At 47.0% G+C, this 60,948-nt stretch overlaps 1 protein-coding gene and 1 long non-coding RNA gene across 6 annotated transcripts; one reads left to right on the top strand and one right to left on the bottom strand.

Annotated features, from left to right (window-relative positions):
• Positions 1-26,359: 26,359 nt before the first annotated feature.
• LOC142913984 (heterogeneous nuclear ribonucleoprotein L-like) lies at positions 26,360-45,249 on the top strand. Of its 4 annotated transcripts, XM_076061106.1 has the most exons (14): positions 26,360-26,431; positions 28,270-28,640; positions 31,059-31,177; positions 33,402-33,639; positions 34,021-34,106; positions 34,238-34,334; positions 35,774-35,843; positions 39,156-39,242; positions 39,730-39,986; positions 40,342-40,463; positions 41,144-41,345; positions 41,957-42,014; positions 42,865-42,960; positions 43,417-45,249. In XM_076061106.1, the coding sequence occupies exons 2-14, from the start codon at positions 28,419-28,421 to the stop codon at positions 43,470-43,472; spliced, it is 1,710 nt and encodes a 569-aa protein (XP_075917221.1). In that variant the 5' UTR covers positions 26,360-26,431; positions 28,270-28,418; the 3' UTR covers positions 43,473-45,249. The 4 variants fall into 4 exon arrangements, with proteins under 4 accessions (XP_075917221.1, XP_075917222.1, XP_075917224.1 ...); XM_076061107.1 differs by lacking the exon at positions 31,059-31,177 and having other exon boundaries at positions 28,270-28,670; positions 33,424-33,639; XM_076061109.1 differs by lacking the exon at positions 31,059-31,177.
• Positions 34,777-60,722, bottom strand: LOC142913985 (uncharacterized). Of its 2 annotated transcripts, none has more exons than XR_012934998.1 (4): positions 60,626-60,722; positions 49,830-50,034; positions 47,521-47,643; positions 34,777-34,855 (listed from the first exon to the last, which is right to left on the bottom strand). It is a non-coding gene; the product is annotated as an uncharacterized LOC142913985 (long non-coding RNA). The 2 variants fall into 2 exon arrangements; XR_012934999.1 differs by lacking the exon at positions 60,626-60,722 and adding an exon at positions 58,569-58,664.
• Between the last annotated feature and the right edge of the window lie 226 nt (positions 60,723-60,948).

A 60,948-nucleotide genomic window follows, 5' to 3' on the forward strand; every position in this document is an offset into this window, starting at 1 on the left:
TTCGGATAACAAAAAAAAAGTTGAAATGCGCAACGAGGGAAAGAGCGTTGGAACGTGAGAGATGGCAGCGGACGCAGCAAATGGTGGCCGTGCGCAGCCTGGCGCGTGGCGTTGTGGGGGCGTATGCCTCACCTGGTGAGCGGAGCCGCTGCGCAGGTGCCGCTCGCTGCAGGAGCACCTGCACCTGTGGACGGAGCCCTCCTCCGTGCCGGGCCAGGTGCACGTCGCCGTCCTTGCACGTGCGCTCATGAGCGCGAGCGCACGCAGAGATGAACGCGCGCAGGTGAGCGCGTCTGTGCGTACACACAGACACGCAGGTGAGCGCGTCCGTGCGTGTACATGTGTACACGCAGGTGAGCGCGTCCGTGCGTGTACACGCGTACACGCAGACGCTTCAATGTGGGGGCCGCTCGCTTGCCTCGCTTGCATTCGTCGACGGTAGGGCTCGTCAACGAAATGTCCGGTCGCATAACCGGCATGAGGAGGAGAGTGATGGTGAGGCGCGGTGGCCTCAGTGGTGGTGATGATGACACTAGGATGTTAACTGCCTCGCCTCGTACACAAGCGGTCGCGGGTTGGACCCCAACCCTGACGATGCCTGCTGCTGCTGTATGCTTGGAGTTTGCGGTGTCTCTCTCTCTCTCTCCCCGTGGTTGCGTGGATTTTTCTCCGGGTCCTCTGGTTTTTCCCTCCGCATTTGGGATCAACGTCACCGCGTGTTTAAGAGTGTTTGGCTGCTATAAATTTCCACACTCAGTGGACCTGACGTGGTAAGAAAATTCATTAATAGTTTAGTATTTGAACTGGATTCAATTAGGCATGCGTACCCTGAGGATGGAAGTCGATGCAGGTTCCACGAGCTAGCCTCCAAATGAGCGCCTCATCCTCATCCTTACGTTCCCCGCTGTCCCTAAACGCCTGCAGTTCGTCGATTCCGGCCTTCCCCAGTCCGCTCCAGCCTCGTCAGATCTGACGCGCGTGTGTGTGCGTGTTAGACATTAGGTTTAACTGCGCGTTACAACACAACTGAAAAGACCGTTGCTCAACTGACGGTGATAATTCCACACGCGCACACGCCGCACGTTACCGCCGTGTGCGTGTGTGTGTGCGCGTCTCACCCTGGCAGTCGAGGCCTCTGTGGACGGCCTAGCGGGTGACACGACCGTCAGCTGAGATGGATGCGAGGGTCTCCCCACGGTACTCCTCCCCACCTCCTCCTCGCTCGAGCCTCACCCACTGCACCTGCCGCACTGCACACATGTGTTTGCCCGACTCGCTGAGAGACGGCATCCAAATGCACACGCGAGTTCAGCCTCATGGAATCAAGCAACGTTTCTTTAAAGAGATTTGAAGCTTTCGTGACTGCAGGGATCCATACTCTTTGGTTCTATTCGGTAAAGTCACGTGGGTAAAAAAATAAAACGATAAAAAAATCACGACGTTTCGGCCACAACACAAGCGGCCTTCATCAGGTGAAGGGACCGGACTGTCCAGAGGACCTGATGAAGGCCACTTGTGTTGTGGCCGAAACGTCGTGATTTTTTTTATTGTTTTATTTTTTTACCTACATGACTTTACCGAATAGAACCAAAGAACGTTTCTATTTGTTCACAGTTTGGGTCTTGCTCCCTCAGTATTGCCACGGTGGAGAGATGTTAACCCCCTCGCCTGGTATGTCAGAGGTCGTGGGTTCGATCCCAATCCTGATGCACTACATATTTGTAATTTGCATGTTTTCCCCGTGGTCGTGTGAAATTCTCACCAGGACCTCCGGTTTTCCCCTCCGCCTTTAGAAACACGCGTTTAGAGTATTTGGCCGCTATAAATTCCCACCTGAGAAGCCACTTTGTCGAGCTGTTATGTGTGGCCAGGTTGCTTCTGTAAAAGAGCCACGTAGCTCAGTGGGACTCACCCGGTAAAATAAACAATAGTTTAGTTTAGCGTTCTTCCCGTGTGCTATTGGCAGCAATGCCTTGAGACACGTGATCATGTAAGAGAATGTTAGAGCAGTGCACCCCCCATGTGTCATAGAATAGTTGCAGAATTTATATTTTTACAGGACTTTTACCAAAGAAACCTTCGTGTGCCCTTTTTACCTTACACAGTAGGGGGCGCACTTTCTATGCATTGCAATGGGATTGTTGCATGGCAGTCAAACCGAAGATTTACATTCTTAAGAGCTGCAATCTTGATAAATCGAGTGCAAAACAGAAATAAACTGCGGGGTTTTTTTTGTCAGCGAGGTCTCCTGCTACTCGATCCGAAGCACGTATTTAGATCGGGGAAGATTTTACTCACCACAATCGTGCCATCATCAGGGCATTCACCTTGAACATGAACATTCGCCCTGTTTGCGATTCGAGGTTGCGATTGCACTCAACACATTTTTTTTAAGCCTCTGAATGTCGCGCCTCTAGTGGCAGCAGGGGTCACGTGACCAACTGACATACAAAGAATGTGATTTAAAGAAAAAAATCGATTTTCACACACACACGTTAATGGATTAATCGTTTACACCCCCAGTAATATGTTGATGCATTCAGGAAAACCTCCTTGAGTCTCAAGAATATGTTCAAGAGCCAGGCCGTGCATTGGGATGTGATGCCATTCACACGTTCAGCAATTCGCATGAGAAGTAATCCTTGAAGTCTCAGTTGTCTCCAGTGGTGTATGTGGAGTTTACAGTGGCTGCATCATTTACAAGAACTAACAACATGCAGTATGTAACCATGATAATAATTTTCAGCCGTTTGTAAATTCCCTGATGGATGAAAGCCTCCCCATGGCGTGTTCGATTAGCGCGGTTGGCTACGTACGGTGCGAAAGAAGTTCATCACACGTACGTACAGTTCTGGGGGTGTGTTTGACCATACTTCACCACAATGGTCAGTAAGGGCTGGTAAAGGCGGAGGAACAGTTAGCCGTGGCAGCGAATCCGAGTCAGGTCTCCGGGTAAAAAATTCAGTGCGTCAACCAGTGCCCCACCGCTCCACCACGGCGTGTGTATGAGTGAAAAAGCAATTGCTTCTTACGTGCAAAATTCAAAACAATAATGACATCCACAGTCCTATTCCACTGTTACAGTTTGTTAGGAAAGAAAAACTGAAATCGTGCTGAGGCATTAAGCAGCCAACAACTACGCCCACCATTCGCCACTGCGCGGCGGTGATGTCACCACGACGCTTGTGCCAAGCTACGTGCACTTTAAGGCCACGTTAAGCAACCGGGCATTGTGGCGCATCCCTGTGGTTTTGAAGCACGGTTGGTGGATCGCAGATTTGTTAAATGCCCAAATCTGCCCGACCGCAAGGTGGCCAAGAGAAAGCAGTGCAGCAAATTGGCTTCTTGAATCGATCTGCGTGCCACTTAAGAGTGAAATCCCCTCGTCCGCTCGAGTTTTTTTTTCTCTGGGTTACTCCGTCTCCCTCCCGCACGCAGAGCAGTGCCTTTAACAACACGGAATTATATTCTTGGTTCTTTCGGTAAAGTCACGAGGACAGCCCTGTCCTGTCACGAGGACAACGCTCTCCTCATGACAGCACGGTCCCTTCACCTGATGAAGGCCACTTGTGTTGTGGCCGAAACGTCGTGATTTTTTGTTGTTGTTGTTTTATTTTTTTACCTACGTGACTTTACCGAATAGAACCAAAGAGTTTGGCAGGGCTTTCCTGAAAAAGTATTCGCGCTCAAGTTATACGCTCCTGGGTAAACAAGCGTCAAGTTAAAGTAACTACGTAGGTATTTAGGTCTGTAAGACACTCAAGCTGCCTTGCGCCCGCAATGCGCTGTGAGCTCTTTGTCACGACGAGTGCAGCAGACACATCGCAGGGAAGCCTTCATTCAGCTGCGGATTGAATGTGGCGGACAGATGGCAGTGCCACGTGACACGTTTTGCGATGACGGTTTTTTCGCAACGTCACTTTTACTCGTTGATTCGCTTTTATCTTGCGCCTTTTTAAAACTTGTTTTGGTCTCGGTGCGAATAGAGATTGCGCAATAGTTATTCAGCCACAGTTCGCTCAGCCTGTGCCCGCCGTAATGCTGCAAACACGTGCTGACAGTTACACGGACAGTAACAGAAGGGGCAAATTAACTACGGAAGTTGATTACATAATAGAATCGCCACGTCATATACCCATGAAAACGTGTTACACAGCATTAATTTCACGGATAATAGAATGTTTGCTTGCTTCATTAACCATTGGGTTTGTTATTTCATAAACGTTTCGTCAGGAAATGCGATGTTTTAGAACAAAATATACGCGCAAAGATAATCACCGAATGACTACCGTCATGAAAACGGAACTTATATTGTCGCGATACATCGCAGCATCGCCAGGTCACGGCGACTCTAGGTTTGACCAAATGAGCAGCTCGTCACTTGCGTGCCTTTCACGTTAATTGCCCTGTGGCCCGGAGCTCCAGTGTTTAGTTTGGCAATGGCCACCCTGCTCACTGCTCTGATTGCGTGTCTATTGGAGAATGTGTCCGTGCCTACGTACACACGGCTGTGGCTTATGGCCAACATCGGTGAGGAACGCCTGAAGTGGTCCTAGGCCTCCCCTGGGGTCTACTCGGCCTTGAGCGCGGTGCCTTGGCCGTCCTTTGTGTCGGCATCGGCACTGGGAAGACAAAGGCGGCCGTGGTCTTGGTTCCACTCCTCCCTCATGCGCAGTGCTGGCCTCTGTAGGTGCTGGCTCACAGCACTTGGCCCCGACAGGCTGCTAAAGACCTTATAAGGGGGGGGGGGGGTCTTTGTGCGTCATTCTACAATTATAAGTCTAATCTGCCCGAGTCAACTGATGTTGCAACTTATTACTTTACTTATATATTTATGTGCGTGTAATTTTTGTTCCATTTCTCATGTGGAAGTAAATTTCTCTCCGATTTTTTAAAATTTGTTTCCAAGCTGTATTTTATTTTTTTTTATTTTAGCTTTTGTTAATTTTCGTGACGCAGACTGTGTCCTGCACTCGTGATTTCTCATTTGGTTAAATGCTTGTGCGTGTGTGTGCATGCACGCACAAGCGTGTGTATGTGCGCACTGTGCGTGCCATGCATGTGTGCGTGTGCATGTACGCACAAGCGTGTGTATGTGCGCACTGCGCGTGCCATGCATGTACGTGCGTATGCACGCACGCACAAGCGTGTGTATGTGCGCACTGCGCGTGCCATGCATGTACATGCATGCGTGCGTGTGCACACGCACACGTGTGCACACGTGCGTGCGGCGCTGGCCACAACACCACCCCCATGCGCCGTGCCCACCTTCATTGCCGTTCTCCAGCAAGCGCTTGCCTTAACACTCCGTGTAGCATACATGGGGAATATTTGTCTTTGCGTGCTCCTCCAGGGTCTGTTCAGCAATGCTGGTGTTCTGCTCAAGCCCAGCGGCCTCCTGGCTCTGCAAGGGGTACGTTCGCTACCGAGCGTGACCGAGCGCTAAAGGATTTGCTGTTTTTGTTGCAGAGGTCCATCGTTTAAACCACTCCCCCCCCCTCCCCTCCTACACGCAGCCACCCTGGTTAATACTGCGGGTGTATAGACCATAGATGTGCACCGCCTGCTTCACAGTGGAAGGCAAAGATCCCGTGACGTCGTTCTAAACAAGAGTAGGGCCGCGTGCTCGCCGCACGCTGCAAATCAGAGAATCGCGTGGCGGGCACTGCTCAACTGGCAGACTTCTGCCGCAGGTCACCCATGCAGACGAGACTCATCCTGATCGCTTGGTGTTCTCAGCAGGTTCATCAAAGAGACGCTTGCCAACAGCGGTTTTCACTCCTCACGCAGCAGCCTTAGTTCTCACCGGGTTAAACAAGAGCAGAGACGCTCACGGCTGTTTGAACTCCTCCTCACGCAGCCTTACGCAAGTGAACGGGATCGTCTTCCCGCAGAGCAACGCAGATCTTGACGCCGTCTTGCGCGAGAGGTGAGCTCAGCATTCCCTCGCCGATTCTGCTCGCGGTTCGGCAAAGCTTTCGTTCATCCAGCAGAACCATCAACATCCTGACCAACGCCACGGCTGGTGGGTTCAGAGCTTCTGGGTACCGGGGGTTGTAGTTGAGGAGTGTCACACGGTGGTTGTTGTTGTTGTTGTTTGACCATACCTCACCATGCTGGTGGGTGATTGATAAGGGAGGCACATTGTCTCGCCTCTGGCCAAGTACGCGACCGGTATGGGTGCTGATATCCACTGTCTACAGTCTGTGGTCTTCCAAGGCTCTTGGCCACGCCTAGGCTGTACTCCATTGAATATTTTATTAAATATTTTAATGTATGCATGCAGAATGGACCTTGTTGAAATAACGGGGTTAAAATTGTACTCCACGATTGGCGGGTGGACTGATGGAACGGTGGTCGACGTACTGCGGTTTAGACCCGTCAACCCGAGTTCCATTCCAGGCCATGGCTAACATCGGTGGCAAGTGATATCAGAACCGGTCCTGGGCCTCTCTCCGTCAATCCCGCACTGGCCAGTAGTGTGGTGAAGATGGGCAAACAACCATAATACACATACTGTGGCAATAGCTTCATCTAGCAGTGGCTTTAAATAACTTTAGTTATTGAATAAAATATCTGAATGTCAAACGTTCCACCGCATCGTGATTAGCAGCCTCGTTTGCTGAAGTCTATAGGCGTTTCCCACAGTTAACCGATCCATGCGAGTGATGTGTTTGGAGGCGGTAGCGATGCGCTTGGTGGTTGCCCCATGGAGTCCTTCTAGCTGGTCATGGCGCTTGTGTTCAGAGCTAGCTCCACGCGGGCCACATCGCTGTCGGGGTGGGTGGATGGGCGTTGATGGCAGGTGAGGAGTGCTAGCCCCTGTGGTTGTCGTGCCAGGAACCCGGAGTGGGGACTGCAGAATGTCAGCATGCTTCAGCAGCTGGCGCTCGCCAATGGCTTGCGTCTCCAGAGGATGGCGAGTCCGAGTTCAGCTACTCACCCACCCCTTGCACCTTGGGCAGTTTGATCAGTTGTTGCAATTCGTGGCGCCGATTCAATTTCAAAAGCATACTATCTTTTTAAACCTTTGTATTGTAGGTGTTCGTTTCTTTGCTCCGTTTATCTGAAATGTAACATTAGAATGCGAATATAGGTTATATACATCAGGTGTGGTGTGTGCACTGACCAGTATGAACGAGGTCCATCTTTAAAAATGTACTTTAACTTTTTCTTACCCCCGTTCTATTCAGGTGGAATTGCCAGGCAACAGCAAGTGCCTGCTGGTCTTCCAAAAGACAGGGTACAGACGGCAGTTGGATGACAAGAAGCTAATTCAGGAGTCCCTCATTTGTGTTTGGCAAATCTTTTTCTTTTTTTCAAAACTAGCACAGCTTTAGATGAAATGTCATTTGATCTCGATCGGTATCTTGAGACTTTAAGTATTCCGATCTCTCGCAAAGCAGTGCAACCTTTCGTTTTCACGTTGACTGGCCCACGGAATTGGATACCACAGAGCTACTTCTGACACATCCCTTGCAGTGACCTCTGGTCCAAAGAGGCAAGGGCAGCACTGTTCAGCCCCCGCTCTGCGGCCAGTAATATTGATTACATGACGGTGACGCAGGTCATTCTTAACGTGGACCCAAATGTTTTGTTTTTGTGCAGTCGTTGGTGACCTGGGCAGCGTTTTAGATAAAAATGAAACGGACCGGCAAGTATTTATAGTTGACTTTATTGCAGGACAGGCTCTTACACGCGGCCACACGGACTGGTTAGGTGTGTGTGGTGTGTGTGTGGTGCGTGTGTATGTGTGGTGCATGTGTGTGGGTGTGTGTGGTGCGTGTGTGTGGGTGTGTGAGGGGTGTGGGTGTGTATGTGTGGTGCGTGTGTGTGGGGTGTGTGGGTGTGTATGTGTGTGCGTGTGTGTGGTGCGTGTGTGTGTGTGGTGCGTGTGTGTGTGGGTGTGTGGTGCGTGTGTGTGGGTGTGTGTGTGGTGCGTGTGTGTGGTGTGTGTGTGGTGCGTGTGTGTGGTGTGTGTGTGCGTGTGTGTGGGTGTGTGAGGGGTGTGGGTGTGTGTGTGGTGCGTGTGTGGTGCGTGTGTGTGTGTGGTGCGTGTGTGTGGGGTGTGTGTGGTGCGTGTGTGTGGGTGTGTATGTGTGTGCGTGCGTTCCTGTAACGTTATGAAAATGGCCGTGACGTGACAGTAACTGACGTGGATTCTACCCAGGGGGGGAATTTACAGCAACCCCATTGAGACATCTGAAGCAAAATGAATGCTCTACTCCTACCCCTATCTCTACACACACATACACACAGACACACACAGAGACAGACACACAGACACACACAGACACACAGACAGACACACAGACACACACAGACAGGCATACAGACACACACACAGACACATACTACCCCTGTCTTCCTCCCCGTGTCTCTCTCTCTCTGTGTCTCTCTCTCACTGTGTCTCCCCGTGTCTCTCTCCCCATGTCTCTGTGTCTCTGTCCCCGTGTCTCTCTCCCCGTGTCTCCCCATATCTCCTTGTCTCTCTCTCCCCGTGTCTCTCTCTCTCCCCGTGTCTCCCTCTCCCCGTGTCTACCTCTCCCCATGTCTGCTTGCCCGTGTCTCTCTCCCCGGGTCTCTGTCTACGTGAGGTGAGGCTGTATACATCGCACGAAGGCCGTTTCGCTATGGACCCACGCCTTGTGCACCACCCCTGGCACGGAGCAGGTGACCAGACCTCCCCTCCTGTCCAGCGTCCGCAGGCCAAACAGATCCTGGACGTAGACCTGGAAGAGGGGGGCACAGGTAAAGGTACCCCAGGTAGTGTAAGCAGGCCACCAGCGGCAAGTGCCGCTTGGGAGATATGCACACAAGATACATTATACGCAGATGCGTACACACGGACACACACAACACATGGAGACACACACAGATACACACATTATATACAGATACACACATACACGCAAGATACATTATATGCAGATGCGTAGACACGGACACACAGATACAAAGACACATACAGACACACAGATACAAACAGATATATTATATATACAGATACATACACACATACATACACACAGGTACACACAAAGATAAAAGACAAAGATCCCCCATATAGCCTTAACAGACTGTAGGGGCAAGTGCTGTTAGCGAGCACCTATGAAGGCCGAAACGGTACACGGGGTGGGTGGCCAGCACCACGCCCGACCGCCTTTGTCTCCCTAGTGGCAATGTTTACACACCGCACCAGGTACTCATTTCAGGCTGAGTCGATCTAGGGGAAGCCCAGGACCGGTTCAGATAATCGACACTGGTGTTGGTTGTGAGCGAGAATCGAACCCGGGTCGCCAGGTTCATAGCGCAGCGTAGCGCTAACCGCTACACTATCGCTCCCCACACAGGTACACACATACACACACAGACACACATATACAGCGACACACAGATATATTATATATACAGACACATACACACAGATACAGATACACGAAGATACAGAGTTAGTGAGTGTGTGAGTGGGTCTGCGAGTGTGTGAGTGAGTGTATGAGTGTGTAAGTGTGTGTGTATGTCTGGCAAATCAACCCCTTACCTCCTCGTGGTGCCGGACGGGCAACGCTGCCAATTCCGATTGGCTCCTCCCCTCATGGCATTTGTGACCACCACAGCGGCCAAATGGGGGCTCTGGATGGATGCGAGGGGCTAGTAACCCCTCCACCTTCAATTAATTACCATTAAACCACGGGGGATTTATTTATTTATGTGCCTATTTATTTATTTATTAATTAGCTTGTGCCGGAGGCCCCGGGTGGACAAGCGTCTATGACATCTCCTGGCCAAACCCCATTTGGCTGAGCCAGGAGATTGAATATTTACCCTCAGGGCTCCTCTAGAAACAACAAAAAGCCACTACGTGTGGCCACATGGAATGTTCGAACGCTCACTGCAGATGAGAGGCTGCCACTCCTCTGTCGGGAGCTGGACCGGTACCGTCTGGATCTCTGTGGTATTCAGGAGGTCCGGTGGACCAGCTCTGGCTCATGCCACCATGAAGGGTGGACAGTCCTCTACTCGGGGCAGGAGACTGCCAAACAACAGGTTGTGGCTCTTCTTCTGAATAAAAGAATGAAGGGGGCGTGGGAGCGTGGCGGTGAGGTTTGGGAACCTGTAAGCCCCAGGCTACTTTCGGCTCGCCTTCCCATCAACCAGAGTTGGTCGTGATTACTTATGCCCCCACTGAAGACGAACATCCGTGGAGGGATGCAGGCAAGGCCGATGAGTCAGATGCCTTCTATGACCTCCTGTCACAGGTGCTAGCTAAAGTGGCCCCTCGGGATAGAGTCATCTTGTTGGGAAACTTAAATGACCGAGTTGGTCATGATGCTGGCACCTGGTCTGGAGTGATTGGAAGGTATGGGCCAGATCAGCTCAATAACAACGGCAGGAGGCTGATAGTTTTTTGGTGCAGCCCATGGTCTTGTAATTACCAACACGCTGTTCCGGCATCGGCGCATCCACACAACATCATGGATGCATGCCGGGTCCAAGCAAGAACATCTGCTGGACTACATCGTGACGGAACAGCAGATGCGGGCCCATGTCCTTTACACCAGGACCTACCGTGGAGCTGATCTGCCCACTGACCATCGACTTGTCATCTGTAAGATGTGCCTGCCATTCTTCCACTCTAGTGGTGGGGGTACACCCAGGACCCCATTCAAACCCTTAGTGGCATGGTCTCAGCTAGTTGTTGAAAGTTGAAAGCAAGAATTTCATCATCGCTTGAGGCTGGGGTTGGCATCGTTCCCCACTCCTCCTGATGTCGAGGGTAAATGGGCGAGGTTTAGAACTGTGACTCATGAGGCTGCAATGGCTGCTTTGGGTACACGGTCCAGACCTCCCCAGAGACCCTGGCTGACAGAGGAGGTGTTCAAGCTGGCTGAGAAAAAGCGACAGGCCCACTCTCATCGGCTACAGCATCCCACGTCGGAGAATGAGGAGGCTTACCGCAGCCTTTGCTCAGAGGTTCGGAGAGCCATGAGGCGCTGCAAGGATGGGTGGTGGTCGCGGGTTGCTGAGGAGATGAGTCTGCCTCAGTGGCCCGCGATCACAAATCTCTCTTTAATTCCATCAAAAAGTAACCTGCAGAGCCACACCTATTACCATCAGAGGAAAGAACAGTGATCCAATCTCCGACCCCCAGGAATAGGTTTGCAGATTTCATGAGCATTGCTGTGAGGTCCTGGGGGAGGGGACATCCCTCAGCCAGGATAATACCATGGGACAAAGTGGGCATGACCCAGCCAAGGCTGCGGTGCCTCAAATATCGGAAGAAGTCACCCCCTGTGAGTGGCTGTCTGAGGTGCCATCTGTTCAGGAAGTACTGAAGGCGATCCAGAGTCTAAGACCAGGAAAGGCACTGGGCAGAGATGATCTCCCAAGCGAAATGCTGAGGGAGGGTGGCGTTTGTGCAAAGACTGCCCTACATGACATCATAACAACAGTCTGGACCACTGGACGGGTTCCGCAGGACTGGAAGGATGCCCTGGTGGTCCCCCTCTTTAAGGTTTAACAGCAGAGGTCTCACTCCAAATCAGTCGAGCGGCATTATCTTTTCATCGGTTGCGTAACGCTGTGTAGAAGCTACTTGGTCTGTCGCTCCGCACGAAGCTTCAGGTCTTCTCGGCCAGAGTCATTCCCTCCCTTCTCTACGCTTGCGAAACGTGGAACCCCCTAATGGAACATCTTCACCGGTTAGAAACATTTATGCTGGCCTGCCTACGATCCATCCTGGGTTTAACCAGGCTGGATTGTGTGAGGAGCTCACAAATCCTTGAAAGAGCTGGGCAAGGTCCCATCAGTGAGCTCCTCCGGCAGGCAAGGCTGCGTTGGTTGGGTCATGTAGCCCGCATGCCCAGCCACCGCATGCCGAAACAGCTTTTGTTCGGCCGGATAAAGGGGGCTAAACGGGCGCGGGACGGGCTAGAGAAGAGATGGAGTGATGTGGTACATGAGGACGTGGAGCTGAGTGGACTTGCCAATGACTGGTACCAGCGGTGTGAAGATCGGCCTCTGTGGAGGAGGCTCGTGAAGGACGCTACTGGGCAGTTGGAGGCAGTCGCCCTCCAACAACAACGTAGGGGAGAGGAGCGACGCTCACAACAACGAGCGGAGTGCCGGGTGGCAAAAGCACAGCAAGTTGGCACAGTAGGGGGCACAGGTGGTGCATCAGCCAGTCATCTCAGTCAGTCGACCCGTGGCAACTGGGTCTGCCCCGTGACCTCCTGCCAGCAGGCGTTCGACACTTCACGTGGCCTCAAGGTGCACATAGCCTGGCATAAGTGTCGTGGTGACGTCACTGCCACTTAGTGGCAAATGGCGGTTGTTGTTGTTGTGTAAGTGTGTGTGTATGAGTGTATGAGTGTGTGTGTATGTAATGGCGAATGGCGGTTGTTGTTGTGTATGTAAGTGTGTGTGTGAGTCTCTTACAGGCTAATTGACCATGTCGATAACTGTAGAAGCGTTGCTGTCAAACTCCAACCCCGCTCTGTGACGTCACTACTCAGCATCACCTCATCGGCGTGAAACGCCAGGGGGAGGTGTCCCTCGCTAGTGACGTCATGTCACCAAGGTATTCACCCCACCCCGTCTACCGCGCCCTTGAGCGTGACGTCCCCTCTGCCTGGGTCACTTCCGTTATCTGTTCAAGTACACTCCTTATTTGGGCAAAGCTATGCCCGGTGACTGGCGGCTCATTAACATAATATATTCGTGAAGACCGTCGCGAGTTTATTTGCGAAGGGTTTGAGCACCCACGCCCCATCCCTCCACGTATGGGCCGGGCTCATTAACATAATTTATTTAAATTAGGTCCGACTCGTTGCGGGAGGGGAGTGTCTTGTACCACGCAAGTGACGTCATCTACTGCTGCCGCGTGACGTCACGAGGTAGCAGGAATTTGCTGCTCCGCGCGTGAACTGAAATCCGAGGTGAGAAATTCTCACCGCGGTTGTGGTGGTGGTGGTTGTTGTGGTTGTTGTTGTTTACAGAGGTAGAGCCTCGCTCTCTCTCGTAGGGATGTCAGTTGAGTAGCAGCGAGCATGGGAATCGATGTCCAGGTTGGAACTTTACAACGCGGGGCCTAGCCACGCGGGGCCCTGCCTCCTTTCCTCGCCTGATTGCGTTTACTTTAATTATCTCGCTTAAGTTTAATTTGTCTTCACCCGGCTCGCCACTTTGTAACTTTGTTTTATTGTAAATATTCACGCAGTTTTGATTTTCGTTCTTTTGTTACCAGGCCAAGCCCGCTTGAGCTGCTATACCGCTCTTGTTATCAGAAGCGACCTGCCCACAACAACACAAGGTGAGGCTTTGTCAACGTGTGTGAATGTTTTGACTTAAAACTTTGGTGACTGCAGGAATTGATATTCTTGGTTCTTTCGGTAAAGTCACGTAGATAGAAAATTAAATAAAAATAGCAATACAATAAATAAATAATTGTAAATAAAGCAAAAAAACTCACGTCATTTTGATCGCAACACAAATGGTCTTTATTGAATGTAATTGTATTATCTGTTATTGTTATTTTCTATCTACGTAACTTTACTGAAAGAAACAAGAATACGTGTGTCAATGTCTATCGGTCAAAGACACTCAGCGGAGAGACGCGCAAACTCCAAATATACAGCAGGTGTCAGGGTCGGGATCGAACCCACGACTTCCTGTAAACCAGGTGAGGTAGTTAACATCTCACCACGGAGAGAGATACGCAAACTCCAGTTAGCCTCGGCGATGTTCGTTGATCCTCAATTAATTACTTGGTGCAGTGAGGAAGCATTAATGCTGAGCAGATGAAGGTGGCCAGGCATGATTCTAGACACGCCACCGCCTGTTTACCCAGTGACAGTGTACAGTTTGTGTTTGCAGTAACGTCTATTAACTCTGTTGAACACGGAGGTTTTATCATAACAGTAGTTTATTTTTGTTTTCCTCTGGAACTCTTCATAATAATGGAAACAGGAGGTGAACACAGCACACACATTCAGCTGAAGTGGGAACTGTTCATCCCAGCATTCAAGGACATCTGAGCCTGGATTCACACCTCTAAGTTGCGATTGAACGTTAATTTATGCATTTCTGCCTAACACAAATAGTATTGTTTTCAACACCCTTTGCTATGTCAGCTGCATTTAGCTCTCATAAATATTCCTTTTGTAGCCAGACAGCTGAAATTGTGTGCTCGGAGTTTTTGGTGAACATTCATTTTGAAGATACGAGGGCTTCCAGGCATGTTTATAAGCATTTGCCCTCTCATTGTGTGCCATAACAGCCCGTGTGATGAATTTGGGACACTTTTCCACTATATCATGAATATGTGAATAAGTATAGACGTGTAAGTCACGTGTTACTGTGTGTATATGCTTTCCTCTGTGCATCGATACTGAAGTGTAGATAGTGTGGATATTATTTTTTTCTGTCTGCAGCTGACGCTTCCTCTGCAGAATTGGTCTGATGGAGCAAATGCACTCAGCGCAGCTCGGTAGGGCAAGTCAGCAATGCGACCGGTGTGCATACAGCATGGACCGGACTGGAAATTTGACAGCACCAGAGAACACACACGGGAGAGAAACCCTTCAAGTGCACTGTGTGTGGGAAGGCGTTTTCAACATTCATCTACTCTTGTAGCACACCAGAGAACACACACGGGAGAGAAACCCTTCAAGTGCAGTGTGTGCATGAAGGCGTTTTCACATTCATCTACTCTTGTAGCACACCAGAGAACACACACGGGAGAGAAACCCTTCAAGTGCAGTGTGTGCATGAAGGCGTTTCCACGTTCATCTCTTCTTGTAGAACACCAGAGAACACACACGGGGGAGAAACCCTTCAAGTGCAGTATGTGCGTGAAGGCGTTTGCACATTCATCTACTCTTGTAGTACACCAGAGAACACACACAGGAGAGAAACCCTTCAGGTGCACTCCGTGCGGGATAACGTTTGCACAGCAACAACAACTTCAAGTACACCAGAGAACACAGAAGCATCAGAAGATCCACAAGGAGTGGAGTCTGAAATCAGCTTGTGAAAGTCAAAGTGCCACCATGAGCCCATCCCTCATGAAACAAGAACCGGAAGAAAATCCCAGCTTGGACACTTTTAAAGGTATCGGGGTGAAACATGAAGAGGTGATGGTGAAATGTGAAGAAGTGAAGAGCAAAGGAGTGAAGGTGAAATGTGAAGATGAAGATTCAACTCCAAAATGGGACCTTCACATCGACAGAGGCAACGTGAAGCAGGAGGAGATTTCTGACTGTGAGGCAGAGCGAGGCAACTCCCAGCAGTTTGTGGAAGTGGAGGTGTGGGTGGACTTCCTCCGAGACAATCCAAAGTCAAGTGGAGACCCGGTAGATGTGTAAACTTTGCGTTTTAATAATTGTGTTTTTTTATTTTATTTTGGGCACCATTATAATATATGCCACAGGACCCGCACGAGCTTAATCCGGTACTGTCCGGGATACCGTTCCAGTGCCCAACCAGGCTGTTGAAAACACCGTGAGTGGATATTCTTAGCTCTTTCGGTAAAGTCACGTTGAAGGGAAACAAAATAATAAAATATATATAACAATAAAAATTCTCATAACGTTTCGACCATAACACAAACGGTCGTCATCAGGTGTGTCGAAACGTCGTGAGAATTTTTATTTTTTATATATATTTATTTTATTGTTTCCCTTCAACATGACTTTACCGGAAGAGCTAAGAATATGAATTACTGCAATCACAAAAGCTTTAAATCAAAATTTAACCGCGAGTAGAGTTGAGGGTGACGGTGGAGGGCGCGAAGGGGGCGAGTGATGCCGATGGGCGGCGAGGGGGTCATCCGAGAGGATGCCCAGTGGGGAGATCAAGCAATGAAATCGCTCCACGTGTCAGGCGCTGGGTGGATCACCGCACAGCGGCATCGTGGGAGGTGGCGAAACGTCGTGAGAATTTTTATTTTTTATATATATTTATTTTATTGTTTCCCTTCAACATGACTTTACCGGAAGAGCTAAGAATATGAATTACTGCAATCACAAAAGCTTTAAATCAAAATTTAACCGCGAGTAGAATTGAGGGTGACGGTGGAGGGCGCGAAGGGGGCGAGTGATGCCGATGGGCGGCGAGGGGGTCATCCGAGAGGATGCCCAGTGGAGAGATCAAGCAATGAAATCGCTCCACGTGTCAGGCGCTGGGTGGATCACCGCACAGCGGCATCGTGGGAGGTGGCGACGGCACGGGGGAGGTCTCTACCCGCTAGTGGATTGACCGTGGCTGATGGTGACGACGACGACGGTGGATGTTGCTCACTCAACTCTGCGACGTACGAAACGCCGGAGACGCACGGCGATGTGCGGGGTGTTCAGCGGCACGGTGGAGCCGATGGCCTCCTTGCAGCCGCTGTACAGTTGACGCACGACGTGGAGCAGGGCAGGGAGCACGCTGTCCACTATGTCCTGGCAGCTGTCGCTCAGCTCACCCATAGCCTGCAGTAGAGCAGGGAGCACGCTGTCCACTATGTCCTCACTGTGGCTACTGCACAGCTGACCCATAGCCTGCAGTAGGGCAGGGAGCACGCTGTCCACTATGTCCTCACTGTGGCTACTGCACAGCTGACCCATAACCTGCACTAGGGCAGGGAGCACGCTGTACACAATGTCCTCACTGGCTACTGCATAGCTGACCCATAGCCTGCAGTAGGGCAGGGAGCGAGCTGTCCACTATGTCCTCACTGTGGCTACTGCACAGCTGACCCATAGCCTGCACTAGGGCAGGGAGCACGCTGTCCACAATGTCCTCACTGTGGCTGCTGCACAGCTGACCCGCAGCGTGCAGGAGAGGAGTCGTCGCGCTGTCCATGAGCCAGGACATCCCGGGGGGCCAGGCTGGGCCGTCCCTCTCCTATCCGTCTGCGTGGCCGCAGGTGAACATCGGTCCCCAGGTGGCGACCGCTGCCGGTGGAGAGACGTCCTTCACGAGTCCCGAGTAGTTGTTGATCGTGGTGGTGGTGGTGGCGTTGGAGCCGTTGATGTTCGAATCCCCACGCCGAGATCCTCCGAGGAGTTCCACCATCGGCTGCGTGAGCAGCAGAACCACAGTGAGCACAGCCGTGAAGATCGCCACGCTGGTGGTGGTGGTGGTGGCGAAGTTCTCCGCAGACCTCGAAGTGGAGGAGCAGCGTGGGGCGAGGTGGTTGCCTCTCCCGGAGCCGACTGCACTCTGGTCGCTCCAATAGATGCACCTTAGTCACAGGCCTTTAATGACAAGAATGTGAAGTTGAACACTCAGTTGCTTGGTGCAACCTGCATGGTGAGAGCGGCCAGTCTTTGTGGACCTGTGGGTTGGGTAGATCTCGAACCAGGAGCGAGAGCCAATAAGCTCCCAAGCATTCACTAGGTTTTAATAATTCCATTCTAGATTTGAAGCTTTCGTGACTGCAAGGATCCATACTCTTTGGTTCTATTCGGTAAAGTCACGTAGGTAAAAAGATAAAATAACAAAAATCACGACGTTTCAGCCACAACACAAGTGGCCTTCATCATGACAGCACGGTCCCTTCACCTGATGAAGGCCACTTGTGTTGTGGCCGAAACGTCGTGATTTTTGTTATTTAATAATTCCATTTATATGGTGCTTGCTTAATCGCCTCTGGCAATTCGGAGTTTTGTATCTCGTCTCAAACACACGAAGAGCATCCCCAAGTAGCAGCTGCCCCTGTGTGGCACAGGGTGGTGGCCCTGCACCGGCCTGCATGTGGACAAGAGCCTGTCACTAGGAGGCGATGGTTGATGTGTCATCTCAGTTGTGTAGTTTGTAGGTAATGTTTAGAATTTGATCAATTTTGACCCAGACGCCAGCATGCAACGGCCTACTCGTTTTGAATGGCGCAATAGTACGTTGTACATACACTGTTAAGCAGACGGTGCGTATTTTTAAAACTAGCTTCTTGTTAATGCGATGTAACGTGATGCAGTATATTTCAGTGCAGTAATTCAATTTTGTTAATATGCCTGTCAATAATTTAGAATTAATACTTGTCTGATTGTGTGCGTACATGTAACATTTGATCTGTAATGGTCAAACATTGAATACGTGATGTTAGGACAAAGTGTGTGTGTGTGTGTTTGGAAGTAACCTGTACAGATAACTCAGGTGAGACTCATTGTTCTTGTGATACAGGTCAAAGGGTATTTTTGTTTTTTCGATTTAAAGCTTTCGAATGTTACTGGGGTAGCCAGGTGTGCCTGTCGGATTTTAACCTTGAACCTCTGCAACAAATAGAGAATGTGCTACCACATTCTTGGTTCTGTCGGTAAAGTCACATAAATTGAAACAAAAAAAACAAGAAAATTGGAAAATAATAAATTGATGAAAAGATGCCCATTGGTCGACTGAGATGACTGTGCCCCCCACAGTGTACACACACACACACAGTGTACACACACACAGTGTACACACACACATTGTGTACACACACACAGTGTACACACACAGTGTACACACACACACACAGTGTACACACACAGTGTGTGCTTACACAGTGTACACACACACTGTGTACGTGTACACACACACTGTGTACACACACTGAGGGCACCCCAATGGGCTCCCCCCTATCTCCGGTTATAGCTAACATTTTCATGGAGAAATTTGAGACTGACGCCATCCAGACTGCCACTCTGCGTCCCAACCTTATGGAAGAGGTACGTGGATGACACTTTTGTCATCTGGCCACATGGCCGGCCTGCTCTAGACCAATTCTTCGACCACATCAATTTCATACACCCAGCCATCAGATTTACCATGGAAGTCGAAAAAGATGGCAAGCTACCTGTTTTGGATGTCCTAATTAAAAAAAGACCTGATGGTTCAATGAGCCACTCTGTCTACAGGAAAGCTACCCATACGGATGCTTATCTGAAACCGGATTCCCACCACCATCCATCACAGAAGAATTCTCTCATCAAGACTCTGTATCATAGAGCCCAATGCATATCCGACCAGGAACACATAGGCAGTGAACTCAAGCACGTACACCAAGCTCTTAAGGCTAATGGTTACTCCGACTATACAATCCGCAAAGCTATCACTCAAACCATGAAGAAGGACCCTCTTGAGGAACCTTTCAAAACCATCACTTTACCCTACATTGCGGGGATCACAAAAAAGATCTCCAAAATCTTGAATAAACACAGTAGATCCAGGTCCGTTTCAACACATTAAATAAAATCCGTGATCTGGTTCCGTCTGTAAAAGATGTGATTCCGGACATACAATACCCTGGTGTCTACAAACTAAGGTGCCTCTGTGGTAGTAGTTACATTGGAGAAACCAAACGCCATGTCTCGGACCGCATTCGTGAACACAAAGCAGACCTTAAACACGGTAGGACCAACACCTCGGCCGTGGCAGATCATTGCTATAATTCAGTAGGCTCACATGACATTGACTTTTCCAAGACAGAGGTTCTTTGTAAGCCATCTGGCTACCATGAGAGATTCGTTCATGAGGCTATCCACATATACAAGCACAGAGACAATTTCAATCGAGAAGATGGATTCTGGCTTAGCAATCATTGGAAAGATTTGATAAACCATTTCAGGTCTTAATTGATTGTTCACGCTTACAGTGGCTTTCAGACAGCATACATTAAATTTTTCGTCTCCCCCCTCCTCTTTTCAGAACATAGATGGACTAGTCCTTCTAAATAAACTGCCAAATCGCTGCGCGTGTCGCTGACGGTTTTTATAAATAAATAAACCGTTTAAAAATATATAAATTTATGCAAACCGACACACCTAATGACGACCGTTTGTGTTATGGTCGAAACGTGAGAATTTTTATTTTATATATATTATTATTTTATTGTTTCCCTTTAACGTGACTTTACCGAAAGGACTAAGAATATGTACACACACTGTACACACACACACAGTGTGTACGTGTACACACACAGTGCACACACACAGCGTGTACGTACACAGTGTGTACACACAGTGTGTACACAATAATTTCAGTTTATATATTTTGGTATACCCCTGTGAGCCATTCGGCTCGAATCAAGTGCAACCACAACAAACACGAATAAGAAAACATCTTAAAGTGATTATGTGACTGTGCAAACAGAAAATACAGGAAAAAATATCAAAATATTCCTGAAATAGCACCGTACACCACCACTGTGTGCAAAAATCCCAGTGGGATGCAAGTCAAATAACAACAACCACAAGACAACTAAGATTAAGGCCATCAGTCTAACTCCGTACTACAATAAACAAAAACATGGCCAAAACAAAAAAACTTTCGAAATCACCAAAATAAAAGCCATAAATCCAATGTAACTGAGTAGCAGCGAGCATGGGAATCGATGTCCAGGTTGGAACTTTACAACGCGGGGCCTAGCCACGCGGGGCCTTGCCTCCTGCCCTCGCCTGATTGTGTTTGCTTCAATTATCTCGCTTAGTTGAGCAATCTTTGTAAGAAAGTAATCTACCAGGCTATGCGTTTATTGTGTGTTGACCGACTCTCTGTGTTTCATTGCATTACATTTAAAAAATGTACTCAGTTTGTTTGATTAAGTATGCTTTTTATTTAAAGCTTTCTTGACTGCAGGGATTTATATTCTTGGTTCTTTCGGTAAAGTCACCACCACGTAGAAGGGAAACAATAAAATAATAAAAATATAAAACAATAAAATTCTCACGACGTTTCGACTGCAACACAAGCAATCATCATCAGGTGTGAAAACCATCAGCAAGAACATTTTCTTGTTGTGGTTTCTTGCTGTGGTTTTCACACCTGATGATGATTGCTTCTTGTGTTGCAGTCGAAACGTCGTGAGAATTTTATTGTTTTATATTTTAATTATTTTATTGTTTCCCTTCTACGTGGTGACTTTACCGAAAGAACCAATAATATAAGTGTGCTTTCTCTCTCTCTGCGTGTCCTCGTGTTATTATTATTTCCTGCAGTCACCAAAGTTCCAAATCTCTCATTGACACAAGGCTGTAATTATGTCATAATAATTATAATATATTATAATAATTATAATATATTGTGGGGGGACATATCCCCCCACAATAATCAAATATGCTCAAAATGTCCCCCCCAATATATTGCTATAAAGTATTTTTTAAAAATAATAATTGCTATGCTATGTTAATAAAAACAATTTCGCTAAACCTTGGCCACAAAATGTGGACTTGTCTTCATATAACAATGCGTAGATTTGTGTTTGTATGATTGCGTTGTACTTTATGAATCCCTAATCTCTGCCATTACATACTATGAAACAAGAAAAGTAAAAAAATAAACAACAGAGCAATGTAATACAATACATTATTATACATGATTGTATCAAATAATACAAATTCCATCCAATGTGTTAGTGAAATTTTTCAATATTTTAGGTAATGTCAGGAAATTAGTTTTCAAATTTAGATTTTTCTTTTTTTCCTGTAGGGGGACCCCAGACCCCCTGGTAGATTTGGTCCCCCCCAATGTTGACTCCATGGCTACGGCCTTGCATTGACTCGCGGATTTCTCTACACCCCCTCCCCTCTCTCTCTCTGCCCCCCTCTCTCTCTATTTAAGGCCTCGACACAGAGGCGTTGTTTCTCTGTGCCTACAGTGAGGGAAAAAAGTATTTGATCCCCTGCTGATTTTGTACGTTTGCCCACTGACAAGGAAATGATCAGGAAGGGAATAATGATGTGGCGAGCTGAAAATAGTCACGTTCACTTAGAAATTCCAGACAGCGTTAGCTGTGCAAATTTTCACGACGCCAGAGCTCAGCGTTGGAGAGGTTTTTGCTGCTTCGCACAAACAAACAGATGGAATGTTCTGCTTCATATATAAGATAGCAGTTCTACCCGTTCTTCGCACGGAGGATATGTATTGAACTCTGAGAAGCCAATGGCTTCATCGGCCAGGAGCGAAGCGCCACCTAAAATCTCCCGGCACGCTGTTAACAGCTCTAAGCATTGCAGAGCGCTTAACTCAGAGGTGTTGCGGGTTGATGCCAGACACTTCATGGTCATTCCCCCCCCCACCCAAAAAATACAAAAGACTATTTTTATAGTTTTTTACATTGTGTACAGTATGGAACATATACCCACATGCCAAATTTCAAGTGTGTGGCACGTTGGGAAGTATGCTAAACATTTCGAACAGACACACGTATCCACACATTTCCCTTTCAAATATATTGATAAATCAGCATTTTGCGACCCCCACTGCCACCGTGTGGCATATTATTACGTGCCAGGGACTCTATGAGAGGACAACAGTCCGAGTCCATAATTGGCAATAAGTAACGGCAAAGCGACTCACAGAATTTTGCGCAGTTGCGTATACAGTACACGACTTCCCTGAAGGCAAACACCTTCAGCGAGCGCAATGCCGATCACACGCGTGAATAAAAAGCAAGGGACAAGTCCTTACTAAAAACTCCTTACTAACAACTCCTTACTAACAACTCCTTACTTACTAACAACTCCTTACTAACAAATCCTTACTAACAACTCCTTACTACAACTCCTTACTAACAACTCCTTACTTACTAACAACTCCTTACTAACAACTCCTTACTTACTAACAACTGCTATCATTTCATTGCTGGAGGGGTTGCCCCCCCTACCTGAAAATCCAGGCTCCGCCTCTGAGTGTGTGACAGTGTCAAGTTTGTGTTTGCAGTAAAGTCTATTAACTCTATTGAGCACGGAGGTTATATCAAAACAATAGTTTAGTTTTGTTTTCCTCTGCAACTCTTTATAAGAATGGAGTCAGGAAGTTAACACAGCACACACATGCGGCTTAAGTCGGATCTGTTCATCCCAGCATTCAAAGACATCTGTGCCTGGCTTCACACCTCTAAGTTGAGATTGAACATTAATTCATGCATTTCTGCATAACACAAATAGTATTATTTTAAACACCCTTTGCTATGTGAGCTGAATTTAGCTTTCATAAATATTCCTTTTGTAGCCAGACAGCTGAAATTGTGTGCTCGGACTTTTTGGTGAACATTCATTTTGAAGATACGAGGGCTTCCAGGCATATTTATGACCATTTGCCCTCTCATTGTGTGCCATAACAGCCCGTGTGATGAATTTGGGACACTTTTCCACTGTATCATGAATATGTGAATAAGTATAGACGTGTAAGTCACGTGTTACTGTGTATATATGCTTTCCTCTGTGCATCGATACTGACGTGTAGATGGTGTGGATATTATTTTTTTCTGTCTGCAGCTGACGCTTCCTCTGACGCTTCCTCTGCAGAATTGGTCTGATGGAGCAAATGCACTCAGCGCAGCTCGGTATGACAAGGCTCCAATGCGACCGGTGTGCATACAGCACGGATCGGACTGGAGATTTCACACGGCATGAGAGAACTCACACAGGAGAGAAACCCTTCAAGTGCAGTGTGTGTGAGAAGGCGTTTGCACGTTCATCTGCTCTTGTAGAACACCAGAGAACACACACGGGAGAGAAACCCTTCAAGTGCAGTGTGTGTGGGAAGGCGTTTGCACATTCATCTACTCTTGTAATACACCAGAGAACACACACGGGAGATAAGCCCTTCAAGTGCAGTGTGTGTGGGAAGGCGTTTGCACATTCATCTGCTCTTGTAATACACCAGAGAACACACACGGGAGAGAAACCCTTCAAGTGCAGTGTGTGTGGGAAGGCGTTTGCACATTCATCTACTCTTGTAATACACCAGAGAAGACACACGGGAGAGAAACCCTTCAAGTGCACTGTGTGTGGGAATGGGTTTGCACAGTCATCTACTCTTGTAGAACACCAGAGAACACACACAGGAGAGAAACCCTTCAAGTGCACTGTGTGTGGGAAGGCGTTTGCACATTCATATACTCTTGTAGAACACCAGAGAACACACAGGAGAGAAACCCTTCAAGTGCAGTGTGTGCGTGAAGACGTTTGCACATTCATATACTCTTGTAACACACCAGAGAACACACACAGGAGAGAAACCCTTCTGGTGCACTCCGTGCGGGAAAGCATTTTCACAGCAACCACATCTTCAAGTACACCAGAAAACACAAAAGCATCAGAAGATCCACAAGGAGTGGAGTCTGAAATCAGCTTGTGAAAGTCAAAGTGCCACAATAAGCCCATCCCTCATGAAACACGAATCGGAAGAAAATAACAGCTTGGACACTTTTAAAGGTATCGAGGTGAAATATGAAGAGGTGATGGTGAAGAGGGAAGAAGTGATGGTGAAGAGCGAAGAAGTGAAGGTAAAATGTGAAGATGAAGATTCAACTCCAAAATGGGACCTTCACATCGATGGAGGCAACGTGAAGCAGGAGGAGAATTCTGACTGTGAGGCAGAGCGAGGCAACTCCCAGCAGTTTGTGGAAGTGGAGGTGTGGGTGGACTTCCTCCGAGACAATACAAAGTCAAGTGGAGACCCGGTAGATGTGTAAGCCAGAGACGATGTCGCTACAATAGATGCACCTTTGTCACAGGCCTTTAATGACAAGAACGTGAAGTTGGACACTCAGTTGCTAGGTTCAACCTGCAGAGTAAGGGCGGCCAGTCTTTGTGGACCTGTGGGTTGGGTAGATCTTTAACCAGGAGCGAGAGACAATAAGCTCCCAAGCATTCACTATGTTATAATAATTGCATTTACATGGTGCTTGCTTAATCGCATCAGCAACTCGGAGTTTTGTGTCGTACCTCGTCTGAAATACTCGAAGAGCATCCCCAAGTAGCAGCTGCCCCTGTGTGGCACAAGGTGGTGACCCTGCATCGGCCTGCATGTGGACAAGAGCCTGTCAGTAGGGGGCGATGATTGCTGTGTCATCCCAGTTGTGTAGTTTGTAGGCAATCTTGATTCGAAGCTTTCGTGACTGCAGGAATCCACACTGTTGAGTTCTTTCGGTAAAGTCACCACGTGGGTAGAAACATAACAGATCACGGCGTTTAGATCACAACACAAGCAATCGTCATCAGGTGGGACAACCACATCAAGAGAAACTGCTGAAGTAGTAGGCGCCTACTCCAGCAGATTCCTCTTATTGCAGCTGTGCTTGTCCCACCTGATGACGATTGCTTGTGTTGCCATCGAAACGCCGTGATCTATTATTTGTAGCGTAATGTTTAGAATTTGCTACATTTTGACCCAGACGCCAGCATGCAACGGCCTACTCGTTTTGAATGACGAAGCAATAGTACGTTGTACATACACTGTTAAGCAGACGGTGCGTATTTGTAAAATAACTTCTTGTTAATACGATGTAACGTGATGCAGTCAATTTCGCTGCAGTAATTCAATGTTGTTAATATGCCCGTCAATGATTTAGAATGAATACTTGTCTGATTGTGCGCGTGCATGTAACATTTTGTCTGAGGGTCAAACATTGAATAAGTGATGTTAGGACAAAGTGTGTGTGTGTGTTTGGAAGTAACCTGTACAGAGAACTCAGGTGAGACTCATTGTTCTTGTGATACAGGTCAAAGGGTACTTTTGTGTTTCACAAAGCGTCTGCCTCTGGAGCAACTCATTGTCTTTGAAATAGGGAGCACGCTCGGATCATTCACCAGTTACAAGGCATACCACTTAAAAGTTACACGTATAGGAGGAGGTACATTCTCTACAACACGAATTGTAGTTTTGTCTTACGTGTTGACGTAGATTTTGTCTAGCTAGGACTATAAATGCTCCTTGCTGATTGACGTCTGGATGTTCGTACCTATCGGTTGAAGCAAACCCCACTGCTGTTGTTGAGACGCTGTGCACCAATAAGGGTCCAACACATTGACGGCCTTCAGGCCAGGAAAGTCACAACATTTGCACACGAAGGACGCATTCACGCAAGTACCCCATGCTCCGTTTTGAAGTTTTAAAATGAAGCATCTTTGAATTGTGTTGTGTTTTGAATTAGATGATTTTATTTCTTCATTAAAAGCTTGTATCAATTTACATCTGGAAGACTTCATTGAAAAGGACATTTCGTGTGAATTTTCTCTCGTCATTAAGTAGATGGCCTTGCCGGGGGTTCGGTTCAATGCGGACACAAACAGTGTACACACACAATGTACACACACAGTGTACACACACACAGTGTACACACACCGTGTACACACACAGTGTACACACACACAGTGTATACACACAGTGTACACACACAGTGACACAGCGACACACACAGTGACACAGTGACACACACAGCGTACACACACACAGCGATACACACAGTGACACACGTGGTGTCAATAAAGTTACAGCCACCACGTGGTGTCAATAAAGTTACAGGAAACCGTGTGGTGTCAACGTTACAGCCACCACGTGGTGTCAATAAAGTTACAGGAACCGTGTGGTGTCAATAAAGTTACAGCCACCACGTGGTGTCACTAAAGTTACAGCGGCTCAGGGAGGCGGACCGCGAAGCCTCGGCGAAAACCTCGTGCCGGTAAAACCCCTCACACCCCTTAGGCAGGGATCCCCTTGACCCCTCACACCCCCTAGGCAGGGATCCCCTTGACCCCTCACACCCCTAGGCAGGGATCCCCTTGACCCCTCACTCCCTAGGCAGGGATCCCCTTGACCCCTCACACCCCCTAGGCAGGGATCCCCCTATGGGCAGTGTTGAGTCTATGGTGCAGTGTTGAGTCTATGGTGCAGTGTTGAGTCTATGGTGCAGTGTTGAGTCTATGGTGCAGTGTTGAGTCTATGGTGCAGTGTTGAGTCTATGGTGCAGTGTTGAGTCTATGGTGCAGTGCTGAGTCTATGGTGCAGTGCTGAGTCTATGGTGCAGTGCTGAGTCTATGGTACAGTGTTGAGTCTATGGTGCAGTGTTGAGTCTATGGTGCAGTGTTGAGTCTATGGTGCAGTGTTGAGTCTATGGTGCAGTGTTGAGTCTATGGTGCAGTGTTGAGTCTATGGTGCAGTGTTGAGTCTATGGTGCAGTGTTGAGTCGATGGGCAGTGTTGAGTCTATGGGCAGTGTTGAGTCTATGGTGCAGTGTTGAGTCTATGGTGCGGTGTTGAGTCTATGGTGCAGTGTTGAGTCAGTGGGCAGTGTTGAGTCTATGGTGCGGTGTTGAGTCTATGGTGCAGTGTTGAGTCAGTGGGCAGTGTTGAGTCTATGGTGCGGTGTTGAGTCTATGGTACAGTGTTGAGTCTATGGTGCAGTGCTGAGTCTATGGTACAGTGTTGAGTCTATGGTGCAGTGTTGAGTCTATGGTGCAGTGTTGAGTCTATGGGTAGCAGTGTTTAGTCTATGGTGCAGTGTTGAGTCTATGGTGCAGTGTTGAGTCTATGGTGCAGTGTTGAGTCTATGGTGCAGTGTTGAGTCTATGGGCAGTGTTGAGTCTATGGTGCGGTGTTGAGTCAGTGGGCAAACGTACAAAATCAGCAGGGGATCAAATACTTTTTTCCCTCACTGTAGTAGAGACGATGGGACAAAGGGGTGTATCTACTTCATGTATTTTTGGTAAGCCGTATAATCTTGGTGGCCTGGCAGCAGAAGGTTTCAAAGATAACTGTTTGGTTTGATCAATTAATGTGGTTGAATCAGAAATGATTTTGGTTTGTATGACGAGGCTGTTGGTGGGATCTCTTTATTTTTGTATAGCTTCCATCATTGAGTAATTCTTGAATTTTGTTGTTATATTCTATTTTATCCATGATGACAGTGGCATTGACCTTGTCGGCTGAGAGGATGACAATGTCATCCCTCTTTTTTAATTCATATAATAATCAAATTTGATTATTTTTATTTATTTATTCTTATTTAAATATAATCAAATTTGCTTAGTTAAATTTTAAACGGAATGTTATTTATTATTTTAAATAATCAAATGTTATTATTTGTAAGTTTTATTTATTATTACTTAAAAATATTAAAATTTGGTTATAAAGAAAGGCTAAATTATTAATTAAATATTTCTGCCTTGATTTATTATGCAAAAGTGATCGAAATTGTGCAATTATTTTATTATTTATTCATTATTATTTAAAAATAATCCAATTTGATTATTTTAACATATAATGTATATTTATGTATTATTTAATAATAATTGCATTTCATTATTTTAGTTTATACATTTTTATTTATTTATGCTTATTTTAAAAATAATCTAATTTGGTTTTTATTTATTTATTCTTATTTAAAAGTAATCAAATTTGATTATTTTTAATTTATTTTTATTTATAATGATTTTACAATAATCAAATTTGAGTATTTTTATTCATCATTATTATTATTATTTATTTAATATTATAAAAATATAATCAAATTTTATTGTAGTCCGAGTCCGACCTAGGGGGAGGCCCACGACTGCTTCAGATCTCCGTCGCCGGCCCCAGTCGGCCGAGAGAGGCGTCACGTGACGAGTGGCTGTGGGGTCACACCAAGCCGCGCGAACATCGCCAGAGGACACATCGATCCGAGAATTGATGTCACGCGTTGGAATCGCCCCGCCGCCGCCGCCCGCTGCTGCTGACGCTCGGCGATCCGCGCGGGCGTCGGTTTCAAGCGACAGGATCGCGAATCGATTCCCTCCGGCGCTCCACGCCACCACGACAATGTCGACCACCGCCGCCTCCTCCCCCCGGCACGCGGCCAAGCGCCTGGGAGTCAATGGCGAAGGCAACAACCGCGTCCAGGCGGGCGCGATGGTGAGCGTCAGTGACGAGCGACTTGACGAGGTGTTTTTATAACGAGAAGATGTTTCTTTTACTCCTCGCCCAGAGCCTCGTTGTGAGGCCTAGGCCAGAGGCTTCACTCAGGCGACGTACCACCACCACCACCAGCCGTGTTTATATTATTTAACGTGATTGTTTAGCGTTGTAACCCGCGGATTCCAGTGCCGTGAGGCGAGTTGTGTGAGACTATATGTTGCGAAGAGCTTCTCGTTGTTGTTGGGGGGGATGGACCACGCGGACCACAGCATCGCTAGGCTCTGCTTACGTTCAGTAAAACGCGTTTTGGTAAACGTGGATTTCGTGTTCGTTAACACTTTGGGCTATTTCCAGTGTAATTTTTTTAGACGGCGTTTTCTCTTCTAAGGGTGTGTATTCTCTTTGCACTGAACGTTAAAATACTAAAATAATAAAAAAATAAAACAATAAAAACATTCGTGATTGCAGTAATTCATATTCTTAGCTCTTTCGGTAAAGTCACGTTGAAGGGAAACAATAAAATAATAAAATATATATAAAACAATAAAAATTATCACTATTGTTTTATATATATTTTATTGTTTCCCTTCAACGTGACTTTACCGAAAGAGCGAAAAATAAAAACATTGCCTACCAGGAGAGATTCGTTCATGAGGCTATCCACATATACAACAAGCACAGAGACAATTTCAACCGAGAAGATGGATTCTGGCTTAGAAATCATTGGAAGGATTTGATAAATCATTTCGGGTCTTAATTGATTGTTCACGCATATGGTGACTTTCAGACCGCATCCATTATTTTCCTCTCCCCCCTCTTTTCCGAACATAGATGGACTCATATTCTTAGTTTTTTCGGTAAAGTCACGTTGAAGAGAAACAACAAAATAATAAAATATATATAAAACAATTAAAAAATTCTCACGACGTTTCGACCATAACGACCGTTTGAGTTATGGTCGAAACGTCGTGAGAATTTTTTATTGTTTTATATATATTTTATTATTTTGTTGTTTCTCTTCAACGTGACTTTACCGAAAAAACTAAGAATATGAATTACTGCAGTTACGAAAGCTTTAAATCAAAATAGATGGACTCGTCCATCTGAATAACTGCCAAATCGCTCTCCGTGGTGCTGACGTTAAAAAAATAAAAAACGCCACTTTTTTTCAAAATTTCTTGCTGTGGTTTTCACACCTGATGATGATTGCTCGTGTTGCAGTCGAAACGTCGTGAGAATTGTATTGTTTTATATTTTTATTATTTTATTGTTTCCCTTCTACGTGGTGACTTTACCAAAAGAACCAAGAATATGAATCCCTGCAGTCACGAAAGCTTTAAATCAAAGGTTAAAATACTAATGAAGTTAAAATACCAATGTGTTAAATGTCCCACGCGATGGCGTCGTAGGGTAGCTCTTCGACCCTCCCCAATATGTTTAAACACTTTGTGGAATAATAAAACTTTACAGCGTCTACAAAAGCGCACCTGGCGGTGGGGGATGCGAGTTCCAGAGTTTATAACTCGAGGGCCGTTTAGATTTAAAGTTAAACTCGCGAACGTTCTTAGCGATTACTGAAATGATGGCACTGAGCTATGGCCACTTTTTTGCCAAACGGATGCAGATTTAAAAAGCCCTTTAATGCAAGTGTCTGCATCTGCTCCGATATCACTTGCCGGCGATGTCAGCCGTGGCTCCGCAAACGAACTTGTATCTCCCGGTTCATAGTGGAACGCGCGTTGAAAGCACTGCACCACTTTACCATGTCTGTCTGAAATGTTTCGCTCCGGATGACCGCTGCAAAGTATGATCTGTGTTTTTATTTAGCGTGCTGATCTTAAAGGTGCATTGAAAAATGTGATACTCCGGCTGATGCTCCTGTTGTTGTGGAGTGACTCATGCAGCCAGCTGTGGCTCTAGGGTTTGGTGTTACATGTTGTTTATGTGGTTTATTGTTAAACATTCGGTCACAGTCCCCGTGATCACTGTTACATTGCATTTATGGCTTTATTTTGGTGATTTTGAAAAAGTTTTATGGTTTGGCCATGTTTTGTTGTAGTACGGAGTTAGACTGATGTCCTTAATCTTAGTTGTCTTGTGGTTGTTGTTATTTGACTTGCATCCCACTGGGATTTTTGCACACAACGCTGGTGTACGGTGCTATTTCAGGAATATTTTGATGTTTTTTTTTAACTGGATTTTCTGTTTGCACAGTCACACGTAGTCACTTTAAGATGTTTTTCTTGGTCGTGTTTTTGTTTTTTTGTTTGTTGCGGTTGCACCTGATTCAAGAGCCGAATGGCTCACAGGGCTATACCAAATAAATGAAACTGAAAACTGTCTTCTCGGTATAGGAGGAAACAACAGCTTTGCACAATAGTCGTGTTGAGTTTGCTTCCTTGCCGACGTGCACAGGACACGTTTGAGGACCCACACAAGCCCCCACCGTCGGCTGTGGTTCACGTGCAGGGACTCTCGGACACAGCCCTCGAGTCGGACCTCGTGGAGGCCGTGCGGCACTTTGGCTTAGTCAGGTGACCAGTTGGTGGTGACCGTTGCCCGCATGGGGAAGGAAGCTGTATTATTGTTATTATTGTTGTTTACCGAAAAAAACAAAGATTTATTCCTGCGGTCACGAAAGCTTCGAACCAAGTTTAAACCGCCTCTACGGGGAGGTATAAGGTCTGTATCTTTGTCTCTGTCTTTGTGTTGTCTTGTGTTGTCTGTGTGTTGTCTCTGCTTGTGTATCTGCCTTTGTGTCTGTGCTTGGATTTGTTTATCTGTGCTGTCTCTGCCTGTGGGTAGGTCTTGGTGCTTCCGAATGTTTGCTGCCGTGCTCCACTTTGCTCTATGCATACCTCATGCTAAAATGTCCCATTGTCTCTCAGCCTTGCCTTCTCATGCAAATATGTCCCATTGTCTCTCAGCCTTGCCTTCTCTGCCTATTTAAGACGACTTCATTGTGTGCTTGTACCTATGCTGGTCCGCTCTACTTGAATGTCTGTGTGTGTGTGCCGTCTGTATCTTAAATTTCATACTTAACTTGCAATTTAGCAATCTTTGAAATAACGTAATCAACCAGGCTTTGCGTTGTGTTTTGACCGACCGTCTGTGTTGCTTCATATGGTTTCCAAATTCTGCTAAACTCTTGTCTGTTTGGTATGCTTCTCTCTCTGTGTCCCCTATTGTGTCGGTGTTAGTTCCCCCTACTTGGGTGTCTGTATATACATCTGAGGTTATGTTTCCCCTCTCTCGTAAATTTAGCTCTTCTTTACCTGATGATGGCTGCTTGTGTTGTAACCGAAACGTCGTACGCTATTATGTTATTTTATTATTTCTTATTTATACGTGACTTTACCGAAAAAAACAAAGATGATTGTTATTATAGTTATTATTATTGGTGTTATTATTGTTGTTATTATTGTTGTTGTTATTATTGTTGTTATTATTGTTGTGGTGGTGGTGTTTGCGGACGTGGAGTGAACGTAGACCTTGGAAATTCGAGTATTACCAATTTTCGGTTCAACAACTCAAGAAATTGCATAACACGAAAATACTCGATGGTTCTTAAGCACGGGGTGGGAGATGCCCTTCCTGGGGGTGCAAGACATGCCAGATTATTTTTTACAAGGTAAATCATCGAAACACATTGAGCACGGGCACGTAAGCACCGCTACTTTGTTCCATCAAACCTCTAAATTAATAAACATTGTACGTTTAAACAAAAAAAATATTGAGAACCAAAGGGGGGGTGGCAAGGCTGCAGGTTAAAGCTCAAGAACCACTTCCGTAAATAAAAAGTCGTGGCCGCGTGTGGCGGTGGACGAGAGGGCGCGGCGTTGCCCACGTCACGGCGTGATCGGCGACGCCGTGCGTGGCTTACTCGAGGCCTTTACAGCCTGAAGTGACCAACCAAAAACCGCTTCATCTTCTTTGGGGTTCTTTCGGTAAAGTCACCACGGCGTAGAATGAGAATAAAATAATAAATCGATCAAAATTAAAATAACACGATAAAATTCTCACGACGTTTCGGGCCACAACACAAGCGGCCTTCATCAGGTGAAGGGACGAGACTGCCAAACTGAAATAGGACAGTCTCGTCCCTTCACCTGATGAAGGCCACTTGTGTTGTGGCCGAAACGTCGTGAGAATTTTATTGTGTTATTTTATTATTTTATTATTTTATTCTCATTCTACGCGACTATACCGGAAGAACCAAAGAAGATGAATCCTTGCAGTCACGAAAGCTTTAAATCGAAACAAAAACCGTTTGTTTTTCAATTTCCCCAAGTCACGAATTCCCTCCGAATTAAAGTGCCGCTGCTGCTTTTGTTGTGCCGTCTGACAAAAGCGGCACACGTTCAACTGTGATTAGTAACCGTGTTAAAAATTAATATCTCGTATTGAAATGGTGCACACACGTACCTTGTTTATGTACGTTTGAAGAGGCTTCGTTTGTCAGGTGATACATCGACAGAAGAAGACTACATTACCCTCAAGATGTATTTTAAATATAATTATATTCTTACAGTACATTCAATTCCAACGTACTACACTGCCAAACTGAAATGGGACGTAGCATCTAACCTGCATCCAACCAGTCTCCACTCCGTTGCATGCATTGAAACATTTCTTGAGATCAAATGAGGTGACTTGGAGCAGACCAACCTCGTGTTTAACATTAACAACAGGCATGCGTTTTAAAGTCGGCCACATCTTTGAATAACGGCACTCGTTTGAATCGCTCCCTCCGTGCAGCTACGTGGTGATGATACCCAAGACGCGGCAGGCGCTGGTGGAGTTTGAAGACCCGGAGAGCTCCCGCAGCTGCGTCGACTACTCGTCCAAGGGCTCCGTCTACGTGTGCGGGCAGCCGGCCTACTTTAACTTCTCTACCAGCCAGAAGCTTTGGCGCCCTGGCGTCCCGGGGGACAACGGCAACAGCAACCACATCCTGCTCTTCACCATTCTCAACCCCATCTACCCCATCACCACGGTGGACATTGTTACACTTACAGCAGCTGGACATTAATGTGTGAATAGTTTGTCGGGTGTGCCACGCACACACGCGCATGTTTCATTTATACGAGTGAAATTATGTCCGTTTTGGATTACAGTGAATGGCTTTGCTAAGGAAATTACATTGATCCTTTGGTTAATTTGAGGCAATTGAAGTCGTGTTTTTTGTTTGTGCTTTGAAGTCTACCAATGGCATTGAATAAAAAACAATATATAGACCTAATGTTGATTTTGGAAAGCGTTGATGTCCTGTATGGCTCGATCTTAAAAATTCACTGGAAAAAAAGCTTTTCAAATTTACTTGGTAATGCGTGCAAAATCACCTCGCTGCGTTTGTGTGCTCCATGTGGTCCTGCAGGATGTGCTTTACAACATTTGCAAACCATTTGGGCCTCTGCAACGCATTGTTATCTTCAGGAAGAATGGCCTGCAGGCCTTTGTGGAATATCCTTTCAACGAAATGCATAACCGTAACGATATGTCCGCCATTCACGTAATTTTACGTGTTATTTTGGAGATGCTAAATGTATTGTTTTTAAAATGAAATGGTCGTGTTTTCCTTAATTTTTGGCCACGTTTGTTTCGGTTGAGAGCGCCGAGAGAGCGAACTCATCTCTGAATGGAGCGGACATCTATTCGGGCTGCTGTACTCTTATAGTGGACTATGCAAGGGCAAGTACAACCGATACTTTGTACATTCACAAGTGTGTGCACCACAACCTGGGTTTTTTCACCCGCAGACCAAAGATTTCATTTAATATTCTGAATTGACCACTTTGGTGAGCAAATAATGCTGAATACACACGGCAATTCATTGCTAGATGAGGGCTTCCGCACTCGATGCCTGTTGTGGGGGTTATTTGACTTGTGTGCGGGGTAAAGGAGTGTAGCATATATTGTGGCAGCATAGAAATACAATGCACCCAATGGATTTTACAGCTGCCCACCACACAGCCCCACAACCTACAACAACCCATTGTGCATGACGGGCATCCTTGCCGTTGTCTAAAGTCAAACTTTTCCCAATTGATATTACCGTGTGAGGGTGGTTCTCATCTGAGCCAGTGCCCTGAGCCAGTTAATGGAAAATTCGCATCCAGTGGGAAGGGTAGAGTTGGTTTTCAATTCGATTTTATTTGGTGACGGGTGATTAACATTCAGCCATAGGCTGCTTTGCGAGACCTGCAGAGTACCTGAGGGGAGATGTTACATTGTTAGCAGGAAATAAAATTACAGAACAGTAATAACGAATGCATCATTTTCATAACGGGGTTATGGCACTTCAACATTTTTGAGGTATACGATCAAGGCTAACGCTTTACAGTACACGAGGAACACTGCAAATAAATAATACCGAGTTAGGCAGAGCATGCCAAACTTATGTGCGATTAAACAAGTTTGGAATTTAAATAGGCCACCGAGGGATAGCGATTTTTATCTGCAAACACGAAGGGAGCTTGTTCCAACGAAGAGGGATAATCAACACGTGATCTTAAAAAAAAAACTGGTGGCAGAAGGCCACTGTTTTCCCACAACTCCGATAAGCACGCTTTTGCTACGTACGGTGCGAAAGTTTAGCTTATCGTTGACTTGCTACGTGTGGCAGCTCTTATTCATTCATCTCCCAGGAAGTTAAGGGTTGCGTTAAGTACCTCGGCTTTACCGCAAGTTGCGTGCCGTAATTGTCTCAGGGGTAATGACCGCTTAATAATTATTAAGCTTGTAAATTTTAAATGGTTCTAAAGTTTCGATTTAAAGCTTTCGTGACTGCAAGGATTCATCTTCTTTGGTTCTTTCGGTAAAGTCACCACGTAGAATGAGAATAAAATAATAAAATAAAACAATAAAATTATCGCGACGTTTCGGCCACAACACAAGGTCGGGACGACAGGTTTGTTCCTTTCACCTGAAGAAGGCCACTTGTGTTGTGGCCGAAACGTCGTGAGAATTTTATTGTTTTATTTTATTATTTTATCCTCATTCTACGTGGTGACTTTACCGAAAGAACCAAAGAAGGTTCTAAAGTTATATATTTTTTTCCCAGCATCTATGCCCTATATGCTGGCCACGAATAATGTTTATCTTTTCCCCCTGCTGTGTCCTCTTTACAGGCGACGCGTCTGAATGTGTTTAAAAATGACTCTGAGACCTGGGACTTCACCAACCCTGGCCTCAAGCAAAGTAAGACCAATATTGAGCATATCAGAGCCGCGCTCTCTCGACAGCTGGTGGTGGTGAGCCCTCGGGTGTGTGGGGGGGGGGGGGTGACGTTTTTAACGCAAGGGCTGGGGGTGTGCACGGCGTGATGAAACAGGCATTGACTTTCTGTACGCGGCCGGCTTTGCCGTGTTATACTTGAAGATCAGTGGCCAAGTAGAGGGGGAAGTTTGGAGCGTTCTCAAGAGGATAATGCAGCTTCTGCACTTGAGATTTTGGTTGCAGAAAAATGTCACACCTGCAGACACTTGGTTGTCTTGAAGCACATTGGTGTACTGTTTACAATCTACAGAACTTGGTCGTTGTCACAGGAAGTTATTTGAAACGCCATTCCCCTCTTTTGTATCAATCATGCAATCACTGCAATTGTGTAGAGCTGGTCAAGGTTATTTTCGTTTATACCTATCTTCTCCATATATATAAAAGGCAAAGTTGTGAATATGTGTGTCTGTTCAAAATGTTTAGCGTACTTCCCGACATGCAACAAACTGGAAATTTGCCATGTGGGTACTTTCCAGACTGTACACCGTGCAAACATTACACAAATACACTTTTGTTTTTTTGGGGGGGGGAGCTCGATAATGCATTTATTTTTTGCACGGCAAGTGAGCTGTGACGTCAAATCTGTCACGTGACCCGTAGTGTAGCGGTTAGCGCTACGCTGCGCTACGAACCCGGCGACCCAAGTTCGATTCCCACTCACCGCCACCACCGGTGACGATTATTTTAACCGGTCCTGGGCCTCCCCTAGGTCGACTCAGCCTCAAACGAGTAACTGCTGTGGTGTGTGAACATCGCCACTGGGGAGACAAAGGCGGCCGGGCGTGGTGGATCCAAGTCCCGGGCGAAGCCGGGTAGTAACAGCTAGCGCAACATATAACTAAATAATCTTTGTGTTTTTTTAGCCCATGCTAAGCTTGCGTAGTTTACTCTGGGCAGATTGGTTTTAAACTCCTGCCCGTGTACTTTGTTTTTCTAGTTTACCCTTCACAACAATGTGGCAGTATAAGTGAATGTTGTGAAGAACAGGATTCACAAGGAGGCATGTGGCTGCTGGAGTGTTCAATAATCCATTGGATTCATTTTTTTGTTACCATTAAAGCTATATTCTTAGTTCTTTCGGTAAAGTCACGTTGAAGGGAAACAACAAAATAATAAAATATATATAAAACAATACAAATTCTCACATTAAAGCTGTTGCCCTGGTGCATTGCCATTAAGTTGGTCGCATTTTAGACTTTGATCAGCTTTTAATATTTTCCCAACGTCAAGTGCATGTGGCCCATAGGTGGGAACTCGGGTGTTCGGGGTGTATCAAGGCTGGTCATTTTTACACTACAGTGTAAAACCTTGCATTGCGAGCATAATTCGTTCCGGGAACGTGTTTGTAATCCAAAGCGCTCGTACATCAAAGCACTCGTCTATCAGTTGTGTGATCACGTGACTCACAGCAGTACAAAGTGTGTCTACACGTGCTGCTCGTATTGCAAGACCTCGCTCGTTTATCAAGTTAATATTTATTTACAATTTTAGCTCGTCTTGCAAAACACTCGCAGACCAAGTTACTCGCAATCCAAGGTTTTACTTTGTATTTAGATTTACCAGGGTGTGTGTCTGTTGGATCAGAAGTAGATGCCAACTTTCACTGGCATATTTGAGGTGGACATTGCACGTTGCGTTTTTATATTTTGTAGGGTTGAGAAACCTTGACTGCGTTATGTGGTGTCTGGGTACTAAGCGGAGAAGCTTAGAGGATGTCAGAAAAGCCGATATTTACGATTGAAAATATCACTTATAAAGTAACCCTTTTAATTTGGTACGATTGAACCTGAACAGGAAAATGGTATCTTTGTCCCGAGTACATTGTGTGTACGCACAGATATTAGTTTCCGAAGAGGTAAGTCTCGCCACTTTATCAAGGGAGCTTCAGGGACACGGTGCGGTTTGATTTTATCGCCAAATTTTCGTAAACGTTTCGAAGGGTATTTTCCTCACTCCCAACATCAACGCTACAAGGAGCATCTGCGAGCATTGCCGCACACAAAAGCACACGGAGGCAATTTGCAAGCAACACACGAGCAATCAAGCGCCCGGCAGCCAACAGCCACCGACGTGAACGGCGACGACACGAACGGCGACATTGGCGACATCCTCGTCGGCACTTGGGAGGCACCGGGGACCAAGCAACCAACACGCCGCCGCCGCTGTGACACGCACGGCCGACCCGCGCCCCCCCACGCCTGCAGCGCCACGTCACGGAACACTCGGCGCAGCACGCCGCGTCCGCTGCACCGCAACCGCCACGTGCCGCTTGGCAGAGGCCATCGGATAACCCGCGTCCAGCCGCAGGCATCGGGGGACACGGCGCTGACAGACCGGCAAAGCACCGGCACCACCGCGAAGAAGCCGGGAGCGACGAAAGCCCGCATTCACCGCGAACGGGACTTGGAAATAAGCCGAACGGAACGCGTGCCGATGCGTTTGGGGCTTAAAATCGCTCCGTTGGTGAGAATTTACCTCGACGCTCGTACGTTTAGACTGCCTTGCTAAAGTTTTGTTTGCAAACGAGGCTTTTGACATTGCAGATGCCAGACACAACGCATTTCGCATCGGTTTATAAGCGGCGATCTTTTTCATTTTAAAGGTTTGTAAGGCCCCGTCGCCCACTTAAGTGTCCCAATTTTAAGCCCCAAACCAAAAAGGGTCGCCGGAGAGCGAGAGGTGCGGTGGCACGGACAACGCGGGGGGGTCCATTTGTGCCGAGCGTGACTGCTGTTGGCGCAGGAAAGAAGGCGCCGGCCTTTCTGTTGCATCCTCCTCGCGATGGGTTGTCAGCCGCCGCCCGACTCTGGGCAACTTTGTGTTCCCGTCGAAGTGTAGACTGGGTAAGAAACGAGCGGGCATCGCAGGCGGCAACCACGGACACTCGCTGACGCCGCACCTCGGAACAATTTGTCGCGTGCATCTGTACACCTCCAATAAATTTTGTTTTTTCTTCTTCTTGCGATGAGCGTTTCTTTACGCGCTGTATTTTGTATGGTGCTCGTTATTTATGTTGCACCGTGTGAAATCTGCATTTTAAAAATACCGCCAATTGTTTTTATCGACAGACGCAGCGCGCCCCCGTGTGGAGTGTGCCCGGAATTTCTTAATGTGTTGGTCATGTGACTGTTCTGGGTGCAGAATGCATTTTTTGGATTGTCCTTATTTTGTGCAGCAATGAGCGCTTATGTTTCCCGTGGGTGAATTTGGTGATCGTTTTTTTGTTGTTTTCAGAGGACAATGCAGTGATGCCAGCGAAGCAAACGTCTCTCCTTGGCGACCATCCCAAAGCACACGCTTGCGGTGGTGGCGACTGTGGAGGTAATCCCCTTGTTGCGAATGCTATAATTTCGGTTTCCTTCAGCTTGCTGTCAGATTGAAAGAACCTGCTGCCTGTTGAGAACATTTCTTATTTGGAATTAGTGTTAAGGTGCATCCTAAAAACCTTTTTTTGCGATTAACAATTGCAACGTATGAGTTGCTTTGTGTTTTAAGAGACGATATTTCCAATAGCTATCAGATGTATTGGGTATTTAAAACAAGCTATGCTGAATAAGAGCTCTAGCTTGGTGGCCCTCAACCTAAAATAAAAACTAGTTTAGTCTATTCCCTAGGCAACTGAGTCTTCTGGACCAATGTTTTCCAGTGTCTCCAAGGAGTAGAGTGGTGATTCCTGGGTTACCTGACCTTATAGGAAAGGGCACACGTGTGTAAGATGATGGCTGTCATAAATCTGTTTTTCAGAGAAGTTTAGAGAGTTTCAGCTAGTTCACGATGCGTTTCCCCCTCTTGTGTGTTTGCGTCACAGGCCACCAGCAGCCACCACCACCGGGCGTCGACTATGGATCTGGCGGCGACGGCATGGGCGGTGGGGGAGGAATGGGCATGGGAGTAGGCATGGGCAACCAGGTTGGGCCCCAGGGTGGTACCCAGGGCCAGCACGTGCAGGCCATGATGAACCAGCAGGCCGACAACAAGGTCCTCATTGTGTACGACTTGGACGCCGAACGCTTCAACTGCGACCGCGTGTTTAACATCCTCTGCCTCTTCGGCAACGTGGAGAAGGTGCCTTCGCTGGGTGTTGCGCGCACCTGCTTTGAAATGAGTCCCCGTTTTTTTTCTTCCAAAGGTTCAACCGCGGTGCAATGCGTACGCACGCGTGTGGTGCACGTCGTGCGCTGATCGTGTTATATAAAGTGGGAGATTCACACGACCAAATTTGTTCACCGATTGACAACATACACATTTGGTCATTTTCTTTACAAAAATGTACCCAATGCGAAGTGTTCTTTGTGCATGTTTTCTAATGGCCCCTCGGCCAACACTTCACATTTTAACAATGCGTTACAACGAAACTTGTAGATATTTTCGTGCAAGATTGCGCGATGCTGAACCGTCTTACGGGTTGTTATTTTTGTAGGTTAAGTTCCTGAAGAGCAAGCCGGGAGCCGCCATGGTCGAGATGGGAGATCAGTACGCCGTGCACAGGGCGGTTTTTCACCTCAATATGTCTCAGATCTTTGGAAATAAAATCAACCTCTGGTGAGCCTTTTTGTTCCCGTGTTAAATTGGTAAATGTAACTCGTCATATCCTGTTAATGTAATTGGATACTGCTTTCCATTTAGAGAAGACAACTTTAGTAAATATTTAGTGCAAGTGACTAAATTTTAGGACGGTGAAAAAGAGAGCTGATGAATACCGTGAACGAAACACTTGTCACACAGCTCACGAGGACCCTGGTGACTTGCTGTCCAGAGCCTTTATTGAAGTGGTGAACATGAAATTTGGATTCTAGATTTGAAGCTTTACGGGGAGGGCCTTTATTGAAATAGCGAACGTGAAATTTGGATTCTAGATTTGAAGCTCTACGGGGAGGGCTTTCACCTATCTGTTAGAGCTTTCAACAGACAACGGGACAAGAAGTCAAAGCTCATCGAGACGCTGACCTTCCTCAAAAGATGCCGCGACAACAAGCTTAAAGGACGCGACCTGGGCTTGCTGTCTTCACTCCAACGCTGTCCTCTGGACAGTCCGGTCCCTTCACCTGATGAAGGCCACTTGTGTTGTGGCCGAAACGTCGTGATTTTTTGTTATTTTATTTTTTACCCACGTGACTTTACCGAATCGAACCAAAGAGCACGTGAAATTTGGAACGTGATAAAATAAAAACTAAAAACAGTTTCTTCGCGCTATTCCCTCCCTTCCGCCCTCGTCTCGGCAGCGTGTCGAGGCAGCGGTCGATTGTGCCGGGCCAGGCGTTCGAGCTGCCGGACGGCACCGACAGCTACAGGGACTACGCAGGTTCTCACAACCACCGCTACGCCAACAGCGAGAAGGCGGCGAAGAACCGCAACCAGCGTCCCACCGCGGTGCTGCACTTCTTCAACGCGCCCACGGACATCACGGCCGAGATGTTCGCGCAGGTCCGTGCCCCCGCCGCCCCTTCAGCCTGCTGCCAGCAGCGCAGAAGGGGAGCGCGTTCGGTTTCTTTAAAAGTTTTCCCAGGTGAAGCTTTTATAAATATTCAAGTCCAAAGTTTGCACGTGAAACAATCGTGGGTTTTTAAGATGAGCCTATTGATGTTGTGGAGTTTGTGGTGGCCAATGACACGTTTCCTGTGACGGGACAAATGTAAAATGGTGTAATGTAGTTTCCTTTCAGCGGTTAAAACATAAGATGTATAAATAATGCAGTCGATGTTCCAAAGGGACTTTTTTGTTACAGACTAGACAACACCTCGCGTTAATTTGTCCTGTTTAATACATTACGATTCATATTCATTCGTATTCGAAAGGTTTACATTTCAGTCTTTGGACATTGTTTCTGCAAATGGTTGCATTCCCCCTGAGTCTATGCTTGGTGTTCACAATAATCTGAGCACTTTAAAAGACTGCTCCAAAGCTGGCGAATGTAAATTTAAAAATGGACAACGGGATTTGTGCCTGCAATTAAAATGACATCTCCCGAATGCTTTACCGGTGCACGTTAACTGTTACCAACTATAACGTGAACGCCGCCCGTTCTGTCCCCGCAGCTGTGCGACGAAATGTCGATTGCGAGGCCCCGCTCTTTCAAAGTGTTTTCTGGAAAAAGTAAGTCCCGCAAAGTATGTTTATTATTTATCTTACGTGTCATGGCACAGAATAAATCGTGTACTGTATTCTCCATGCAATCGTCGCTTGATTTACAGCACGACACCAGATGATCTGCAACGTGTGCTATGAGGCCATGCTCAAGAAACCCTGTGAGAAATTCTCTCCCGAGAGCAATCCTTGCTATTCACTCGCGCCCAGGCTGACTGGACCGTGTTAGCGTAGCCAAGGCATCGGACTGAAGCCTTCCTGCTGCAGAAATTCACCGACGACTGACACCACCCTTTAAACACGGCAAAGGGTTTCATATTCTTGGTTCTTTAGGTAAAGTCACATAGAAGGGAAACAACAAAATAATAAATATATACAAACACAGACAATTTCAACCGAGAAGATGGATTCTGGCTTAGCAATCATTGGAAGGATTTGATAAACCATTTCGGGTCTTAATTGATTGTTCACGCTTACGGTGGCTTTCAAACCGCATCCATTATTTTCGTCTCCCCCCTCCTCTTTTCAGAACATAGATGGACTCGTCCATCTGAACAACTGCCAAATCGCTCTCCGTGGTGCTAACGTTAAAAATAACCGCCACTTTTTTCAAATTTTCTTGCTGTGGTTTTCACACCTGATGATGATTGCTTGTGTTGCAGTCGAAACGTCGTGAGAATTTTATTGTTTTATATTTTTATTATTTTATTGTTTCCCTTCTACGTGGTGGTGACTTTACCGAAAGAACCAAGAATATGAATCCCTGCAGTCACGAAAGCTTTAAATCAAAATGGTGAAGGGCGTTGCGTTTTACACGACCCAAATGACTCCATGAGCGACGGTCCGTCCACGTGTCCAGCCGATAGGAGCGTGTCCGGTCTGACGGAGTGGGAGACCAAGAACGATGCCATGGAGGCTCTGGCGTGCATTAACCATCACCCCCTGAAGAACGCAAGTAAGTTGTGGGGTGTTGGCCATTTGTGTTGGTGCGATGACATTGAAGCGGTGCTGCATTATCGGCAAATCTTTGGTCGTACGCTCTGTTGAGCACCTAATGTTCAGATTTGGGGGGGGGCGCTTGTTATTACCATAGCACCATCTGTGTACACTGGCTGCCTAGCAGCCTTGGGTGAAATTGCAGGAAGTGAAAGCAGTTGTAGATTGTTGTATTATATATTAACAGGTTGTTATTTATGGGCGATTTGGATTTCGTTGTTGTTTGCATGTACAGAATGGGATTGTAATTTGACATATCCAACCACTTTCACTTATCACAACTCAACGTTATCTTAGCTCCCTGAACGAGTTTGTTGACATCGACAAAGACCCTCCTAAGAATCGCTTCATTGTTTTAAGTTTTTGTGTGCTCCAGTGAAGACGTCATGTGGCTCCCCTGTTTTTATTTTCTCAGATGTTCCATACCTCTACACCCTCAAACTGTGCTTCTCCACTGCCCAGCCTTCATAGAAGACAACTCAACATGTTTCATGCCGTATTGAACGTCGGTGTCAACATCATTGTCACTTTGTGTACTATTTGTGAATGTCCCATCACTCTTGTTGAAAGTTAACCGTGGGTATAGGTCGAAAGTGCAATTTGACGCGTTTACATTTTAGTTGTCATTTTTTGGAGGATTAATTTAGATTTCTATATTGACTGCACCGAAAGATTTTAAAGGTCGCAGTGGAAATGAAGAATGTTGAAATTAAAATAATAATGATTAGTCTCCTTAACCTGCCGAGTTTGTCTGCCGTGTGCATTGCTATTTTGTCCATGAGCCCCAAACCAGATTTCACTTGGCAGTCCTCGGGTGCCGTAACTTTAGCGGCTCCAATTAATTTACAATTTGGGGGGGTTCTCAACTTGCTCATAGCCAAAGTTTTTGCTCCCACCACGAGTGATGCTCCTTTCTTGCTGTAGCCCATGGCACTAATATTGCCCATTTAATTTCATAACGGAGAGCTCTGAAATAAATGCCAAAGAGACCCTTTTGCGGGGGGGCTGGTAAAAATATACCCCGACTCATTGAAAATCCCATTGAAAAACATGGGTTGCCATTCTGTACAGTGCGTGTATTTAGCAGGTTAATACGCTTGCAAATATAAACCCCAAGAGAAAATAGAACAGTGTTTGAAAATAAAAGTATGGAGAGATGCATGTTTGACATCGAACTGGAATCGATTGAACATGAGCGTGGAGACATGAAGGAAGTTGGGCATAGGGTAGGTGAGTGACTGTGTGGGTGGCTAGGTGAGTGACTGAGTGTGTGGGTGGCTAGGTGAGTGAATGAGTGTGTGGGTGGCTAGGTGAGTGACTGAGTGAATGAGTGACTGAATGTGTGGGTGGCTAGGTGAGTGACTGCGTGAATGAGTGACTGTGTGGGTGGCTAGGTGAGTGACTGTGGGTGGCTAGGTGAGTGACTGAATGAGTGACTAAGTGTCTGTGTGGGTGGCTAAGTGAGTGAATGAGTGAGTGTGTGGGTGGCTAGATGAGTGACTGAGTGTTGGTGGCTAGGTGAGTGACTGTGTGGGTGGCTAGATGAGTCACTGAGTGAATGAGTGACTGTGTCTGTGGGTGGCTAGGTGAGTGACTGAGTGAATGAGTGTGTGGGTGGCTAAGTGAGTGACTGAGTGAATGAGTGACTGAGTGTGTGGGTGGCTAGGTGAGTGACTGAGTGTGTGGGTGGCTAGGTGAGTGAATGAGTGACTGTGTGGGTGGCTAAGTGAGTGAGTGACTGTGTGGGTGGCTAGGTGAGTGAATGAGTGACAGTGTGGGTGGCTAGGTGAGTGAGTGTGTGGGTGGCTAGGTGAGTGCGTGAATGAGTGACTGTGTGTGTGTGTGTGCGGCTAGGTGAGTGAATGACTGAGTGTGTGGGTGGCTAGGTGAGTGAATGACTGAGTGTGTGGGTGGCTAGGTGAGTGACTGTGTGGGTGGCTAGGTGAGTGAGTGACTGAGTGTGTGGGTGGCTAGGTGAGTGACTGTGTGTCTGTGTGGGTGGCTTATCAGGGACGGGTCCCGTGTGGCCAGTGGTCAAGACCTGTACCTTGGCTGGGTCAGGTCAGACTAGCCTCCCCTAGGACCCCCTTAGCTGGAGGACCCCGAGACCCTAGCCCAGGAATAGGGCGAGTTAGACCGAAGCCGTACCTCCTCAGCTAGCAGCGGGTGAAGGGGCCGTTACCCCTTCAAGTAGAAGGCTGTATTGTATTGTGTTAAGCACCTTTGTAATAAATAAGCATTGCCTCTACCGATTCGTCTCTACGCTGTCTTAAAGAACCCACTACATATGTACAGGAATAACTCTTACGTCTTTAACCATTGAACTTGTTTTAAATACATATAAAAACTCTAAACATTTATCATGTGCACAGTATCGTAATTAAGGCGGGTACTGATACCCCAATAAAGTGCTCATATTTGGTCAGAGGAAAACCAATGCTCATTCGGTAATGCATCTCCATTGGAAGCATGTTATGATGACCTCCTACAGCGCTGTTTCACGAAGTGTTCCGTTTATCAAGAACGCATCCTGGCTGCCATAAGAGGCACGCAAAAAACTGAAGGCCGCCTGGGATCAAACTTACAAAATAAGCGGATGAGAGCAGGTTGGTGCGCTTTCGGAAAATGTAACTTGATAATGAAACGCAAGACCCAATCTAGATGTGACTCACTTGCAGCACTCCACTGCCCCTACTCCACACCCTCCACTCTCTCCTCCCTGGCTCCTGAACCCCTCTCTTACCTACATAGCCTCTTGTCACAGCAGCCCTTTTGCCCACTTCAGCAATTGTTTTCTTGCTGTGGTTGTCCCACCTGACGGCGGACGCTTGTTGCGTTGCGCCCGAAACGTCGCGGATTTAATTTATTTCATACCTACCACGTGACTTTACCTAAAGAACCAAAGAGCGAGGCCCCATGTTTAGAGCGTTAAAGGGTATGTAAAGCAAGGCCAAAGGCACGTAGAGGCACAACCATAAGATAACATAACACATTCTCCTGCGGAGGGAGGGAGCTGGTTGTAGGAACGTTGGGCTGCTCAGTCAATGGCCAGGGTCAACAATGGCGGCACCACCACGTGGTGCATTCAGCACAATACGCCCGACTGTGAGGGCGGGCGCAAGCCGGCGTGAGTAGGTGAAACGTTGAGTTTTATAAGGGCACCACGGGGTGACCAGCCCCTCCCCACCCAGCCCCACCCCTCCCCACTCAGCCCCTCCCCACCCACCCTCCCCACCCTCCCTCCCCACCCTCCCCTCCCCACCCAGCCACACCCACCCCACCCAGCCCCTCCCCACCCAGCCCCTCCTCACCCTCCCCACCCAGCCCCTCCCCACCCTCCCCTCTCCACCCAGCCCCACCCCTCCCATTTTTGGATGTCACGACGGACGGACACAACAATAATCCCCTGTGGGCTGGTGGTGTAATAACCAGGAGGTTCCTACCAGTATTAACTTTATAACCAAGTGTAAGCCCAGAGTCTCGATGTATTTTATTTCAGTGAGCCCTGGGTCAACACTCATGAAACATCACGAAAGCACAGCAAGTACAAAGCAATTTTAAAAGCAGTTGCAGTAACAGCTAAGAATATATTAGAATACATTTCACAACATTCTACAATTAACATTGCCGAAAAGGTCTAACTAAAATCTGAAAACTCATACTATCTATGCAACAAATCTGAAAAGCGCTCAAATTTATAACATCCAATTTTGGAATTAATAGCTTATTAAAAACCAATAAAATCCTAAGGTTGGGGGTTGACTCAGCCTATGAGCCCTCAAGGGCCAATACAATTAGTACTACTAAGTAGGGAAGTAAACAGTGGTTGTCCTATGGGTCGACTCACACCCATCATTGAAATGTGACATTTCTAACACTGGCTAAGGGCTGTAAACACAACACCATTGCACATTTAAGCAGGACATCAACTTTAACTTGACAATTATAAAAACTGAGTGGGCCAGGATCATGTTTAGATGTTGTGCTTGAAGGATTAGCCAACAATTTGTATTTAAGTTTTGGAACCTGGCATATGAATGTTTCAAGTGCTGGTCTCGTGTAATCCCCCCTGCCAAACACGCACATCTGCACCTCCACAGATGGTGGAGTCCTCCGGCTCGATTCCTCTATAGGGTTTTTTTTCCTCTGCCAGTTTTCTCCCATTACTCTGCACCTCGTTAGGCTCAAGTGAAGCCTCAATCCGGTACGAACTCAGTCAGAACATGGCATGGCCAATATGAACCCTGATGACGACCGCCGCTTGCGCTGCGATTGAAACGTCGTAGGTTTTATTTTTATTCATTTCCTTTTATTATTATTATTTCTATTTTACGTGACTTTACCAACAAATCCGTTGTTAATCCGCCATGGGCGTTGTGAACTTCCTACGTTGCTTTTTCTCTCTGTAAATAAACACCCCAGGGCTCATGTCTGACACGACCATTACTGACGCCCTCTAGGGCCTCTGTTGTAACTGCATGATTGAGTCCAGGGCTTGCCATGAGGTGGCGAGGGCTACCTCTTGTTGTCGAGCTTGTTGCAGCACCGTCGCCATTTCCCCAAACTGCATGGTCAAGCGGATATTGTAGCCTTCGTGACGTGACATGACGGAGGAGCGGAAAGCATCGCACACCTGAGACACCTACAGTGGGGGGAGGGGGGGGCGAAAGGGCAATTTTACAAGCAATAATGGAGGGAAATGTTTTCAATTCCTCATATGATCGTGTTTTGTTTTCGTGGAACTGAACACATTTAAAGGAACATTTTGCATCGGTTTGAAACATTCAGGCTGGCCTTCCTCCAATCCACCCTGCGTTTAAGCAGGCTGTGTTGTGAGGAACTCACATGTTCTTGAAAGATCTGGACAAAGTCACGCCAGTGACTTCCTCAATGAGGCTAGACTGTGTGTTAGCTGGGACACATAGCCCACATGCCCAGCCACCGCATGCCCAATCAGTTTCTGTCTAGCCAGAAAGAAGGGACTTGAATGGTCATGGTACAAGCTACAGAACACAGGGGCTGCTGTGGTACAGGAGAATATAAAGCTGATTGGACTTGCCAAGGATTGGTACCAGTGTTGTCAAAATCGGCCTCTGTGGAGGAGGCTCATGAAGGATGCTACTGGGCAGTTAGAGGCAGTCGCTCTGCAAGCATCAATGTAGGGTGGAGGAGCGACGCTCGAGAGTGGAGCAGTGGGCGGCTAAAGCACACAAGTTGGCACAGTGGGGATCACAGGCCATGCATCTGCCATTTACCTCGGTCAGTTAACCCACAATGATCTGGGCCTGTCCAATGACCTCTTGCCTTCGAAACGGGCACCATGGATTCAAAGGCGCAAGCTATTTGGTGACATTACCACCAGTTAGTGGTTGAGCGGTGAATGGCGGCTGCTGTTGTTTTTTTTCTACCGATTTTTTTATGTGATAATTTCTGTACTTTCTTTGTTGCTTACTCTTTTGTCAACCTTGGACTCGGGGGATCGATTTTGAATAATGAGACTATCCTGGTTCCTTGAGTTCTCACCTCGTTAAATATTTATTTGAACTAAACTTGAGGGAAACACACATTGTTACGGTAAGTAAATGCGCAACCGGTGGGCTGTAAGTCAAATGCTCTTGAAGTGTCCCACTGAGTGTTTTTTGTTGTTAAATAGCTGGAGATAAGAGATAAAGCGAGATGACAGCCAAGCTCCCCCAAGACAGAGATAACGTGCGTGATGTCACGTAACCTAATAGCCAACGTGAGGAATCCTGCCGTATGGTGAAAGAGTTGTGTCTAGCTCAGACGTGGGCAAAGTACGGCCCCCTGGGCTTTTTAATCCGGCCCGCCGAACTTGTCCAAATATTATTGTTAAATTAAATTTTACCTTTATCCTGTAATGCCCCCATTTCCCCATTAGATGGCGAACTTTGACCGCGAGTTACGACACGTTTTTGTATTTCATATTCTTAGCTCTTTCGGTAAAGTCACGTTGAAGAGAAACAATAAAATAATGAAATATATATTAAAAAATAAGTAAATTACTGCAAACCGACACACCTGATGACGACCGTTTGTGTTATGGTCGAAACGTCGTGAGAATTTTTATTGTTTTATATATATTTTATTATTTTATTGTTTCCCTTCAACGTGACTTTACCGAAAGAGCTAAGAATATGAATTACTGCAGTCACGAAAGCTTTAAATCAAAATGTATGTTTTTGTATTGTTTATGTTCGTGCAACTTGTTAAATTGCCTTGCAAACGAATGCTTTGCTACCTGTTAAAGGCCAAATCCTTTCACGTAATGATTTTTAACACGTCATTTATATTTAGTTCACACAAACACTTTATCTGTTCCTGGCCCGGCCTGTCAAATTTTAGAACCCACTGTGGCCCGCGAGTCAACAAATTTTCCCACCCCTGGTCTAGCTGGTAAAAAAAAACGAGTTTGTTGCTACGTGGGTTCCAGGAGCGACCACTGGGTATCTGAAGAGTGCACCTCAAGAACGGTGACTTTCTAAGATCTCAACGGAAGTTGCTTACCCAAATGTAAAAAAGGGAGATCAGTCATCAGATTTGAGTCAGTTTTTTTTAAAGATACAGCATTTCTTTCACATGTGATCATCATTGATGATTTTTGCCAACCGTTTCCTGAAAATTGCCCTCGTACATTTTGGTCTGAAGGCTCCCCGTCAGGTTCAGTGTTACAACTCTGAGGCTTGTTTCATAAATCCTTCGCACAGTTTCAAAGCCAGAATGAGGGCGCCTAAGGACCCAGGTGTTAAGCCCCAGAGGCTCAAGAGAGCCAGATTAAGGCGACCCTGGGTCGTAGTAACATCCTCTCACCTCGAATAATAGTGAATTCTGGAACTCGTTCAACATCTCCAAGTCCCTGGCGCGTTTATCGTTCATCTCCTGCACCAGTGCTTCCAGCTCGTTTGTCAGATCGTCAGAGGTGGGCCTACCCGAGGGGCTTGAGAGCAGGGTCAAGGCTTCCTCGGCGGCTGAAGATAATTGGGTGGAAGGGTCATAGTTGGTGTTGGAATCGTACCTGGTGTTGGGATTGTGACAGGTGGGAGAGAAAATGTACGAGACACAATGTGATCGTGAATTTCTGTACGGGGAGAATACGATCCAACTAGGGAGCACACTGTCCAATAGTGCAAAACTGTTGGAAATTATACTCCCTGAGAAGGTAATTATACTTCACAAAATGTATACTCCCTGGTCAGGAATACATCTTTTTTTTGTATTGCCTAACTGTCGTCTATGACTTTCTATGGCCCTGATGACCACGATCGCCATCATAACCATCCCCATCACGTGCACCATCGTCATGAACATCATCGCCATCACGATCACCACCATCATCACGATCACCACCATCATCACGATCACCACCATCACCCTCACAATCACCACCATCACCACGACCCTCACGATCACCACCATCACTACCACCCTCACAATCACCATAAAGATCTCCAACCATCACTACCATCATCATGATCACCACCAACCCCATCACGATAACCACCCTCACAATAACCACCCTCACAATAACCACCCTCACGATCACCACCATCACTACCACCCTCACAATCACCATAAAGACCTCCAACCATCACTACCATCATCATGATCACCACCAACCCCATCACGATAACCACCCTCACGATCACCACCATTACTATCATCCTCACATTCACCATAACGATCCCCAACCATCACTACCATCATCATGATCACCACCAACCCCATCACGATAACCACCCTCACGATCACCACCATTACCACAATCATTACGATCACCACCCATCACTACCACCCTCACAATCACCACCACCAACCCCATCACGATCACCACAGAGCCATCACCGGCTGTCAGAAGCAGCCTTGCTGCTGCTGCCACCACGGCCAAGTTCGTCACCTGACGTGTCCATGGCGAGGCTCTCCCACTGGCGTCCTTCACCCACAAAGACAAACACCGTCACCATCAAGATTCCCTCTCGATGGCGCAGCTGTCAACCCCTCATCAGTTGCCCCTACCTTACAACAGGCCAATTCAGAACTTAATAAAGTATTAAAGCTTTCGTGACTGCATGAAATTACTCATTGGTTTCTTCGGTAAAGTCACGTATGTAGAAATACAATAAAATTATATTAAAACAATAAACAATCACGACGTTTCGATCACAACGCAAGCGATCTTCATCAGGTGGTATGTGCAATCCAAAGGTTGAACACGAAATTTAACACTCTTCTGAAATTCGTGGTCTGCCAGGAAGTGTCTAACTGTGTTGTTGGCCTGACTGGATGTGCTTCACGTAATGTTGTTTCAGGTTTGTTGAATTCTCCTTACCTCTTGGTGGACTTGTATATGTATTTCTACTCACCGTGTACCTCGTATTTTTCATTCTATCTATGCTGCTATGTGCAATCCAAAGGTTGAACACGAAATGTAACACTCTTCTGAAATTCGTGGTCCGCCAGGAAGTGTCTAACTGTGTTGTTGGCCTGACTGGATGTGCTTCACGTAATGTTGTTTCAGGTTTGTTGAATTCTCGTCTCTCATCTTTTTGCTGTATTTACCTCCGCGATTTGTTCTTGACACCTGATGAAGATCGCTTGCGTTGTGATCGAAACGTCGTGATTGTTTTTTTTTGTTTTAATGTAATTTTATTGTATTTCTTCACGAGTGAGAAACACAAAACATCATTCTAATCTCCCAAGTGAGAGGTTGAGGGATTTGCTTGACCATACTTCACCACCCTGGTCAATGTGTACTGACCATACTTCACCACGCTGGTCAATGTGTACTGACCATACTTCACCACGCTGGTCTATGTGGACTGACCATACTTCACCACGCTGGTCAATGCGACCTGACCATACTTCACCGCCCTGGTCAATGTGTACTGACCATACTTCACCACTCTGGTCAATGTGTACTGACCATACTTCACCACTCTGGTCAATGTGGACTGACCATACTTCACCACGCTGGTCAATGTGTACTGACCATACTTCACCACTCTGGTCAATGTGTACTGACCATACTTCACCACGCTGGTCTATGTGGACTGACCATACTTCACCACGCTGGTCAATGCGACCTGACCATACTTCACCACCCTGGTCAATGTGTACTGACCATACTTCACCACTCTGGTCAATGTGGACTGACCATACTTCACCACGCTGGTCAATGTGTACTGACCATACTTCACCACCCTGGTCAATGTGAACTGACCATACTTCACCACCCTGGTCAATGTGTACTGACCATACTTCACCACGCTGGTCAATGTGACCTGACCATACTTCACCACGCTGGTCAATGTGTACTGACCATACTTCACCACCCTGGTCAATGTGACCTGACCATACTTCACCACGCTGGTCAATGTGTACTGACCATACTTCACCACTCTGGTCAATGTGTACTGACCATACTTCACCACTCTGGTCAATGTGTACTGACCATACTTCACCACCCTGGTCAATGTGAACTGACCATACTTCACCACCCTGGTCAATGTGTACTGACCATACTTCACCACGCTGGTCAATGTGTACTGACCATACTTCACCACGCTGGTCAATGTGTACTGACCATACTTCACCACCCTGGTCAATGTGACCTGACCATACTTCACCACGCTGGTCAATGTGTACTGACCATACTTCACCACTCTGGTCAATGTGTACTGACCATACTTCACCACTCTGGTCAATGTGTACTGACCATACTTCACCACGCTGGTCAATGTGACCTGACCATACTTCACCACGCTGGTCAATGTGTACTGACCATACTTCACCACCCTGGTCAATGTGACCTGACCATACTTCACCACTCTGGTCAATGTGTACTGACCATACTTCACCACGCTGGTCAATGTGACCTGACCATACTTCACCACGCTGGTCAATGTGTACTGACCATACTTCACCACTCTGGTCAATGTGTACTGACCATACTTCACCACGCTGGTCAATGCGACCTGACCATACTTCACCACGCTGGTCAATGTGTACTGACCATACTTCACCACTCTGGTCAATGTGTACTGACCATACTTCACCACCCTGGTCAATGTGTACTGACCATACTTCACCACGCTGGTCAATGTGACCTGACCATACTTCACCACCCTGGTCAATGTGACCTGACCATACTTCACCACTCTGGTCAATGTGTACTGACCATACTTCACCACTCTGGTCAATGCGGACTGACCATACTTCACCATGCTGGTCAATGTGTACTGACCATACTTCACCATCCTGGTCAATGTGTACTGACCATACTTCACCACGCTGGTCAATGTGACCTGACCATACTTCACCACGCTGGTCAATGTGTACTGACCATACTTCACCACGCTGGTCAATGTGACCTGACCATACTTCACCACCCTGGTCAATGTGTACTGACCATACTTCACCACGCTGGTAAATGTGTACTGACCATACTTCACCACCCTGGTCAATGTGTACTGACCATACTTCACCACCCTGGTCAATGTGTAATGACCATACTTCACCACGCTGGTCAATGTGTACTGGCCATACTTCACCACCCTGATCAATGTGTACTGACCATACTTCACCACCCTGGTCAATGTGTACTGACCATACTTCACCACGCTGGTCAATGTGTACTGACCATACTTCACCACCCTGGTCAATGTGTACTGACCATACTTCACCACCCTGGTCAATGTGTACTGACCATACTTCACACCGCTGGTCAATGTGGACTGACCATACTTCACCACCCTGGTCAATGTGGACTGACCATACTTCACCACCCTGGTCAATGTGTACTGACCATACTTCACGACCCTGGTCAATGTGTACTGACCATACTTCACCACCCTGGTCAATGTGGACTGACCATACTTCACCAATCTGGTCAATGCGACCTGACCATACTTCACCACGCTGGTCAATGTGTACTGACCATACTTCACCACTCTGGTCAATGTGGACTGACCATACTTCACCACGCTGGTCAATGTGTACTGACCATACTTCACCACGCTGGTCAATGTGTACTGACCATACTTCACCACTCTGGTCAATGTGGACTGACCATACTTCACCATGCTGGTCAATGTGTACTGACCATACTTCACCACCCTGGTCAATGTGTACTGACCATACTTCACCACGCTGGTCAATGTGACCTGACCATACTTCACCACGCTGGTCAATGTGTACTGACCATACTTCACCACGCTGGTCAATGTGACCTGACCATACTTCACCACCCTGGTCAATGTGTACTGACCATACTTCACCACGCTGGTCAATGTGTACTGACCATACTTCACCACCCTGGTCAATGTGTACTGACCATACTTCACCACCCTGGTCAATGTGTAATGACCATACTTCACCACGCTGGTCAATGTGTACTGGCCATACTTCACCACCCTGATCAATGTGTACTGACCATACTTCACCACCCTGGTCAATGTGTACTGACCATACTTCACCACGCTGGTCAATGTGTACTGACCATACTTCACCACCCTGGTCAATGTGTACTGACCATACTTCACCACCCTGGTCAATGTGTACTGACCATACTTCACCACCCTGGTCAATGTGGACTGACCATACTTCACCAATCTGGTCAATGCGACCTGACCATACTTCACCACGCTGGTCAATGTGTACTGACCATACTTCACCACTCTGGTCAATGTGGACTGACCATACTTCACCACGCTGGTCAATGTGTACTGACCATACTTCACCACGCTGGTCAATGTGTACTGACCATACTTCACCACCCTGGTCGATGTGTACTGACCATACTTCACCACTCTGGTCAATGTGACCTGACCATACTTCACCACCCTGGTCAATGTGACCTGACCATACTTCACCACTGTGGTTAATGTGTACTGACCATACTTCACCACCCTGGTCAATGTGACCTGACCATACTTCACCACGCTGGTCAATGTGACCTGACCATACTTCACCACGCTGGTCAATGTGAACTGACCATACTTCACGCTGGTCAATGTGTACTGACCATACTTCACCACGCTGGTCAATGTGTACTGACCATACTTCACCACGCTGGTCAATGTGTACTGACCATACTTCACCACGCTGGTCAATGCGACCTGACCATACTTCACCACGCTGGTCAATGTGTACTGACCATACTTCACCACGCTGGTCAATGTGTACTGACCATACTTCACCACGCTGGTCAATGTGACCTGACCATACTTCATCACGCTGGTCAATGTGTACTGACCATACTTCACCACGCTGGTCAATGTGTACTGACCATACTTCACCATGCTGGTCAATGTGACCTGACCATACTTCATCACGCTGGTCAATGTGTACTGACCATACTTCACCACCCTGGTCAATGTGACCTGACCATACTTCACCACGCTGGTCAATGTGACCTGACCATACTTCACCACGCTGGTCAATGTGTACTGACCATACTTCACCACGCTGGTCAATGTGACCTGACCATACTTCACCACCCTGGTCAATGTGTACTGACCATACTTCACCACGCTGGTAAATGTGTACTGACCATACTTCACCACCCTGGTCAATGTGTACTGACCATACTTCACCACCCTGGTCAATGTGTAATGACCATACTTCACCACGCTGGTCAATGTGTACTGGCCATACTTCACCACCCTGATCAATGTGTACTGACCATACTTCACCACCCTGGTCAATGTGTACTGACCATACTTCACCACGCTGGTCAATGTGTACTGACCATACTTCACCACCCTGGTCAATGTGTACTGACCATACTTCACCACCCTGGTCAATGTGTACTGACCATACTTCACACCGCTGGTCAATGTGGACTGACCATACTTCACCACCCTGGTCAATGTGGACTGACCATACTTCACCACCCTGGTCAATGTGTACTGACCATACTTCACGACCCTGGTCAATGTGTACTGACCATACTTCACCACCCTGGTCAATGTGGACTGACCATACTTCACCAATCTGGTCAATGCGACCTGACCATACTTCACCACGCTGGTCAATGTGTACTGACCATACTTCACCACTCTGGTCAATGTGGACTGACCATACTTCACCACGCTGGTCAATGTGTACTGACCATACTTCACCACGCTGGTCAATGTGTACTGACCATACTTCACCACTCTGGTCAATGCGGACTGACCATACTTCACCATGCTGGTCAATGTGTACTGACCATACTTCACCACCCTGGTCAATGTGTACTGACCATACTTCACCACGCTGGTCAATGTGACCTGACCATACTTCACCACGCTGGTCAATGTGTACTGACCATACTTCACCACGCTGGTCAATGTGACCTGACCATACTTCACCACCCTGGTCAATGTGTACTGACCATACTTCACCACGCTGGTCAATGTGTACTGACCATACTTCACCACCCTGGTCAATGTGTACTGACCATACTTCACCACCCTGGTCAATGTGTAATGACCATACTTCACCACGCTGGTCAATGTGTACTGGCCATACTTCACCACCCTGATCAATGTGTACTGACCATACTTCACCACCCTGGTCAATGTGTACTGACCATACTTCACCACGCTGGTCAATGTGTACTGACCATACTTCACCACCCTGGTCAATGTGTACTGACCATACTTCACCACCCTGGTCAATGTGTACTGACCATACTTCACACCGCTGGTCAATGTGTACTGACCATACTTCACCACCCTGGTCAATGTGGACTGACCATACTTCACCAATCTGGTCAATGCGACCTGACCATACTTCACCACGCTGGTCAATGTGTACTGACCATACTTCACCACTCTGGTCAATGTGGACTGACCATACTTCACCACGCTGGTCAATGTGTACTGACCATACTTCACCACGCTGGTCAATGTGTACTGACCATACTTCACCACCCTGGTCGATGTGTACTGACCATACTTCACCACTCTGGTCAATGTGACCTGACCATACTTCACCACCCTGGTCAATGTGACCTGACCATACTTCACCACTGTGGTTAATGTGTACTGACCATACTTCACCACCCTGGTCAATGTGACCTGACCATACTTCACCACGCTGGTCAATGTGACCTGACCATACTTCACCACGCTGGTCAATGTGAACTGACCATACTTCACCACGCTGGTCAATGTGTACTGACCATACTTCACCACGCTGGTCAATGTGTACTGACCATACTTCACCACGCTGGTCAATGTGTACTGACCATACTTCACCACGCTGGTCAATGCGACCTGACCATACTTCACCACGCTGGTCAATGTGTACTGACCATACTTCACCACGCTGGTCAATGTGTACTGACCATACTTCACCACGCTGGTCAATGTGACCTGACCATACTTCACCACGCTGGTCAATGTGTACTGACCATACTTCACCATGCTGGTCAATGTGACCTGACCATACTTCATCACGCTGGTCAATGTGTACTGACCATACTTCACCACCCTGGTCAATGTGACCTGACCATACTTCACCACCCTGGTCAATGTGACCTGACCATACTTCACCACGCTGGTCAATGTGTACTGACCATACTTCACCACGCTGGTCAATGTGACCTGACCATACTTCACCACGCTGGTCAATGTGTACTGACCATACTTCACCACGCTGGTCAATGTGACCTGACCATACTTCACCACGCTGGTCAATGTGACCTGACCATACTTCACCACGCTGGTCAATGTGAACTGACCATACTTCACCACGCTGGTCAATGTGTACTGACCATACTTCACCACGCTGGTCAATGTGTACTGACCATACTTCACCACGCTGGTCAATGTGTACTGACCATACTTCACCACGCTGGTCAATGCGACCTGACCATACTTCACCACGCTGGTCAATGTGTACTGACCATACTTCACCACGCTGGTCAATGTGTACTGACCATACTTCACCACGCTGGTCAATGTGACCTGACCATACTTCATCACGCTGGTCAATGTGTACTGACCATACTTCACCACGCTGGTCAATGTGTACTGACCATACTTCACCATGCTGGTCAATGTGACCTGACCATACTTCATCACGCTGGTCAATGTGTACTGACCATACTTCACCACGCTGGTCAATGTGACCTGACCATACTTCACCACGCTGGTCAATGTGTACTGACCATACTTCACCACGCTGGTCAATGTGTACTGACCATACTTCACCACGCTGGTCAATGTGTACTGACCATACTTCACCACGCTGGTCAATGTGACCTGACCATACTTCACCACGCTGGTCAATGTGTACTGACCATACTTCACCACCCTGGTCAATGTGACCTGACCATACTTCACCACGCTGGTCAATGTGACCTGACCATACTTCACCACTCTGGTCAATGTAGACTGACCATACTTCACCACGCTGGTCAATGCGTGCTAACCATTGTGCCACCGCTCCCCCCGTTGCCCTAAACGTGCACAACCTGCGCAAATATTAAACGCCGTGTATATTACGATGATAAAATAAACATTAGGCGAGTAATTTAAGAGTTGTGTTTAATTAAAAGTTTACCTCACGCGAGCCCCCAGCGCAGCCGTTTCCACTTTTCCCGCCAAAAACAAACCGTCACCAAAACCAACACTGCAAACTCTTCACGTTCCCACTTGGACGACTAACTTCAGCTTAATTATTAATTATCTATCACTCGTGACTCTCTCTCTATACACACACACGCGTGTACATTTACACGATGAGGAGATTATTTACTTTGTTAACAAAACAACCTCGCATGGTCTACAGGAGGTCGGAGGTCGTGGGTTAGATCATGTCCCTGAGAGATGTCAGTGTGTGAGTGTGAGATTGTCAGTGTGTGTTAGATTGTCAGTGTGTGTGAGTGTGAGGTTGTCAGTGTGTGTGTGTGTGAGGTTGTCAGTGTGTGAGTGTGAGGTTGTCAGTGTGTGTGTGTGTGAGTGTGAGGTTGTCAGCCTGTGTGTGTGAGTGTGAGATTGTCAGCCTGTGTGAGTGTGAGGTTGTCAGTGTGTGTGAGTGTGAGGTTGTCAGTGTGTGAGTGTGAGGTTGTCACAGTGTGTGTGTGTGAGTGTGAGGTTGTCAGCCTGTGTGTGTGAGTGTGAGATTGTCAGCCTGTGTGAGTGTGAGGTTGTCAGTGTGTGTGAGTGTGAGGTTGTCAGTGTGTGTGTGTTAGATTGTCAGTGTGTGTGAGTGTGAGGTTGTCAGTGTGTGTGTGTGTGAGGTTGTCAGTGTGTGAGTGTGAGGTTGTCAGTGTGTGTGTGTGAGTGTGAGGTTGTCAGCCTGTGTGTGTGAGTGTGAGATTGTCAGCCTGTGTGAGTGTGAGGTTGTCAGTGTGTGTGAGTGTGAGGTTGTCAGTGTGTGAGTGTGAGGTTGTCACAGTGTGTGTGTGAGTGTGAGGTTGTCAGCCTGTGTGTGTGAGATTGTCAGCCTGTGTGAGTGTGAGGTTGTCAGTGTGTGTGAGTGTGAGGTTGTCAGTGTGTGTGTGTGAGGTTGTCACAGTGTGTGTGTGTGAGGTTGTCAGTGTGTGAGTGTGAGGTTGTCAGTGTGTGAGTGTGAGGTTGTCACAGTGTGTGAGTGTGAGGTTGTCACAGTGTGTGTGTGCGGTTGTCACAGTGTGTGTGAGGTTGTCAGTGGTGTGTGAGTGTGAGGTTGTCAGTGTGTGTGTGAGGTTGTCAGTGTGTGTGAGTGTGAGGTTGTCAGTGTGTGAGTGTGAGGTTGTCACAGTGTGTGTGAGGTTGTCAGTGTGTGTGTGTGAGGTCAGTGTGTGTGTGAGGTTGTCACAGTGTGTGTGAGTGTGAGGTTGTCACAGTGTGTGAGTGTGAGGTTGTCACAGTGTGTGTGTGAGGTTGTCACAGTGTGTGTGAGGTTGTCAGTGTGTGTGTGTGAGTGTGAGGTTGTCAGTGTGTGTGTGTGAGGTTGTCAGTGTGTGTGAGTGTGAGGTTGTCAGTGTGTGTATGAGTGTGAGGTTGTCAGTGTGTGTGTGAGGTTGTCAGTGTGTGTGTGTGTGAGGTTGTCAGTGTGTGTGAGTGTGAGGTTGTCAGTGTGTGTATGAGTGTGAGGTTGTCAGTGTGTGAGTGTGAGGTTGTCAGTGTGTGTGAGTGTGAGGTTGTCAGTGTGTGTGTGTGAGGTTGTCACAGTGTGTGTGTGTGAGTGTGAGGTTGTCAGTGTGTGTGTGTGAGTGTGAGGTTGTCACAGTGTGTGTGAGTGTGAGGTTGTCACAGTGTGTGTGAGTGTGAGGTTGTCACAGTGTGTGTGAGTGTGAGGTTGTCATTGTGTGTGTGAGTGTGAGGTTGTCAGTGTGTGAGTGTGAGGTTGTCACAGTGTGTGTGAGTGTGAGGTTGTCAGTGTGTGTGTGAGTGTGAGGTTGTCAGTGTGTGAGTGTGAGGTTGTCACAGTGTGTGTGTGTGTGAGGTTGTCAGTGTGTGAGTGTGAGGTTGTCAGTGTGTGTGAGTGTGAGGTTGTCAGTGTGTGTGAGTGTGAGGTTGTCACAGTGTGTATGAGTGTGAGGTTGTCACAGTGTGTATGTAAGTGTGAGGTTGTCACAGTGTGTGTGTGAGTGTGAGGTTGTCACAGTGTGTGAGTGTGAGGTTGTCACTGACCCTGGTGAATCTTCGTCGTTGTCAAGGCCGCAGGCTTCACCTCCCTCACGACTCTCAAAATGGCGGCGAGCGAGGAGGAGCCAGAAAACTCCGCGTCACGTGGGAGGGGAGAAACTGAAACTTGATTGGCTCCAAGGCGGAGAGATTTTTATTTTTTTTCGGGGAAATTGTTTTTCTTTTTAACCGTACGACGGATTTACAAAACTCACCATCAACAATAAACACTCGCGTTGGCATTGGCGCGGTCTGAAAAAAAAACCAAATTTTTATTGGTTATGTAAATATTTTAAAAAACGCAGTAATATCAGAAATCTCATCTTGAG

This window comes from Petromyzon marinus, unplaced genomic scaffold (assembly GCF_048934315.1).
Source record: "Petromyzon marinus isolate PM22_M1 ecotype Great Lakes invasive population unplaced genomic scaffold, UKy_Petmar_22M1.pri1.0 PM_G_Scaffold_27, whole genome shotgun sequence".
NCBI classification, from domain to species: Eukaryota; Metazoa; Chordata; class Hyperoartia; order Petromyzontiformes; family Petromyzontidae; genus Petromyzon; species Petromyzon marinus.

Bases quoted from the DNA above. Each gene is read 5' to 3' on its own strand.
- LOC142913984 (XM_076061106.1), top strand. From the start codon at position 28,419: ATGTCACGCGTTGGAATCGCCCCGCCGCCGCCGCCCGCTGCTGCTGAC. The intron at 40,464-41,143 runs GTGAGCCTTTTT...TCGTCTCGGCAG, and splicing joins GGAAATAAAATCAACCTCTG to CGTGTCGAGGCAGCGGTCGA. The intron at 41,346-41,956 runs GTCCGTGCCCCC...CTGTCCCCGCAG, and splicing joins CGGCCGAGATGTTCGCGCAG to CTGTGCGACGAAATGTCGAT.